The sequence below is a fragment of the Eptesicus fuscus genome, chromosome 9 (genome assembly GCF_027574615.1).
Source record: "Eptesicus fuscus isolate TK198812 chromosome 9, DD_ASM_mEF_20220401, whole genome shotgun sequence".
Taxonomy (NCBI): Eukaryota; Metazoa; Chordata; class Mammalia; order Chiroptera; family Vespertilionidae; genus Eptesicus; species Eptesicus fuscus.
Genome location: NC_072481.1, coordinates 88093104 through 88154051, shown reverse-complemented (window position 1 = coordinate 88154051; position 60948 = coordinate 88093104). Strand labels below are relative to the sequence as shown.

The 60948-nt window shown below is 42.5% G+C and overlaps 1 protein-coding gene and 1 long non-coding RNA gene across 4 annotated transcripts; both read left to right on the top strand.

Annotated features, from left to right (window-relative positions):
• Positions 1 to 1423: 1423 nt before the first annotated feature.
• SNRNP48 (small nuclear ribonucleoprotein U11/U12 subunit 48) lies at positions 1424 to 35036 on the top strand. Its single transcript, XM_008154847.3, has 9 exons — positions 1424 to 1618; positions 5420 to 5533; positions 5777 to 5837; positions 7186 to 7260; positions 13569 to 13757; positions 14590 to 14711; positions 29330 to 29418; positions 29745 to 29915; positions 32014 to 35036. The coding sequence occupies exons 1-9, from the start codon at positions 1463 to 1465 to the stop codon at positions 32060 to 32062; spliced, it is 1026 nt and encodes a 341-aa protein (XP_008153069.2). The 5' UTR covers positions 1424 to 1462; the 3' UTR covers positions 32063 to 35036.
• A 7562-nt stretch (positions 35037 to 42598) lies between these two features.
• LOC114227555 (uncharacterized) lies at positions 42599 to 53687 on the top strand. 3 transcript variants are annotated; one of them, XR_003613611.2, is made up of 4 exons: positions 42599 to 42746; positions 48349 to 48497; positions 52870 to 53036; positions 53419 to 53687. It is a non-coding gene; the product is annotated as an uncharacterized LOC114227555 (long non-coding RNA). The 3 variants fall into 3 exon arrangements; XR_008557112.1 differs by lacking the exon at positions 42599 to 42746 and adding an exon at positions 42779 to 42800; XR_008557113.1 differs by lacking the exon at positions 42599 to 42746 and adding an exon at positions 47820 to 47838.
• Positions 53688 to 60948: the final 7261 nt, after the last annotated feature.

Sequence of the window (60948 nt, the reverse complement as noted above, 5' to 3'; positions counted from 1 at the left end):
ACTCATAGGAACATGTCAAACAGACATGGGCTGGTTTAAAATAGCTCCCACAGGTCAAATTTGAGCATCAACAAGAATTATGATGGTAATGGAATAGTAATAACGACTTTAAAAATAATTTATCATTAATAACTCAATAATAAACACACACAACCTTGGTTCCACAGTGAAACAAAGTGAAGGTGTGGTAGGAATGCTAGCTAATGCGTGTAGAAGCCATAATAGCAGTAAAGACTCGTCATAAGCCCTGGCTGGTGTGGCTCAGCTTGTTGGGCATAATTCTGTGCACTACAGAAAGGTTGCCCATTGTTTCCAGGTGGGGCACATGCCCAGGCTTGATCCCAGGTGGCATGTGTGTGGTAGGCGGCCAATCGATGTCGCACATGCATGTTTCTCCTCCTCTCTTCCTCTCTAGAAATCAATAAAAAATCTTAAAAAAAATAACCATCATAATTCCTAACATAATGAGATTCAGTGAAGGATTGTGTGAGTTTGTTGGAGTACAGGACATTCATATGGCATAAGGTATCCCACTGATTACCAATTACCAAGAAGAAATGTACTATTAAAATGCAGAGATACAGCCATCATCTTTACTAAGTGATCAAATTTTGCATTGCTAACAGAGAATCTAAAATATGTGTCTTTTATGAGATGTAATAAAGAGGTACCCACATCTCCTTGCAACAATGCTTAAACTGAATCCACTCATAAAGGGAAAAAATCTGACAAATCCAGAAAGAGGGACATTCTACAAGACAAGTGGCTGAGGCTCCTGACAAAATTCACGGGCTCAATTTAAAAAAGAGAGTAGGGGAGTCAGACTTTTGTAAAGTAAAAGAGACAATAACCAATTGTAGGTCATGAGTTGGAAAAAAATAAAACGGCTATAAAAGGAATTTGGGGGACAACTGGGGAAATTTGAATATGAACTGTATATTAGATATTTTGGAATGATTCTTTTTCTTAGATTTGATCATTTATCGTGGTTATGGAAGCAAAATATCCTCATTCTTAAAAGATCCATACGGACATTTGGGGGTGAAGTATCTGCAACTTACTTTCAAATAATTCAGCAAAAATAGTGTGTGGGTCTGTGTAGATAGAGTGGGAGAAAGCAAACGTGGCCAAATGTTTACAGTTAAGGAGCGAGCGGGACGACAGCTGCGCAAATGCTCACGGTACTATTCTTTAAATTGTTCTTTAGATATAAACCCTTCTTTTAACAAAAGTATATGGGGGTGGTAATGCCGTTCAGGGAAGGCCAGGAGCAAATACATCCAGGAGAAGTTACTAAAGCAGCGACATTGGAAAGAGACAGGAAAGCACCTCTCAGAATGACAGCTCCGACCCTTGTAGGCGGTTCTAGTCACGTGGCGGGGTGACCCCGCCCACAGCTCCCAGAAGCCCGCGCGCGCCGCTGGCAGTTCGGCAGCTTCCCGTTGGCGGGCTGGGTGCGGCCATGGAGGGCGAGCCTCCCCCGGTGGAGGAACGGCGGCGGCTGCAGGAGGAGCTGACCGGGTTCGTGGAGAGCTGCTGTCGGACGCTGGAGGAGGTGACGTCGTCCCTGGGCTGGAGCCTGGATCGGCTGGACCCCGGGAAGGAGGCGGCGGCCGAGGTGAGGGGTGCGGGCCCTCGGGGCCCCGAGCCTGCGGTTCTCTCTGGCGGCCGCATCCCCGCGGGGCGGCGGGGGGAAGGGCGGGGGAGCCCCGCCCGGTGCAGAGCCGCGGAGGGCTCCGGGGACGGGCTCCGAGCGCCCCGGCGCCGCCCCGGCGCCGCCCCGGCGCCGCCTGTGCGGCGCACCTGCTGGAACTTGGGGTTTAAAGAAATGGTGAAAGTGCTCTGGGTGAGGAGGGAATGGCAGGTCTGCTGGTTATTTAGAAAACCGGTGAATGGGCCTCCAAGGGCTGCTGCAGGGGTGTTGGCCGTTTGCTTTGTCACCTGTCACACGGATGCCGCAGTGGCACCAGATTCCGTGCCGGGAGAGCTGGGGAGCTCAGTTCACCCTTCTCCGCCCCAAATTGTACACTTCCGACTGGGAGAGCACCGAGTCTAGAATTATTAAGGGTATCACTAAGAGAGGGTGACTAGCAGCCCTGCTGAACATTAGAATTGTTTTGAGAAAATGTAGGCAAGTGTATTAGTGACCAGTTGTGATTTTTTAAAGGCGTGGCAGGAAGGAGAGTGTTCTAAGGATGGTGGGTAGGGGCGATGTCTTATGGGTCCTGGGTCAGCCATTTCAAAGAACCTATACACATGAGGGCAGTGGGGAAGGCAGGGAAGCATTTTAAGTCTGGGCATATAATTAATACCTACCTTTTAATAACATATTAATTGCTTCCATTTATTGAACACTTGCTATGTACTAGGCCCTTTTTGAATTGCTGTATGTATATAAACTCATGTATAACTTAATCTTCACAGTAGCTTTGTGAGAGGTCCTGCTATTATACCCAATTTATAGATGAGGAAACTGAAGCAAAAAAAGGTATCTTAATCCAGTAACTTAATACAGTCATTAAATGGCAGACCCAGGATTCAAACTAGCTACAGTGTGAAGAATGGAATGGATAACAAGACTGGAAGCGGAGGGTGGTGTGGGGAGGCCGAAGAGGGCTTAGGAGGGATAAAGGGTGATGGAAGGAGACTTGACTTGTGGTGAACACATAATACAATATACAGGGATATATTATAGAATTGTACACCTGAACCTATGTAATTTTATTAACCAATGTCACCCCAATAAATTCAGTAAAAAAGTAAAAAAGAAAAAAAATGACTGCAAATCTTGTAATCCATGATATCCTGAGTTGGGGTAGTGGTAATATGGATGGATTATGTGGAGGGATTTCAGAGTTATTTAGGAGTAAAAAGGATAGATAGATGATTGATAAGATGTGGATGATGTGGGAGAAGAGCAAGTAGGACCTTTTTACTGAAATAGAAAAACACAAGATGAACAGATTTGGGATCAGGAAACCATGAATATAATGAATTTATTTTTGGTCATGTTGAAATTTTAGTGTCTTTAGTGTAAAGTGCTCAAGACAGAAACAAGGTTTAAATTAGCTATAGATTTTGGGAGTCATCCCTATATAGTGAAAGTTGAAGCCATGAGTTCTTCTAGTAACTGTATCAAATGGCAAAGGCCACTGGTTAGACCTGCATGAAACACCAACATAGAAAGGGGGACAGGTAGTGAGTGGTACATATGCACAATGGAATATTATCCTACCTAAGAAAAGAGTAATATGCAAATTAACCATCACTCCGCTACATCCACCAGCCATGCCCACCAGCCAATCAGAGCAAGTATGCAAATAAACCCAACCAAGATGGCTACAGCCACAGAGAGCAGGAGGGAGGCTTGGGTTTCCCCGGCAATGGAGGAAGCCAAGCTTTCCGCCTGCCCTTGCCTGCCTAAGCCTCCACTCAAGGCTACAAAGTTTCAATTATAGACGGTAAACAAATCCAAACAGAAATGGCGGCAGCCACAGAGCTGGAAAGAGCGGGAGGCTAGTGTTGCCCCCGGTGATGGAGGAAGCAAAGCTTTCCGCACACCCTGGCCGACCCAGGCCTCCACTCCAGGCTACAAAGTTTCAAATATAGAAGGTGAATTAACTCCAACAGAAATGGCTGCCGGCCACGGAGGAAGCAGGAGGCTTGGCTCCACTCCAGGCTACAAAGTTTCAATTGTAGAAGGTAAATATATCCCAGATACCAGGGCCTCCGCTTGGGTTGCCAGGGGGCGTGGCCGGCCTGCAAACCACCACAGGCCCCTCGCTCAGGCTGCCCCACGCCCCAAGGGAGCACCCACCCTGATCTGGCACACTCTTCAGGGCAAACCAGCTGGCCCTCACCCATGCACCAAGCCTCTATCCTATCTAATAAAAGAGTAATATGCAGATTGACCATCACTCCAACACACAAGATCAAGATTGCTGCCCCCATTTGGACACAAGATGGCCTGCAGGGGAGGGCAGTTGGGGGCGATCAACCCTGCAGGGGAGGGCAGTTAGGGATGACCAGGCCGGCAGAGGGGGGAAGTTGGGGGCAAACAAGCTGGCAGGGGAACAGTTAGACATCAATCAGGCTGGCATGGGAGTGGTTAGGGGGTGATCAGGCTGGCAGGCAGAAGTGGTTAGGGGCAGTCAGGAAGGCAGGAAGGTGAGCAGTTGGGAGCCAGCAGTCCTGGATTGTGAGAGGGATGTCCGACTGCACGTTTAGGCCCAATCCCACCGGGATCGGGTCTAAATGGGCAGTCGGACATTCCTCGAGGGATCCCAGGTTGGAGAGGGTGCAGGCTGGGCTGAGGGACACCCCCCGCCCCTGTGCATGAATTTCGTGCACTGGGCCTCTAGTTCAGCAATAAAAAAGGAGTAAATCCCGCCACTTGTGACAACATGGATGGACCTTGAAGAAATTGTGCTATGTGAAATAATTCACACAGAGAAAGATGAATACCCTCTGATTTCACTTATATGTGGAATCTAAAACAACCAAAACAAATGAATAAGCCAAACAGTACAGAAACAGACTCAGATGTAGAGAACTAGCTGATAGTTGCCAAGGAAGTGGAGGTTGGGAGTTGTTAATTAAGTAAAAGACAAATGTATGTGTAGCCCAGGTATATAAGTTCTCTCTGGGGGCGGGGGGGGGGGGGGAAGGAAGGGGGACAGGTAGAACAAGGAAGACATCTTTAGAGGAGACCAGGTAGAAGGAACCAGGGAAGCAGAAGGACCATGAAAAGTGTATGAGGATGACAGAAATAGACAATGGGATTGTGACCTAAGAAGCATTCAAACATTATTAAGGACTATGACATGTGCTTTGGCCATCGTAGCCAGAAAATTGTTAGTGACCTACTGACTGATGGGTGAGGTTGTTGAGGCAGTGAATGTGAACAAGTCTTTCCGAGTTGGGCTTTGATGAGGTGGAGAGGGGGCAAAGGCTATAGGGAAAGGTTTTTAATTTTTAAAATTTATTTTTTTATTCTCACCTGAGAATATGTTTACTGGTTTTAGAGAAAGAGGAGGAAGGAAAGAAGAAGAGAGGGGGCGGGGGTGGGGAAGGGTAAGAAGAGAGAGAGAGAGAGAGAGATAATGAATGAATGAATTGGCTGGGTTGGTTGCCTCCCATACACACCCCAACTTCCAACTGGGGATTAAACCTGCAACCTAGGTATGTGCCGTGACTGGGAATCAAACACCCAATCTTGGTGTATGGAATGACCTGGCTGGGGCTTTAAAAATTTTTTTTAATATGCACATACACTCAGACAGGGTGTTGGGAGAGGCCCGCAGAAGAGGACATAACTGGATAGTACCACTTAATAAAGTAGTAAACATTTAATGGTATTATTATTTAAATCTTTAAATATTATGTACCTTTTTCCCTTGATTCTGTTTGATTTTTATAGGATGAAGTTGTGATATGCCCTTATGATTTCAATCATCACATGCCTAAATCATCTTTAGCAAAGCACATGGTATCATGTAGATTGAGGAAACTCGGCTACACCAAAGAAGAAGAGGTATGCATGTGTCATATAATTGATGCATTAATAAATTCACAATATATGGAAGTATAGGGTGAGGTTTTCTGACATGAAATAATAGTCATTTGTGGGATAGAATGGTACTAGCCTAATTTCACAAATTATTGCAAGAGATATTTCAGTGATACTAATCTATTGTTGGTTTATGTCAAATCTTAAAATAGCTAATCATCTGATTCTCAAGAACACTGACTTTTTGTTTTTCTTTTTACTGTTTAGGATAAAATGTATAATTCTGAATTTTTCTATGAGAATATGAAGATACCTTCGATCACTTTGAGTAAGTATTAACTTAATAGATATTAATTTTAAAATATCTTACTATAGGTATATATTGATAATTCATTTTTTTAAAGATATATTTTATTGATTTTTTTACAGAGAGGAAGGGAGAGGGATAGAGAGTTAGAAACATCAATGATAGAGAAACATTGATCAGCTGCCTCCTGCACACCTCCTACTGGGGATGTGCCCGCAACCAAGGTACATGCCCTTGACTGAACTGGAACCTGGGACCCTTCAGTCCACAGGCCGACGCTCTATCCACTGAGCCAAACCGATTAGGGCTAATTCATTTTTTAATTATCAAAAAAATGGACTTTATAAGTATGCTTATGATTAAGGACATTTGTACTTTAAGAGAATGTAGGATTGATTAATGTATAGTGAAACTAGATTTTGTAATCTGAAAGTTAGAGACCAGGCCTGTTATATTAATAGTCAGTGAAAATCCTAGAAAGCTTTGTAGAGTAGGACAGACACCTTTCTTCTTAGTTATAACAAAAATCTGGCCACACAACACAGTTTGAAGACAGGACTGAAGATGGAAATGTGTTCTAAGACAGCGGTTGCCAACCTTTGGGACCTCACGGACCACCAGTGGTCTGTGGACCACCGGTTGGCAACTGCTGTTCTAAGAGGTTGAAATCTTGGGCTCTAAAATAGAAGGCCCTGATTCAGCTCCTGGTTTTGTCACTAACAGATGGGTAACTTTCAGCAAGGTAATTAACCTGTTTGTTGTCTAAATTTCTTTATAAAATGGGGATGACGGTATTTGCACTTTTTAAAAAAAAATATTTTTATTGATTTCAGAGAAGGGAGAGGGAGAGAGAGAAACATCAATGATGAGAGAGAATCATTGATTATCTGCTTCCTGCACGCCCCCTACTGGGGATCAAGCCCACAACCCAGGCATGTGCCCTTGACCAGAATCGAACCTGGGACCCTTCAGTCTGCAGGCCGACACTCTATTCACTGAGCCAAACCAGCTAGGGCAGGGTATTTGCACTTTTATGAAGATTAAATGATACATGTCATAGTCTTAGAATAGTGCCTGACACTTAGTAGGATTCAAGAAATGTTACATATTATTTGTTGCTAAAATTCGTAGCGGCTACTGTTTTGTGCCTAATTATGTTTTCTGAACCACCTGAACGCTGGTTACTTACTGGGATCTAGCTAGATCTGAAAGAATTTCTGCTTTCAGATTACCTAGGCAGCGATTGTGGGTGTTGCCTCTCTTAAGATTTTAAAGGTTTGTGTGTCTAAAGAACTTGAATTGGAACCCAGTTAATAATCTAATTGTGGACCCTGATGATTCATATTGTGTTTATGGATTTTTTTGACAGATAAGGACTCACAATTCCAGATAATTAAACAAGCTAGAACTGCGGTTGGAAAAGATGGTGACTATTATAATCAAAGTAAGTGGCATCATAGTTTGAGCTAAATAATGAGTAAAACTATTTTTCTCCCACAAGCACACGTTACTAATTTTTAAGAAAAATCTTGTGAAAACAATTACATAGAAAGGTTAAGTTTTACATATTAGACTACTGTGCTTGGTGTTAGCTTTATATGTTAGATATTTTCTGCTCAAATACACAAGTCTGACAAGGACACTGGTTTAGCTAGGACTTCATGCTTTGGAATTTCCTAATAGATTAGATTGCTTTATAGATCATTTTTTAAATTATGATTATTTAGTTAATAAATCCCATTTATTGAGACTGTGTTACCCTGAGATTTCCTCTCTTGCGGATTAGCCCATTGTTAAATATAATATTGAAATGAACATAAATGGAAAGGCTTTGGCTAAAAGAGATTAGTTCCCACAGCTGCCCCTCAGAATAAAATGCAAACACAAAGTGTTACATATAATTTCAGAGGGTTTGTGGATGCTTTTATGCCCAGTTTTGAAGCTGGGTTAAGAGTTTCTTTCTGGGGCTTATGTTAGCAGAGACTAGGTTAGAATTTTAAGTGTGAGCTTTTAGGAAATTGAAAGAAAACTTAATCCATCAAAAACATAGAAGGTAAAGGAGTAAATAGATTTAATAGATTTTGAACCTAGATAAAACATCTAAGCTAAACATGACTGGCTCCTTTTTATAAGGATTGGAGTTGTTTTTTGAACCTTCTGAAGGTAGCTTTCCCCAGACATCTTACCCTTTTTTCCTCACTCTTCTGAATTATATTCACCAGCCCATTATGGTTTGTTGTCTTTCTTGTTAAATTCAGGGTCTTAGCCCATTTTTCTAAGTCAATATCTGGGCTTGATACCTTCCTAAGTGCCCTGTGGTTTCAAAGGAGGAAGTCCCTAACCTTTAGTCTGCATTACATTGTTTCCTTGTAACAGCAGAAGCACATTGTATTTCCTGTTTTGAAGCTCCTGTTTTTATGTACTTTTGTGCTGAATTACAGGTTTTTCTCTGAGGGATACATTTGACTTTCTCTTATTGAAGAGATTACTGAACTCCTATTATTGGTTCTGCCCATTGCCCCTATTAATCAACCAATTAAAAAGTAGAAGTTTTTTTTTGAGGGGTTAATTGTTAAAAGACTTGATTTGACCTTACCTAGTTAGATAGATTTACTGAATTTATTAGAGTTTAAAGAGAACTTGGAGATCATCTAATCTAGTGTCTGCTTTTTACTGATAAGGAAACAAACCCTGACTGATAGAGATGATAAGGTTCTGGTGTCTGTTCTAAAGGTCCTTAATACTTTTTTAAGGATATTATTTTTCAAAGCCCTGTTATATATTTTATTACTCCTTCACAATAAACTTGTGATAGGTTGGATGAGTATTTCCCCTCCATAGTATGTGCAGAAGTAGAGGCACACGTAACTGAATTGACACTCCTTTGCTAGATAATAGCAAAGCTGGATCCAGAGCCAAGTTCTGAATTTTGGCACAAACACCACTGAATTATTCTGCATTCTGTTAGAAACTCTACTTTTAGTGATATTTGTAGATTTTACATAATTGCTCAAATATATTCATTATTTATTATGCCTATCATTATTAATTAAAAGAACATCACAAACTTCAAATCTGTACATAATATACTATTAATACTTTTCATTGTTTATTATATTTTGGGTAAGCTTATTTTAAAGAAATAAACTAGTTGCTTGGCCTTGTACAAATGACAGCTTTTCTGAGTTTTTACTTTCTTATCTGTAATATAAAACTATCTCCTGGTGTTTAGAGCAATAGAAAGCAATATTAAGATGAAATGGGTGTGTGTGTGTGTATATATATATGTACATATATATATAATTACTCATACATGTATATATGAGTAATTATCTAGCTCATTTTCTAATCAGGTTTTTATATAAGAGTAATAAGGCAGATTTGGACATGGAGTTTAGTTTTTTATAAAAGCAAATAATTACTTTGAATGAATACTTTTTTCCATACATTAAGAGAGGAAATGTTATTTGATTTTGAATTTTTGCACTAGCTTAAATTAAGATTTAACTGTTAAGGACTATTTTTATATGATCTGTAACTCTCTTTTTAAAACTATTTTTCATCTTGTGTAGAGTTCTGCATTTCCTCAACAGAGATTATTTTTATAGTTTACTTATACCTAAACATTTTACTCCAGGACAAAAATCTCTTTAATATCTTCTTTTTGATGTGTTTATTTTGAAGGAAGACAACCAATATGAACAATTTTACATTTTTTTATGTAATTAATATTTTTTTGTTCACTAAATTTTAAGTTCTTTGGTGAGGTTATATATTTATGTTTTCATTTTATCAGTCTTATTAGGTCTCAATTCATTAGTCTTTCTGAAAGCTTAAATAACCATTAGATCTACTTACTTATTTTTAGATATAGTTACTTTGGTTAATTTTATAACCAAGATATTAATTTTAATTATAAACAATCATTTTATACTTAGTGGTTTATCTTTTTCCTTCTGTATTAAAGGTTCAAGTTGTTATACTTGAATTTCATGACATACAATTGACCCTTGAATAACCTAGGTTTGAACTGCATAGGTCCACTTACACGTGGATTTCTTTCAATAAATACGATTGGCCCTCTGTATTTGTGGGTTTTACATCCACAGGTTTGGCATCTGAGGAGGATACCAAAATAGTGTTTTTGATCCACAGTTGGAATCCAGGCATGTGGAGGGCTGACTATATATTGTTTTACACCATTTTATATAAGGGACTTAAGCATCCACAGATTTTGGTATGAGTCATGGCTGTGATTTGAAGATCAGGGTACTATGGCTAACAAAGCCTAAAGAGATAGAAATAGAGTAGTTCTAAAGCTGATCTGTTCCTACCACTTGTGAAACTTGGGCAAGTCATTTTACTTCTGTGGGCTGTAATTTATCTCTAATGTTAAGAAATTGACTCTGAATTCTCTCTAAAATTCTAAATATGTATCTAACAAGAAACAGTACCTCTTGTTAATAAATAGTATAGTATCTCATGTTTAAGATGCCCTATGATGGCAAAAGTGACTAACAAGGAAGAATTGAGAATTAGAGTTATTAAAAAGTAGATTAGAGTGTCAGTTCAGGGTGATGAAAAGCTCTGGAGATGGATAGAAGTAATGGGTGCACAGCAGTGTGAATATACTAATGCCAGTGAACTGTACACTTAAAGATGGTTAAAATGCTAAATTTTATGTTATGTATCTTTTACCACAATTAAAAATTATTATACAAAAAAGTAGGAGTTCACAGAATTGGTATGATTACAGCACATTGAAATGCACTCTATCTAAAGCATAGAAACTTGTGTTAGAAAATTTACATTTTATGGAAATGTAAGCTTATGTAAGTATGTTTACCCTTTATTTTTTTGTCAGAAATATCTATGTTCTGAATGATTTGAATGCAGTTTGTTGTTTAACTTTTCCTGTACTTTTTCTTTTTCAGTAATTGGGGTGAGTATAAAGAGGAATTAGGAACCTGAATGTACTCCTTATTTAAAGATATGCAGTATCCTTTTTGCAAATGATATCCTTTTAAAAGTATCATTTAAATTTCTAAACTTTATCTTAGTCACTGTCACAGTATTACAGTCTTGATTTGGAATTTTAGTTGAATTTTCAAGGAATTTAAGTATCAGTCTTCATATAGAAATTTAAGATGAATAAAGAAAACCAATATATTTCAAAGAGGAAATTATATTTCTTTGTTTGAAAATAACAGGCAAAGATTTATATGGAGCTTGTTTATAACACAGTCATGCACTGCATAATGATGTTTTGGTATGCAGTGAACTGCATATACCATGGTGGTTCATAAGATTATAATGGTTTATAAGCAAAAGTTTGTTTGTGATGTTGAAAGAAAAGGCTGGACCCAACCAGGATGTTGAATTTACCGCTAATTCTGGGTGTTTTAAATATATATTTTATTGATTTTTTACAGAGAGGAAGGGAGAGGGACAGAGAGCTAGAAACATCAATGAGAGAGAAACATCGACCAGCTGCCTCCTGCACACCCCCCACCGGGGATGTGCCCGCAACTAATGTACATGCCCTTGACCGGAATCGAACCTGGGACCCTTCAGTCCGAAGACCGACGCTCTATCCACTGAGCCAAACCGGTTTCGGCTAATTCTGGGTGTTTTAAATAGACAAGGAGGCTCGGCATGTTGTCTCCTTGCCCTGCACCCTGCCCCTGGCTGGGGCCTAGAGTTGGTAAAGGAGGGGAACCCAGGAGCTCCTTGCCCCCACCCCGACACCCACCCCTGCACATGCATTAACACACACTACAGCACATAAACTCACTTCCCTTCCCTCTGTTTCTCTTTGTCTCTCTTTCCTCCCAGTCCCATTTCTACCCCCTGTCTCTGTCTCTCACTCTTTCTGTCAAGGGCCCTCTCTCTTTTTCCCTCTTCTGTCCTCCCTGCTTTATTCTCATCTTAAGTTTTATCTGTGTCTCTTTCAATCTCTGCTTCTGCTCTCTCCTTCTCTTCTATTTCTCCCTTCTTTCCTCCCTCCTCCTGATGTCTACTCTCTCTCCCTCCACAACCCTTCCCTACCCCCCCAAGCCACACGCCCACACATACTTGATCTTTTACACAGTATTTTAATCTACCTTTTTAAGGTTTAGCTATATTTAGATACACAAATACCATTGATTTACAGTTGCCTGCAGTATTTAGTACAATAGTAACATGCTGTGCAGGCCTAGGAGCAATAGGTTATACCACAAAGCCTAGGTGTGTACTAGGATATACCATCTAGGTTTGTATACTCTATGATAGTCCCACAATGATGGAATTGTTTAATGATACATTTCTCAGAATATATCCCCCTCATTAAGTGGAGCATGACTGAATATTAGAGTTTTCTAATCTTTTCTAATTTTTCTCCCAGACTTTGTAGCCTATATTCAAAGGAATTAGGTTTATCAAAGCAAACTCATTTTTTATATTACATAATTAAATATTTTAACATCTGGCTGCACATAAGGGCTTTTCCTAGAAGTGGAGTAAAATTGATTGATTTCAAAGGACACCTTTCTTCCCCACTAATTCAAAATCCTTTGACTTGCACATGTTTAGTTATCTATAGCTGTTAGACCACAAACTCAGATTCAGTGTAGCTATCCTCTTAATTTGTAGACAAATATAAAGTAATCTTTTGTGTGTATGTGTTGCAATGCTTAGTTTATAGTATGCTTTTATTTATTTATTTTTTGCATCTTTACTTAGGAAGTCAACAAAGCTAATATCAAATATAAGTATCTGGGAAGAGCTACTGATTTTATATTGTTCTATGAACCAGAGTTATTACTTTAGGGTAACCTAGCAAACATTAAAAGGGTTTATTTGATAGCTCATGTTCTTTGCATTAGTGAATAATGAGTCTGGGACTATCGTTTTAAATTGCTTTATTTACAGTTACAATAATTTTTTATTTCTTTGAGAAAATTTGATTCTCAAAACAAAATTTTTCTTCAAAGTTTAATACATCATATCAAGGTATTGTATTTACTTTTTTTCATTAATGAGCAGATTTTAGTAAGTTCTGTAACTGTTGTGGGGGCACTGCTGTTAACTTTTTTCAGTTAACTTGGTTAAGCCAATATGCTTCCTCTTCTGAAAATTAAAACAAGTTTAGTCTCAATGTAACCTGTCTTTCTCTGGTCTGAGGAAGTGTGGGATTTCGGCTACTTAATTGTTTTTGGTCCATAGCTCTGAGTCATTACACAAATGGGATATATTTTTAATTTGGAATGAGTAGCTTGATGTCTCATAAAAAAAGGACATTTTTAAACACACTTTTTCATATTTCTATGATTTATTTTCAATGTAACTATAATATGTATTACCTATTAAAAGTCTCCCCCCACCAGCTTTTATGGGAAAAAACATATACACAGAAAGGAAGTTAATATCTAGTTTTATAATATGGGTAGCCTTTTAAAAATTGTTTACCAAAAGGTTTTCTTATGAACAGTGTCTTACGATAATTACTGCCTGCCTTCATGGGATCTGTTTTAACATTGTTGAAGAGAAGAGCGTATATCCACAATATATCCAGTATGTGAATGTAGCATTCAGAATAAAGTAATTGTTTATCACTTGTCACATAGATTGATATTTTGTAATTTAGCCATTACTATGAAAAAATTTGATTTCATATTGCATTACTATAGCGCATGTTTATAGATAAGTAGTAGATCTTAAGTTCACAATGCTTCATGTATTTTTATTTTTGTGGTTTTATTTTTACTTTAGGGATTTATTCTTCCTTACCTGTTGAAGTTCCTCTGAATCACAAACGATTTGTTTGTGATCTGACCCAAGCTGATCGTCTTGCCCTCTATGATTTTGTAATTGAGGAGACAAAGAAAAAGCGCTCTGATTCTCAAATTATCGAAAATGACAGTGATCTCTTTGTAGACTTGGCTGCAAAAGTCAATCAAGGTTTGAGATGAATATCATAGTTTATTTCTTAATTGTTATTCCATTCTTTGCTGTAATTAAGATGATTTGTCAGGCCACTTTGAGTAGGAATAAGATGATTTTGTGTCATCTGATATCCTATATAATAAAGAGGTAATATGCAAATTGACCATCACACCCTCACACAGGATCGCCGCCCCCATGTGGTCACAAGATGGCCGGCAGGGGAGGGCAGTTGTGGGTGATCAGGCCATCAGGGGAGGGCAGTTAGGGGCAACCAGGCCAGCAGGGGAGGGAGGGCAGTTGGGGGGACCAGGCCTGCAGGGGAGGGCAGTTGGGGGCGATCGGGCCTGCAGGGGAGGGCAGTTGGGGGCGATCGGGACATCAGAGGAGCAGTTAGGCGTCAATCAGGCTGGCAGGCAGAAGCAGGGGCAATCAGGCAGGCAAGCAGGAGAGCAGTTGGGAGCCAGCAGTCCCAGATTGTGAGGGTGCAGGTTGGGCTGAGGGACACCCCCAAATTTCATGCACTGGGCCTCTAGTTCACATATAAAAGATGTTTATTCAGTAGTGAAAGTTTGCTCTCTGATTTTTACATTAAGCAAAGCATCCTTCTGTGAGAATGTTACTTACAGCTATGCTGTTGCTGTAATTTATGTGCCTAAACACTCTTACGTTCAACTGATGACTGGAGAAAAGGAATGGTATAAAACTTAGCCTATTTATATAATGTTGAATTTTTAGAATATTTTTAACATATTTTGAAACATGTTAAAATATGATTGTTGTGATCCTTCCTGTTAATTTTTAAGAATGTAAATTTTTCTAAGGATATAATAATTTTATTTTTTATTAGATAATAGTCGAAAAAGTCCAAAATCTTACCTTGAAATCTTGGCAGAAGTGAGGGATTATAAAAGAAGACGTCAGTCCTATAGAGCTAAGAATGTTCACATTACCAAGAAATCATACACTGAGGTAAGTTTTATATAATCTTGTAGAGCTTTGTTGAGAACAGACATTTCCTTTATGTAGATTTCTAAGTCTGTACTATGGATTTTCATAGTTCCTTGGAGGCTTTCTGAAAAAATAAGTATCTTCAAGCTAGACACACCTGATCTGTAGTTGCTTCATCACTTTCAGATCCACCCCTTGCCAGGCAAAGGCTTTTTAGGATACAGAAACCTTCTATAAAGAGGTTGTTCAATCTTTAAAAAATACCTACCTTTGAGAAAGTGATAAGAGGATTTTAGATTTTGGCTTTAAACACACCTGGGCTTAAGTTTTCATTCTGCTGCTTATCATTGCTGTTTGACTTGGGCAAGTTATTTGAGTTTTTTAAGAATCATTAAAAAAAAAAATTATCACAGTATAGACTTTGCAGGGTTGTTATAAGAATTGATTGAGATACTATGTGTGGATATAAATTGCTCAATAAATAGCTATGATTTTTTGGCAGAAATTTTAGTGTGTTTTATGTACTCTGCTAAATATTTAGAATTAAGAAATGTCTTGGTATAAATTATTTATAATTTATTTATTATATTTTTATTGATTTCAGAGAGAAGAAGAGAGAGAGAGAGAGAGAGAGAGAGAGAGAGAGAGAGAGAGAAAGAGAGAGAAAGAGATCAATGATGAGAGAGAATAATTAATCAGCTGCCTCCTGCATGCCCTACACTGGGGATTGGGTCCCAACCCGGGCATATGGCCTGGCCAGGAATTGAACCGTCTCCTCCTGGCTCCTAGGTTAACGCTTAACCCCTGAGCCATGCAAAATTATTTATAATTTATATAATTGTATAAATGTATATATAAAATTATGATTAATTTCATTAATCTCTTGATGTTTATCTAGTTTTATTTTCAGATGTCATTTAGTGGGTAGAGTTGATGAATTTTTTGATACATAAATTACCTTGCCCAGATTCTAAATAATTTCCCCATCAAAACCCTAATTGTTTCCACAATATTTCTTTCTTTTCTCTATGATTTCATAGACCTTCCACAATCTGGCCTCATTCTACCAAGCATTTTCTTTTGCATGTGTCTTAAACTATGTCTGGTTTTACATAGCTTTATTCTTATCTCCACATCCCAATACATGTTGTTTTCTCATCTGACATGCTCTTGTTTTGCTGTTTTAATTTTTTTTCCTGTTATATAAGTTGCGGGTGTGCAACATTATATTTTGATATCTATAGCTACTACAAAGTGATCACCTCTACTAGTAAAAGTCTAATTACTATCATCACTATACAATTGACCACTTTCCTCCTTTTGCTCACTGTGCAACCACCAATATGTTATGTGTATCTATGAGATTTTGTGTTGTTTTTTGTTGTTGTAGTTCAATTGTTTTTGGTTTCTAAGATTTCACATGAGTGAAGTCACTTGGTATTTGTCTTTCTCTTCCTGACTTATTTTGCTTACATCATACCCTCAGGGTCCATTCCTGACTTATTTTGCTTATATTATACCCTCAGGGTCCATTCATAGTGCCACAAATGGCAAGATCTCATTCCCTTTTATGGCTTAGTAGTACTCTATTATGTGTATGTGACATCTTTATTCATTCATCCATCAATGGACACTTTGGTTGTGTCCATATCTTGGCTATTGTAAATAATGCTGTGATAAGCATAGGGTGCATATATCTTTTTCAATTAATGTTTTCTGTTTTGTTTTGTTTTTAATCCTCACCTGAGGATATTTTTTCATTGATTTTTAGGGAGAGTGAAAGGGAGGGTAGAGACAGAGACATCAATGTGAGAGACACATTGATCAGTTGCCTCTTGCATACACTCCAACCAGGGCTGGGGATCAATCTTGCAACCCAGGTAGGTGGCCTTGGCTGGGAATCAAACCTGGGACCCTTCAGTGCACAGGCCAACACTCTAACCACTGAACCACTTAGGCAAGGGCAGTTTTTTCATATTCTTAGGATAAATATTCAGAAGTAGAATAGCTGGATAATATAATAGTTTTATTCTTAATTTTTTGAGGAATCTTCATACTGTTGTTTGTGTGTCCATAGTACCTGCACCAATTTACAGTCTTACCAACAGCATATGAGGGTTAACCTTTTCTCCACATCCTCTCCAATACTTGTTATTTTGTATTTTTTTTATAATATTCTAATAGGTGTGAGGTGATATCTCATTGTGGTTTTGACTGTATTTCCCTAATAATTAGTGATATTGAACATGTTTTCTGTGCCTGTTGGCTATCAGTATATCTTTAGAAAAATGTCTATTCAGATTTTCTGCCCATTTTTTAAGGGGGTGTTTTGTTTCTTTTGTTGTTGAGTTGTGTGAGTTTTTAAATACATTTTAGATATTAACATCTTTGCAGATACATGATTTGCAGATGTAATCCCATTTGTTTATTTTTGTTTTTGTTTAGCTTTTGTTTGGAGTGAGAGCCACAAAAACATTGCTAAGACCAATGTTAAGGTGCTTACTGCCTATATATTCTTCCAGGAATTTTATGGTTTTAGGTCTTCCATTCAAATCTTTAATCCATTTAGAGTGAGTTTTCATGTACAATGTAAAATAGTGGTCTAGTTTCATTTTTTTGCACGTGGCTGTCCAATTTTTCCAACACCATTTATTAAAGAGACTGTTCTTTCTTTATTATATGTTCTTGGCTCCTTTGCCATAAATTAGTTGCATATATATGGGTTTATTTCTGGGCCCTCAATTCTGTTCCATTGGTCTGTGTATCATATGTGTCAATATCATATACTGTTTTGCTTACTAGTTTTATAGTATAGTTTGAAATCAGGGAGTATGATACCTCCTGCTTTGTTTTTCTTTCTCATGACTGCTTTGACTATTCAGGGTCTTTTGTAGTTCCATAAAAATTTTAGAATTGTTTGTACTAGTTCTATGAAATATGCCATTGGAATTTTGATAGGGATTCCATTGAATTTGCTGATGGCTTTGGATAGTGTTGACATTTTAATGATATGAATTCTTCAAATCCATTTATTGTGCCTTCAGTTTCTTTCATCAGTGTCTTATTATTTTCAGTGTACAGGCCTTTCACTGCCTTGGTTAAATTTATCCCTAGGTATTTTTTTTATGCAGTTATAAATGGGATTGTTTTCTTAATTTACCTTTCTGATAATTATCAGTGTATAGAAATGTCACAAAATTCTGTATGTTGATTATGTATCCTGCAATTATACTGAGTTCATTTATTATAACAGTTTTTTGATGAAGTCTTTAGGGTTTTCTATATATAGTTGTTATATCATCTGCAAATACAATTTTACTTCTTCCTTTCTGATTTCTATGCCTTTAATTTCTTTTTCTTGTCTAATTGCTTTGACTAGGACTTCCAGTACTATTCTTACTAATAAAAGGCTAAGTAGTTGTCATGCCCTCATGTGTGATGCCCTCATGCCATCACAAGATGGCTGCACGCACAGTGGAGGCAGGACTCCTGGCTCCGACCTACCTCTTTGGGGCCATTCATCGAGGAGCCCCAGATGGGTGGGCAGTGCTTACCTCTTTGGGGCGATCAATTGCAGGGCTCCCGTACTGTGAGAGGGCACAGGCCAGGCTGGGGGACCACTCCCCCCCCCAAGTGCATGATTTTATGCACCGGGCCTCTAGTCCTATCTAATAAAAGAGTAATATGCAAATTGACCATACCTGCACTACACCCACAAGCCATGCCCACCAGCCAATCAGGAGTGAGTATGTAAATGAACCCAACCAAGATGGCTATGGCCGCGGAGAGAGCAGGAGGCTTGGGTTTCCCCAGCAATGGAGGAAGCCAAGCTTTCCGCCTGCCCTGGCCTGCCTTGGCCTCTGCTTAAGGCTACAAAGTTTCAATTATAGAAGATAAATAAATCCCAACAAAAATGGCGGTAGCCATGAAGCTGGAGAGAGCAGGAGGCTTGAGTTGCCCCCAGCAATGGAGGAAGCCAAGTTTCTGCAGCCCTGGCCTGCCTTGGCCTCCGCTTAAGGCTACAAAGTTTCAATTATAGAAGAAAAATAAATACCAACAAAAATGGCTGCGGCCATGGAGCGAGCAGGAGGCTTGGCTCTGCTCAAGGCTACAAAGTTTCAATTATAGAAGATATATAAATCCCAGATACCAGGGCCTCCGCTTGGGTCGCCAGGGGGTGTGGCCGGTCTGCAAACCACCACAGGCTGCCCCACGCCCCAAGGGAACCCCCACCCTGATCAGGGACACCCTTCAGGGCAAACCAGCTGGCCCCCACCCATGCACCAGGCCTCTATCCCATCTAATCCTATATAATAAATGAATAATATGCAAATTGACCAACACTCCAACACACAAGATGGCTGCCCCCATGTGGACACCAGATGGCCACCACAAGATGGCCAGCAGGGGAGGGCAGTTGGGAGGGACCAGGTCTTCAAGGGAGGGCAGTTGTGGGCGATCAGGCCAGCAGGGGAGGGCAGTTGGGAGGGACCAGGCCTGCAAGGGAGGGCAGTTGGGGGTGATCAAGCCTCCAGGGGAGGGCAGTTAATGGGTGACCAGGCTGGCAGAGGCAGGAAGTTGGGGGCGACCAGGCCTGCAGGGAAGGGCAGTTGTAGGGGACCCAGGCCTGCAGGAAAGAGCAGTTGGGGGGGACCAGGCCTGCAAGTGAGGGCAGTTAGGGGTGACCAGGCCTGCAGGGGAGGACAGTTAGGGGTGACCAGGCCTGCAGGGAGGGCAGTTAGGGGCAAACAGGCTGGCAGGGGAGCAGTTAGGCATCAATCAGGCTGGCAGGGGAGTGGTTAGGGGGTGATCACGCTGGCAGGCAGAAGTGCTTAGGGGCAATCAGGAAGGCAGGCAGGTGAGCAGTTGGGAGCCAGCAGTCCTGGATTGTGAGAGGGCAGTTGGACATCCCTCGAGGGGTCCCAGATTGGAGAGGGTGCAGGCTGGGTTGAGGGGGACACACCCCCATACACAAATTTCGTGCACCGGGCCTCTAGTGTTGAATAAAAGTGGTGAAAGTGTGCATCCTTGTCTTGTCCTGATCTTAGAGGAAAAGCTTTCAGCTTTTCACCATTGAGTACATTAGCTGTGGTTTGTTATATATGACCTTTATTGGATTGAGATAATTTTCCTGTGTGTATTCACTTTGTTGAGAGTTTTTAATAATAAATGGATGTTGAATTTTGTCCAATGCTTTTTCTGCATGGATTGAGATGATAACATGATTTTTATTCTTCGTTTTGTTAATGTCATGTATCCTATTGATGATTTATGGATGTTGAACCATCCTTGCATACCAGCAATTAGTCTCACTTGATTGTGTTTTAGGATCCTTTTAGTGTATTGTTGAATTTGGTTTGCTAATATTTTGTTGAGGATTTTGGATTTATGATCATCAAGGATGTTGGCCTGTACTTCTCTTTTTTTATGGTGTCCTTGTTTGATTTTGTTATAGGAAATGCTGGCCTTGTAAAATGTGTTTGGAAGAGTTCCTTTCTATTCAGTTTTTTAAGAGTTTGAGAGGGATAGGTATTAAATCTTTGACTATTTGAAAGAATTCATCAGTGAAACCATGTGGTCCTGGATTTTTATTTGTTATGAGGTTTTGGTTATTGATCCAGTCTTCTTACTAGTAATTGGTCTATTCAGGTTTTCTTTTTCTTCATGATTCAATCTGGAAAATTGTATGTTTCTAGGAATTTATCAGTTTCTTCTAGGTTGTCCAATTTGTTGGTATGTAATAGTTCATAGTAGTCCATTAAGATCTTTTGTATTTCTCTGATATCAGTTGTAACAACTCTTACATTTTAGGCTTGAGTCCTTTTTTTTTTCTTGGTTAGTCTAGCTAAGATTTTGTTGATTTTTGTTTATCTTTTTAGATAACCAGGTCTTCGTTTCATTGATCTTCTTTTTTTGTGCTTTTTTTTTTTTTTTAATCTCTTTCATTTATTTTTTCTTTGGTCTTTATTATTTCCTTATTTCTACTAACTTTGGGCTCCTTTAGGTGTAAACTTAGATAGTTTATTTGAGATTTTTCTTGTTTCTTGATTTAGGCCTGTATTATGAACTTCCCTCTTAGAACTGCTTTTGCTCCATCCCTTAGATTTTGATATGTCATATTTCTGTTTTCATTTGTCTCTACATAATTTTTATTTTTCCTTTTGATTTCTTTGATGATCCATTGGTTGACTATTAGTATGCTCTTTAATATCCAGGTTTTTGTGATTTTTTTCTGGTTATCATCTTATAATTGATTTTTTTTTTTTTACAAGGCAAATATACTCCTGAAGGAGGGTGCACATACACAGGGTTTGGCCGCACTGCACACTGAGTTGGTGGTTTGCTCAGTGTTTTATGTCTGAATCCCTATCTGTCCCTTACTCTTGATTGATAAGAGCTTAGGCTCACAGTTTTGTGCAATTGGCTAATTTAAAGGAATAAGGGAGAGGTTTACCTCTGCCATTTCAAAATGGTGGCCCCAGGGGAGCTGCAAGTCATGCAAGACAAAATGGTGGCTGCCTAATCTCCCTTCTTCAACAGAAAAGATTGCTTGTTTATTCTTACAATTCTCCCCTTTTCTTATTTAACTCTTTTCTTCAAACTTGGCTAACACTTGTTGATTATTTTGCTGTTTGGTCAGTGCAGTTTCAATTAACCTTTGGATAAGACCTCTCATACATGGGATGAGATAACATCCCATTACTGTAACTCCTAACCCAATTATCAAAGAGGTGAGCATGGGTACCATCATTCCCTTCCATTTTCTGAACCATTGCTCTAGTCAGTCGGAGAAAGGATCAGCAATTCCAGGATTCTCAGCTCACTCATTAGCTGGAGTTGATAATCCCTGTGGAGCCTTAGTGACGGTTCGTTATTGGGGATGAATGTACAACATTGGCCCCCCCATCATTACACAAACTCCTTCTTTTTCTCCCAGAATCGTATCCAAGGCCAACCTATTCTCTCACGTCATCCTGCTGGTGGAATCTAGCTGTTCAGCCATACCTTTAACTGCATCTCAAGTATAGTTAACAAGCCTTTGCTGGTTATAGTAAATATAATTAATCTAACCTATATTCTTATTTACAGTGGGCCACCAGAACAGGACAGATTCAGTTCCTGCAGCCATCTGATTTCTAGCCTTAAACTCCTTTGGCGCTCCTCCTGGAACCCCAGTGGGATCTGTGTAAATATGGGGAATCAAAGGAGCCCCCTGGACTCTCCTCTTCCTAGTCTGTCTGTCCCTTGGAAAAGGTTTATGATATGCCAACGTGCAAGGGATAGCCAATTGTATCAGAGTGCAGTTCCACTCCATTTGCTGGGCAAGGCCACAAGTCAGGTTCCCCCATAACACCACCAGACATCAGCACAGGGTATCGGCAGTGCAGCATGATGGGCTTCTGAGGATACTCAGCCATTTATGCATCTGTATAAATATGTCCTTGTATGGCTGTCCAAGTTGAGGTGTCTCCACAGAGAAGCTGGTGGTCCACCTGTAACCCGTGTGTAATGGGTCCAACCTCATTCTGTAGTCTGAACAGCATCCTATGCATTCAGTAGTCTTTTTTAAGTTGATAGCAACTTAATTTTGAACACATTCCAAAGGTTTACATTTTTACTCCCCTGCCCACGTTATAGTCTTGACAATATGTTTTCTATGTTTATGATTTCCTTAATTGTAATTTTATTTACTTTCACTTCTTTTATCTTTTTAACCTGGATATTTGCTTTATACATGATGGATCTGCTACATTTACTATATATTTACCTTTTCAAGTGATATTTTAATTTTTCAAGTGTGTATGTATTTTACCTTTTCAAGTGTGTATGTTTTTTTTATTAATTAGTGCCTTTTTTTTTTAACTTAGAAAAGTTCCTTTAACATTTCTTATAAGGCTGGTTTAGTGGTGATGAACTCTTTAAGCTTTTGCTTATCTAGAATACTCTTGATCTCTCTTTCAGATATTAATGTTAACCTTGCAGGTAGAGAATTCTTGGTTGGAAATTTTTTTCTTTCAGCACTTTGAATATGTTGTGGCACTCCCTTCTGGCCTATAAAGATTTGCTGAAAATAATCTGATAGCCTTATGGCAGTGATGGCGAACCTATGACACGCGTGTCAGCACTGACACGCGTAGCCATTTCTGATGACACGCGGCCGCATGCCGAGGATGAAACATTTGCTGCTCCTGAGGATGAAACATTTGCGACTAGAGTCTTGGAGTTAGTTTTTTTCTCAGTGACACACTACCCGAGTTATGTTCAGTTTTTTGGCTAAGTTTGACACACCAAGCTCAAAAGGTTGCCCATCACTGCCTTATGGGGTTTGCCTTATCCTATATAATCTTATATAATAAAACCCTAATATGCAAAGTGACCGAACGGTGGAAAGACTGGCAGAATGACCAGTTGCTATGATGCGCACTGACCACCAGGGGCAGATGCTCAATGCAGAAGCTGCCTTCTGGTGGTTAGTGCATTCCCACAGGGGGAGCACCGCTCAGCCAGAAGCGGGGCTCATGGCTGGTGAGCGCAGCAGCGGTGGTGGGAGCCTCTCCTGCTTTTGCTGCAGGCGGGCGGTAAGGAGTGAAGAGTCCCGGACTGCAAGAGGGTGCAGGCCAGGCTGAAGGACCCCCTCTCTCCCTCCCCCCTCCCCAGTGCACGAATTTCGTGCACCAGGCCTCTACTATGTAATGTTATTTATCTGTTGATGCTCTTAGGATTATCTCTTTATCCTTAACTTTAACATTTAAAAAAATATATACTTTTTATTGATTTCAGAGAGAAAGGGAGAGGGAGGGAGAGAGAGAGAGAGAGAGAGAAACATCAATGATAAGAGAGAATCATTGATCAGCTGCCTCTTGCATGCCCCCTACTGGGGATCGAGCCCACAACCCAGGTATGTGCCCTTGACTGGAATCGAACCTGGGATCCTTCAGTCCACAGGCCGATGCTCTTATCCACTGAGCCAAACCAGCTAGGGCAACTTTAACATTTTAATTATAATGTGTTTTGATGTGGTTCTTTTTGGTTTCATCTTGTTTGGAATTCTGGGCTTCCTTTATGTGGGTGTCTGTTTCCTTTCCAAGATTAGGGAAAGTTTTTTCCATTTTTTCTTTAAGTAACTTTTCTGGCCCTTTCTCTCTTCTCCTTTTGGGACCCTTATAATGTAAATGTTATTCCACTTGATTTTGTCACAGAGGTCTCTTGAGGTAGCTTGTCTTTTTAAAATTCTTTTTTTTTTATTTTGCTGCTTAGTCTGGGTGTTTCATTGCTTTCTCTTCTTACTCACTGATTTTTACTTCTACTTCATCCAGTTTGCTGTTGAACTCCTCTATTGTATTTTCCAGTTCAGTTATAATTTGTTTGGTCCTTTTTTATATTTTCCATCTCTTAAAGTTCTCATGTTCATCTGCAGTTCAGTGAGCAATTTTATGACTATTACTTTGAACTCTTTGTCAGGTAGGGTGTTTATCTCTTAAATTAAGGTATTTTTTCCAGGTTAGTTTTATTCTTTGGTTTGACCCATATTTGTTTCCTCATTTTGCCTGACTCCCAGTGTTTGTCTCTATGTATTAGGCAAAATAGTCCTGAAGGAGTGACCTTGTGTAGCAGATGATCTGTGGGATCCAGAGGCACAATCTTCTCTTGCTACTAGAGCCAGGTGCTCAAGGTGCATCCCTTATGTGGGCTGTGCTTACCTATGGCCTGTGGCAGGGCCAGCTGCAGTGTGAGATGGGCAGGTTGCAGGTGCTCATCTGGCCTGGCTGTGGTGCAACTGATGTATGGGGAGGGTGGGGTATGGTGTGGTTGCCTGGCTGTTTGTAATGTGGCTGCTGTTTGGGGTGCTTGACTGGCGTGGGGTAGGAAGATTGCTCTACCAGTGCTGGCAGGTAGAGGAAGGGTACCAAAAATGGCACATACCAGTTCTGTTACCAGCAAGTTAGAATGAGATTGCAAAAATGGTGCCAGCCAGAGCCTCTGTCTCCGGGGAAAGTCTTAGCAGGTTCTTGCCTCTCTGGCAGCCAGATTAAGTTGTAAGTGGGTCTCCCTCACTTACAGTCTAGGCTTTTTCAAACTGTTGCTTTTGTGTTGAATCTCAGGGTGAGTGGGTCTGCACATGAACCCTTTAAGAGCAGGTTCTCCATTCCTTTCAGCTCTGTTTCTTGTGGATTTAATCCCCATTGCTTTTCAAAACCAGACATTTTGGGGGCTCGTTTTTTGGTGCCAGATCCAAGAGTTGGGGGTGCTTAATGTGCGGCATAATCCCTTCACTCTTCAAGGGAGAATTCCATATTTTTCTGTATTCCTCTGGTTGTAGGTCTGTCACCACATCTGGAGTAGGGACTCAGGTGTGACCGTGTCTCTGCCTCTCCTACCCATCTCAATGCATCTCTTTTATCGTTTGCTGGGGAGGTGCTGTTCCTCTTGCTCTCGGGTCCTTTTCAGGAGAAAATTAAATTTGTTTTATCTGTGGGAGGAGGTGAGTTCAGGGTCTTCCTATTCCTGTCCTGAAATAAAATCTTCAGTTTTAAATCTTGATATCCACTGTTTCCATGAGGCACTAGTTGGCTCTGAGCCATCCCCTGGCTTATTGCACTTACTTGTGGCCCGATGCACGAATTCTTGCACATTGAAATTAATTAGAAGAAATATTTTAATATCACAGCAAGCTAACCCACGGCTGATTCTGTGAGGAATTGGGCTCCCTCCTCTCTGGGTCTAGGGTGCGGGTGAACCAGATTCAGGGCCAACGGTCCCAGGAGCAAGCTAACCCAGGGCCAGCAACCTAACCTACCAGTTGGAGTGTCTGCCCCCTGGTAGTCATTGCGCATTATAGCTACTGGTCGAACTGTCGCTTAGGTTTATATATATACTAGTGGCCCAGTGTACGAAATTTGTGCATGGGGCGGGTGTCCCTCAGCCCAGCCTGCACCCACTCCAATCTGGGACCCCTCGGGGGACATCCTTCTTGCAATCTGGGACCGCTGGCTCCTAACCAACCGCTCACCTGCCTGCCTGCCTGATTGCCCCTAGCCACTTTTCCTGCTGGCCTGCTCTCCCCCAACTGCCCACCCTGCTGGCCTTCTTGCCCCCAACTGCCCCCCCTGGCCGGCCTGATTGTCCCCAACTGCCCCCCCAGCAGCCTGCTCACCTCCGACTGCCCCCCGCTGCCAGCCTGCTTGCCCCCAACTGCCCCCCCTGCCAGCCTGCTCACCCCCAACTGACCCCCCCCATCCCGCCAGCCTGATCACCCACAACTGCCCTCCCCTTCTGGCCTGATCGCCCCTAACCGCCTCTGCCTTGGCCCTGCCACCATGGCTTTGTCTGGAAGATGTCCCGGTCTAATTAGCATATTACCCTTTTATTAGTATAGAGAATAGAGGCCGTTTGCAGGCTGGCCATGCCCCCATCAGGGTGAGGTTCACTGCTTGGAGTCGTGGCCAGCCTGGGCAAGGGGCTGATGGCCGTTTGCAGGCTGGCCACACCCCCATTGGGGTGAGGGTCCCCGCTGGGGCCTGGCTGGGCCTGGGCAAGGGGCTGATGGCCATTTGCAGGCTGGCCACGCCCTCATTGAGGTGAAGGTCCCCTCTGGGGGGCGTGGCCGGCCTGGGCAAGGGGCTGAGGGCTGTTTGGGGGTGGTTTGCATGCTGGCCAAGCCCCTGGCTTTGTCCAGAAGGACATCTAGAAGGTCTCCGGGAGGTCTCCTGGTCTAATTAGCATATTACTCTTTTATTAGTATAGACTGGAGGCCCAGTGCACAAAATTCGTGCACGGGTAGGGTCCCTAGCGGTTGCTGGCTGCCGGCTGGGGCCTCCCTTCCCCCGGCTGTCTGCTGCCACTGCCCCTTGATGGTCAGTGCACGTCTGACTTCCATTTGATTGAAATCCTGCCTGTGGGGACAATTTGCTTATTAGCCTTTTATTATATAGGATAGGTGTTCTGCACCACACAGCTTAGCACTTAATTTTATGCTGTTCTTTTTGCAGTTAAAGTATGTATGTATTGTAGACTTATCTCTCCCAGTAGAGGTCTGGGACCATGTTATACTACCTTAGTGATTCTTACAGCCCATTAAATACTTTGTTGTGTATCATTTGTTTCTTCTCTGCTCTCATAACTTTGTGATCAAGTTTGTGTTGCTGCTAGTGTTTTTTTACAATTTGATGGCTGACTTTTTATTACATAAGTATTCAAACATACCGTATTTTCCGGCGTATAAGATGACTTTTTAACCCAGGAAAATCTTCTCAAAAGTCGGGGGTCTTCTACGCCGGAAAATACGGTACCTGTATCCCCCGCAAGCAGCTGTCCCAGTGCTGGAGCTGAGAGTGAGTACTGTATTTTCCGGCGTATTAAGACCCCCGATATTTGAGAAGATTTTCCTGGGTTAAAAAGTCGTCTTATACGCCGGAAAATACGGTATTCTAAAGTGGATGGAATTGTCTAATGAACCCTTATGTACCATGACCCAGCCTCAACATATGATCTTATGTTATTTATTCCCCCATTTACCACCTGTCTTCTCCTCCCAGTTGCTTGGTAATTTTGGAAACATCCCAAATACCTTTCATCTGCAAATACTTCAGTGTGTACAGTTTTTCTTAGTAATTTATCTCTGGCCAGGGCTTTTTCAACATTTCATCTAATCCTAGTTTCATTGATATCTTATACTAGAGGCCTCTTGTAATCTGGGATCCCCCGAGGGATGTAGTAGTGTGCGAAGCAGCAGGCGGCTGGGGAGGAGCCCGAGCCTGGGCTGGGGCTGTGCTGTTCCTGCTCATCCTGGCCCCGCTGTGCCTGCTGCCACTGCCACTCAATAAAACTGTTGTGGTGGCAGGAGAGGCTCGTGCTGCTACAGCTGTGCTCGCCAGCGGTAAGCCTGGTGTCTGGTGCCCATCAGTCAGCTGAGCGGCACTCCCGCTGTGGGACTGCACTGGCTACCAGGGACAGCTCCTGCGTTGAGCATCTGCCCCCTGGTGGTCAGTGCACATCATAGTGACTGGTCATTTGGTCGAACAGTTGACCGGTCGAACCGTTGCTTAGGGTTTTATATATATATATAGATAGATAATTTTTGTTTGCTCTGACTTAGAATCTGAATTTTGGCTAATTTCAGTAAAAAATTTATCTTTAGTGTAGTTACTATGCATAACATACTGCTGTGGGGTATGTAAAGATTAATGCACACAGACCCCACCCTTAACGAGCTATTATAATTTAAGAGATAAAAAAGATTTTTCAAAACATAGATTGTGGTAAATGTTAAAATGAGGTGAGATCAAAGTGAGTGGGTGGAGGGATCAATTTTTAAAAGGGAAGATTGTTATAGGCTTCATAGAGAAGATAGTATTTGAGAGAAGGGAGAAGCAGAGAGGGGTAAGTGAATGTCTGTTTATAGGCTCTGTGTGGTGGCTCTGGGGATACCATGTCCAATAACATTTGGCTTCACAGAGCTCACATAGAGCTACTGGGCAGAGAGTCATACAGGGAAGTGCTAGAGCTGAATTGGAATTCGGGTATGTGTGACTTATGCCACTCCCTGAGGAAGGCCTTCACCTATCTTAGATTTTCACAAGAGAATATAGTGGAAGAGGGGAAATAGTGGGTAAGGATTTTCCAAGTGGAAGGATTAGTGTTCCTAAAAATAAATATAAGTATAGAAATTTTCCAGGGACCCAAGTGGAATCCAGGGTGGCTAGAATTTAGGGATTTTGAAAGAGCATCCAGTAGGAGATAAAGCTGACTTCTATGTGGTATGGTAAAATCATGGAAGGCTTCAAAGGCTGTATTAAGGAGTTTAGACATTGTTCCATTTTACTTCAGGAGCTTTTGAAAAGTTCTTTGAGGTGGGGAGAAAATCAGTCAGACCTGAACCATAGTGTGTGTCTCTGAGATTGCCCCTTGTTTCCCATACCTTTCTTAAAACTTTCCTAATTAGCCTCGCAGGAACCAACTGTAACCTTCTACTTCAATTTCACCTAAATAGTGACCAGCCCCTGTGCTTGACGATGCTATAGGATAAATAGGAAGGAAAAAAAACTTTTAAATGGTTCTTAGGTGAGTGGCCTATAGGCTCACTGGGAAAGTATCTGTGAAGTGACTCTGTGTTTTCATATTTTGTCTGTCATCTTGACTTAATTATAAGATTTTTTAGAAAGAGTTTTACTTGTAAAGCTCGAACATACAAATAAATTGCAAAACTGGAAATACTACAAAGAACTCCTGTGTGTCTTTTACACAGATCACCATTGTTAACATTTGCTCCATTTGCTTGTCGTTTGTACTCTTTATCGTTACATTTTTTTGCTCTGTCTCTATCTGTACATTAATTTTTTTCTGAACTGTTCATTATGATACTTTATCCCTAATACTATTTCCTAAGAATAGGGATATTTCTTGCATAATCATAGTATAGTTATTAACTTTAGCAAATTTAACATAGATATACTTTAATCTGCCATTCATATTCCAATTTGACTTTCCTTTTTAATGTTATCTAAACTGCATACATCCCACAGTCCACTGTATCATAGCTTTTAATAAATATTTGATTGTCAGCAGTGATTTATTTATAGCATTAAACTTAATTTTTCGAACAGCTTTCTTATCTGAAATTCTGTGCTTAACTTTCTAAGGTGATTCGGGATGTGATAAATGTGCATATGGAAGAACTCAGTAATAATTGGCAAGAAGAGCAGGAAAAAGCAGAGGATGATGCTGAAAAGTATGTCATTGTGTTTATTGGTGAAAATATTCTCTTTTTAAACTCTTATAATCATTTAAATTTTAGTATTTCCAAGGGCATTAGTAGCACACTAGTATTCATCAGAGCACTTATTGTTTCTCTTCATTGCTTAGGATTATTACACCAGAGTTATAAAACATGTTATAAAAACTGTGTCTCTCTGCCCTCTTATATGCCATGTAAGATTACACATACTTATTTAGATACTGTATCATTGGTCTGATGCAGAACATTAACCTTAGGCTGGTGTACACTGAAGACCAGTGAAGAAAGTGAACTGATGAATGGTCCTGTCTATGTTTCAGGAGAGAAGAAAGGCGATCAGCTTCAGTAGATTCACGGCAGTCTGGTGGAAGCTACTTGGATGCTGAGTGTTCACGGCATAGAAGGGATCGAAGTAGGAGCCCACATAAACGAAAAAGAAATAAAGATAAAGATAAAGATAAAAATTGGGACTCAAGAAGGAGGAAAGAGAGGTAAGTCTAACATTGTTTTGTCCAACAGTGAATTGTTTACCTTTAAAAGGTAGCGTTTCTTAAGTAATGTGTAGGTAGACAGTTAATTGTGTTAAAAAGGTGTTTGCTTTTTTTCCTGCTTCCTTCCTCCCTTCAACTGTCCCTCTCTCTTTTTTTGTTTTCTTCCTTTGCTAATTCCTAAGGTGTAGGGTGTATAGTGTCATTGAGAAGATCCAAACTTTAATAGCAGTCAATTTTGCCCTGTGAATATCCCTGATAAAATTTTGATAGCTGAGAGATATGAACTAAAGCAATTGAGGTCTATTCCTGTATTTCAGCTTCTTACTGGGCATCTGCCTAGATCCTATGTTCAGTGAGGCTATACCTGAAGTTATCTTTTTCTCCGTCTGTTCCTCTTTCCCAGCATTTCCTGTCCTGGTTAATGAATGACCATCATTTGTTCATCTGAGCCAGAAATCAAGGAGTCATGTTAGATACTCCTTTCTTATTCCTTACTATCTAGTCCTAATTGCTGTCAGTTCTACCTGAAGAGTCCTCATTTACTCTTCCTCTTCCTCTGTCATTATTGCTGTCCATCTGGAAAAGGATGGTTGTTTTCCTAATTGCTCTACCTGTCCAGAAGCTTGTCCCTTACGGATTCATCTCTACTCTGCTGCCAGAGTGAACTTTCCTTCACCTCTTACAACTCTTCAGTGGCAAAATTCATATTCCTTAGAATGGCTCTCAAGGATCAGGGCATCTGCCTACCTATCCTTGTATTTTGCCACTACCCATGAAATGGGTAGCTAGTGCTTTAGCCAGCCCGAATTACTACAGTTTCTCATCCACACTGTGCTACATTTCTACCTTGCCATGTCATGTTCTGCAGCCTATGGCCTGCTTGGTAAAGTCCTCATCTTTTAAGACCCAGCTTAGTCATTCCCATGAAGCCGTTTTTCACTCACTCAAATAAAGCTGATCTTTTCCATTTTGTTACCTGTCTACCTGGCACATGCGTAATTACTACTCTCCCTACTCGGCTGTGAGCTCTTTGAGGGCAGGTCCATGTCTTATGTAGGGTTTTTGTGCACAGTGCTTGTCTGATAAATGGGCTCGCAAATGATACCTTGTCTCTCCAGGGTCGCTGGTGATCAGGAAATTGTAAGGCTTCTGGTTTAATAATTTTACTTATCTTACTATCATTCAGTTCAAGGATTTAAAGCTAGCTATGATTTAGTCGTTCTCTTATAAAAATTAAATATTTACTTAGTAATCCCTTTTGATTAATATAATTAATGATATTTTATACAAATTAACCTTTTGCACTTAGATGTCAAGATTAAAATTACTCTTTGAATATATCAATAATTTGAAATATTAAAAAATCCAAATAAATAAGTTTGTATGAAAAGATTACTCCAGTTTTTTATTCTAACGCCATGCTTTGTAAAATCTGGGGTATTTAAAAAATTAAATCCCGAGTAGAATAAAGGAATCGAGAAAAAAGCAAGCGAGTGCAAAGGGTTAACTCTTGATTAGTTATCAGAAATCGTGCTGTTTAACTTCTTCCTGGTTTATTAGTGCTTTTTCCACTTAAGTAAATTTTGATATGTCTGATCAATCCCTATTGACTTAAATTCATTAGACAGCCTCAAAATCTAAACATGAATAATTTTCTTTTAAAGAAGATAAACTGAGTATTAGCAGAAATGTTTCTCAGTAGGCTAATCTTTGATATTCTCCCTGAGATAGAATGAGTTGAGACAGGAGCCAAGAAAAAGACATCAGACAGTTTCTAATTTCTCCTCTGACTTTAGTATTCTACTTGAAATGAATTCTCTGATCATCAGCCATGTACATATATTCAAAGTTAATTTTAAAGTGGAGCTCCCAAGTGGAGCTTTTAAAAAATTCATTTTGTTTATCCCCATCTCAGTTTTGTCCCTTAGTTTTAATGATGTGGTTTCCATATTTACTTTTTAAAAATCACTTTTCTGTTCTAAATGCATATTTTAATTTTTCCTGGTTTGTATCTGATATATGAATTATTATTTTAAAGCTCTTCTATTAAAGTGTCCATCATTTATGACGGTTTTTATTTTTACCCCTTTCATTTCAGGGATGGGGAAAGACATCATAGTCATAAAAGAAGAAAGCAAAAAGTATAAATTAAGTATTCATGCAGTGTTAATTATGCTAATGGCAAGATAACCAATATGCTGATATTTTCATTGTAATTGCTTTGAATAGGGAAAAATGTTTATATGACCTGTTTAGTGCTCAGATCACTATTTTTCAGTAAGTGCTTATGTCTTAAACCATGAGTACACTGTTATGCCCTATAACTTTGTTTTCCATATATTTTAATAGATGATGGCTTCCTGTTACTAATTTTGTTCTTTTTTTCTTTTTCGATAATTTATGTATCAAAAAATTCTTTAATTCAGTACTTAAATTATACAAATAATACACGAATGCATTCTCATTGTAAAAAATTAAACCTTACAGAATACCATCTCCCATTCCTGTGGCCACCCCAGTGGTAACTGCTATTTACCACTACACTGGTGAGTTGTAATAGAGAAAAGCAACCTAAATATCTGTCAGGAGGGGAAAGGTCTGGCTAAATAAAATGCACTATAGTCATATAACAGATTATTTATATCAGATTTTAAAAGTAAACTTTATGTGAATATGGATACATTTCAGAAACATAATGTTAAATGACAACAGCAAGTTGCAGAAAGATATATACAGTACTATACATTTTCAATGGCTATATATGTATGTAAATATATTTTTAAAGGTTCAGAAGAACCCATATCAAACTCACAGCAGTGATTATTCGGGGGAGACAGTATAAATGGGAGAGATAAGGAGTGGCAGTGAAGATTGGGAGGGTGGTCAAAGGAAACTTTAGCTTTACCCATAATACATTAGTTTCCTAAAAATAAGGTAGGTATTCAGCCCGGCCAGTGTGGCTCATGGTTGAACTTTATCCCATGGACCAGAAGGTCATGGTTTAATTGCTGGTCAGGGCACATGTGCCAATAGGGGGTGTGCAAGAGGCAGCCGATCGATGTTTTTCTCTCTCCTTCTCCCTTTCTCTCTCTGAAATCAATGAAAACATATTTTTTAAAAATGAAAAAAATAAGGTATTCATATTTTACTTTTTAATTAAAAATTGTCATTTTCTTTTTTCTAAATGAACTCTTAAAAATATACTGTTGTTTTGTTTGTAAATGAAATTTGTTGAGGTACTGTTTACATAAAATAAAATGCATCCATTTTAAGTGTAACTTTCATTGAGTTATTAAAAGGCATACTTGGGTTTTTAGTAGAAAAGTATAAGTGGAAAGGGAGTGGGATGGTGGGGTTGTGGAAAATCGGATAGATGATCTAAGATGTAACCAGAGTTCTTTTGAAGCATCCATCTTATATAAAAACTTCTCTTTGAAATTCTAACCCTGCTATTTTGGCTTCTGTAAATGCTTGCTTGCTTAAATAATAAGGAAAATAAAACTACTCCCATTCCAGAGAGGCCATAAACCTTCCCTGGATGAAGTTATCAGTGCTGGCGCCAGGCCAAGCCTTTGTTGAGGTCTCAAAGCCCCAGCACATAGGGCTCTTTAAGAACTTGCAAAGGGGACCGGAAACACCCCATATTTGGGAGACAAAGAAGGTAAAAACATATACTGAATAGGGGAAGTTCCTCCACATTGGGGCCGGAATTTGAAATACAGTTTCTCTCGGTCCGCGTGTAATAATAAAGTGTTGCTTGGTTCTTCTCCGATATTCTGTAACACTTTGAAGTCCAAAATTTTAAGTAACTACTGCAAACTATCCTATAAAATGTGGAATTAAGAGGTATTTGATCCTTGAACATATTAATTTTCCATGCTTACCTATTTGTGTTTCAGACTCCTTCATCAATATAACCCTCATGCCTTGCATGTAATAGTTGTTAATTAATTTTAAATTTTGATGAGCATTTGAAGACCCCTTTCACCTAACATCGGACTTTTTATTCATAAAGGGCTGATGTTAATAATTACTATAACTGCTATCCATCTTATTCATCCACTAAGTCCCAGCTCAGATGACATCTTTTCACCTACATTTCTGATCTACTGTGTAAATTTTCTCTCTTGAACACTTTCAAAAGCACTAAGGATAGTTAATGTTTATTGAGCACTTAACTATTGAGTAGATTCGAAACCCATGAGAATGTGGTAACCACGCGCTTTGCCTCGTGGAATCTGGCTATAAAATAAAGAGACAGCTTACAGGCTGTGATGCTGTCGCTAGCTCTCCATCAGAGAGGACAGCGTCCCACCGAGACCCAGCTTTTTTCTCTTGTCTGTCTTCTCAATCCTTCACTGCCCCCTCTCAGGCTCACTGAACCTGGCTGAGCTGGCTTGGCACAAAAAAATAAAATATACAGTAAAGTTACCATTTTTTAAGTGTATAGTTCATTGGCATTATACACCTTCTATTGTTGTACAACCATCACCACCATCCATCTCCAGAACGCTTTCATCTTCCCCAACTGAAACTCTGTGCCCATTAAACAACAACTCTCCATTCTCTGCCTCACAAGCCACTGGGAACCACCATTCTGCTTTCTGTCTATGCATTTGTGCCTGGCTTATTTCCCTTGGCATAGTGTGTTCAAGGTGCATCCATGTAGTGTGTGTCAAAACTTCTTTTTAAAATTAAATATTTCATTGTATGTATATGTCATATTTTGTGTATTCATCTGTGCACGAAAATGTGTTGCTTCCACTTTTTGTTCCTTCCACACTACTGTGAACATGGGTGTAAAATATTTGTTTGCATCTCTGTTTTCAATTCTTTTGAGTGCATACCTAGAACTATAACTGCTGGGACATAAGATAACTGTTTTAATTTTTTGAGAAACCACCTTAATGTTTTCCACAGTGTTTGTATATTTTCACATTCTCATCAGCAGTATACCAGGGATCCGGTTTCTCTACATCCTTTTCAACATTTGTTATTTCTGGTGTTATTTTGTTTTTTGATAATAGCCATCTTAATGGGTATAAAGTGGTACCTCATTGTGGTTTTGATGAGCTCTTTCTATTAAACTTACTTAATTTTCATAAAACACTTGGGTGTAAATATTATCAGTTTTAGAAATGAAGAACCTAAGGCTCATGAGTTAAGTAACTTGCTCTACTTCTCAGGGAAAGTGGTGGAGCTAGAATTTCAATCCAGGCAATCTTGCTCCAGGGTTCACACTTTCAATCCACGCCCCCTCCTCCCCACCTCATCTATATATATAAAAGGCTAATACACAAAGTGTCCCCTCGGGAGTTTGACCGGGAGACTGGGAGTTCGATCGCTCGCTATGATGTGCGCTGACCACCAGGGGGTGGCGCAGAATGAAGGAAGGCCCCGGCCAGTGGCTGGCAGCCAGAGAAGGCAGGACCCGGCCCACAGCCAGAAGGCCCCGATAGGCCCTGATCACCAGCCAGGCCTAAGGACGCTACCTGTGTACAAATTTTGTGCACTTGGCCTCTAGTGTATTGTAATTATGTACTGTTTCTTTTGTACTACTGTCTCTAACTAGGTTTTAAACTTTTTTGAAAGTAAAATATATGATGATCTTTGAATCCCAAAGGGATTAGTGTAATTCTTAAATGATAGGGATGATAAATGTTTATGGATGAGGAAATTTAGCCATAGAGATGCTTAGTTATTTCCCTAACATACAAGTAATACAACAAAGATTGGACCTAGAATCCCTGCTCTTGACCACTGTATAAACCACTTTATTAACTGTGAACCTTTTTAGTGGATTCTGACATCATGGTAGTAACTGTCATTTCATAGCAGTCTTCATATCCACCAGAGTTCTTTGAACTCCTTTAAAAAATTAAAAAAAAAAAAATTGAAACACTTTACCACCTGCCATTTTGTTAAACTCAAACTGATTCACAAATAAATTTGGATTATATCTTGAGGCCATTTGGTTATGCACCAAAATTCACTGCATTGATGAACTTTACAAAGCAGGATTTCACATGAAGTGAAAAGAGCTCACAGCGCCTCCTAGAATTAAGATTGCTGGACAATTAAATGCCTACTTCCTGGAGGAGTCTCAATTAACATAAGGAAGTTGGAATCAGCTGAGGAAAAATGGAAACCTTCTTTATCTTCCTGTCCACTGTACCCCATCTGCTCATCCCAAGGAGGAGAATATGCGTGTGTCTTCAATCTGCCATCAGAAAACATGGCTTATTGAAGTTCAAGAGAGGAGGCATTTGTGAGCAAAAGCATTGAAGGGAGCTTCTCAGGTATTTAGACTGATACGGTCACTGAAATGTACATACTGTTAAGGCAGCTGCTGCACAGAGCCCAGGGCACTGATAACATGAAGTAAGAAACTGAACTCCGTCAATGATCTCTGCCATTTTTGAGTAAGACTGATTGGGTAATCTCAAACTTTTTAGTGAAAATTAGTTATCAAATGGCAAATTGGAGGTAGAATATTTTAAATTGGTACTGAGAAAATATTTTCTTTTTTAAAGCTAAAAAATATAGTCACCTATGTACTCTATAGTACAGAAATACTAATTTAACACTATAAAACCATATGGTCTACTGAGAATGCTTTTTTTTTTTTAATGTTTAGTGAGTTTATAAAGGTCCAAGAGTTCTGGTGTACAGTCTTGTTAAATTCTGAGAGTAGAAAATAAAGTCCATTCATAGTTGAATATGTTTATGAGGCCAGTTTCTTTTTGTGTATTTTGCTTTTGAGTTTCTACACTAAGCCAACAGGTGTGTTTACTATTAAACAAAAGCTCTTTTAAACCACACTAGTTTTATTACATTAGTGATTGTACTTCCTACTATGGTCACAGATTTGGGAGTTTGGTGTTAGGAAAGTCCTCAAAGCTTTTGTATATTTTGACTGGGACCAGTAGTTTTCAGTGCTCCTTTCCAGAAAAGGAAAAAATATAATTTGTCACACTTAAAAAGCTGTAAATGGATTCATCTTCATTGAGCGAGCTGAGTCACTTTCCCATTCAAAAAACAAGTAAGGCCACCTAAGAGAAAGGATGCTGCCTAAATACAAAATGTAAACTCTTTTTATTTTTGATCCTTTGGTTTAGTAATACAAGGCAGGAGCCACTTCCAGTTTAAAGAGCTGCTACCCATACCACATGGACAATATTGAGTTAGGGAAGGCTGCAGGCTCTGGGAGTCCTGCCTTAGGGTCACTTCTTGTGGCACCAATTAAGGGATGTGGGTTGGGTTGCTTAGTGCTACGTATTTATGAGGTGGATTTCCCACAAGCATGGGGCTTTGGTAACCAATCTTGTTCCTCCAGCTTCAAGCCATGATTCCTCTTCCAGACTGAGAAAGGTAGTTAATGGAGGTGTCAGGAATAGAGATGAGGCATGAGACTGGGCTTTATTCAGTATTACTAACACTAGTACAAATTAAACCCTCTTAAGGGTCTAAATTCTTCACATATTGGAAGGAAAAAGACCTTGATGATAATAACGATGTGTATTTCATGTGAAAGACCCTCCCTGTGGCTTGCTCAGCTCCGCACGGTCACCAGCCTCCTAGGAAGAGGCAAAACCTGATGCACAAAGAGGAACAGCAGGGCCTCTGCTCTTGGGGGCTCACAGTCCAGAAGAAATTGTATGTGCGCATGTGTGTGCATGCATGTGTGTGTGCACGTGCATATGTGCACCTGTGTATGTGTGTGTGCGTGTGTACATGCGTGGGCATGTGTTAGAGTGCCTATGCCTGGGTGTGCATGTATGTATGTGTGCGTGTGTGTGCGTGCGCATGTGCATTCTGTGTCCCCCAGCACCACCCAGAGCTTCACAGCCCATCACTGGGAAGAAAGAACGATGACGGCTTTAGCAGGAACCTCCTTGAGCCTTTACATGTCACAATGTTGCTGCTCCTCACTGTTGGTTTCCGGTCACTCAAACGTCAGGCACTCACAGGTGCCCGGGCTGGGCCACTCCTCTCCAGGGTCCCTCCTCGCCCTGCACTGCGTCCTGGGCTCTCGCCAGCCATTGTCAGGGTGGGCAGCGCCTTGCTCCAGCTCCTGTAAAGTCTTTCGGACCAGATTTTCCAAGAAGGGCCCAGAGGGAGGAGGGTTGGGAGGTGCTGACTGGGCCCTTCCTCCACTTGGCTCTGGAAGGCCAATGTCAAGGTTTATAACCCAGCAGGAGGAGGGAGCCAACAACCTCAAGGAAAAGAGCTGCCAAGTCTGTGAGCGGGGTCCCCCCGCCCCCGCCCCCTGGAGCAAAGCACCCCTCACCAAGGCCGCCCACGCACACAGAGCTCGGCCAGGTGTCAGGGAGTCATGCACCAATGTCAGCGGAACAGCATGACAGCACCAGATGTTTGAGGGAAACGGCTAACGTGCTATCACACACACACACACACACACACACACACACACACAACCAGGTAAACCTAGAGCAAGCAGACACAAACACCAACTCAGAAAGAAAGAACAGGAGCCCAAAATAAATTTTGAAAGCTTTAATTTGCTCAGAAAGAAAAAAAACAAACCAGAAAATAAATCTGTGAAATGAGATCAGTATGCTATGAAAAAAGAACCAAACATTCAGGGTGGAGGTGGAAGAGGGCTTAAGGGGTATAAAGGGTGATAGAAAATATATATATTAAAAAATAAAAGAACATCCACAGCAAAAGAAAAGGCTCTTGGAAATTAAGAAGTAGAATAACAAAAATTGAAAATCAATAATAAGCTTGGATTATAAAGTAGAACAAATCAAAAAGGTGAAAAATGGGAATGAAACTTTAGGAAAATTAGGACATCAACCCAGGAGATCCAACATCACCAAAATAGGGCCACCAAAAAGAGAGAAAAGAACAGAGAGAAGAAATTACCTAAGAAACAATCCAGGAAATGTCTAGTACATCCGTGCAGTGAGCCATGCTGGCCCTGGAAGCGGGCACTGTCAGGGCTCCGAACGCCACGCCGAGGAGAAGGTGACGCCAGGCAAAGACGTGGCTCTGCAGTCCCAGAGCCAGCCCCTGCCATCCGTGTCCCAGTGGCACTTGTCACCGCCTGTGGCAATAACTTGTTCAATGGCCTGTTTCCTTATTTTCCATGAGCTCCGTGAGGGGGAGGACCATCTCATCTTGTCCAGCCATGGATCGTAGCCTCTGTGCAGGCTGGGCATAGAGCAGGTGCTCAGTAAACACCCATGAACGCGTGAATGATGGATGCCCTAGTGTGGCAGTGTGGGTAAGGCAATCGTGGACAGACTGAGAGCAAAAGAAGCCACCGGAAACCAACACCTGACCAGCTAAGGATCATGAACTGTGCTTTCACACATTCATTTGACGTTCCTTAAATACCTATTATGTGGCGGGCACTAGGGATCCAAATATAAATGAGAGGCAATCCCACACTTGAGGCTCTTGCTTGTAGGTCTGTTTACAATAATGAACACCAAATGCAACACCTACTCACACAGTGACACTCATTTCTCTGACGCCTACACCACCCAGGGTTGAGCATCTCAGGTGAAGGTGGGCAGGGCAGCTTGGCCGAGGCAGATGCCACACACACTTGAAAGGGACCTGAACCGCCCTGGGATCCTGAGACACAGTGTTCACTGAGAACAGTGCTGGGCGAGGGCCTGGCGGTGCCCACACCTCCGTGCACTCGAGGATTTCATAGAGTCGCTCAGAAGTGATGTCCTCCCAGCTGGAGAGTCAGCCTCCCCAGCCCCAGAGGATCCCTGCAGCGCCCACCTGTGTTCTGGCGCATTCCTGAGCGGTCCCACCACGGCTGAGCCATGGGCAATTGCCCTATCACTTAAATACCTCATTCTAGTTTCTTCTTCCTGAAGCAGTTACAGTGTAGTGGTGTCATGTATTTAAGCCTGATAAACATAATTACTATGAAAAATTGTTTCTTGATTACAATCTATTATATTTCTGAAACAATCAAGTATCCTACAATTAAAACTAAGTAATCCGTAATACCTCCCCTTATCTGACAATTACACAAATGTATTATTTATGTAATTACACACTTATAGTTCATTCTTTCGCATTTTATGCTATTGTTACAAAGCTATTAAAACTCTCCAGCTTACTTTTTAATCTTTCTTCCGCTAATACTGAGATAGAGTGCTAAGTGCATGCAGATGGGCCCAGGTAAAAATTGGAAGTTACCTGGGGCAGTACAGTTACCTTATAAATCAAAACCCTGAAAAGTAGACCAGTTCAAATGAATTATTAACTAATTTACCTCTGATCTTTTCAGGGGAAGATGCTAGGGCCCAGATTAATTGGGATCCAATAATGTATTTTACCAGTTAAACAGAATGATGACGTCATTGAGGCAAAAGCCTTCACACTGAGGAGTGGGTGAGCGAAGGTAAAGAAACAAGAAGCCAGGTGAACCTGCATGGCAGCCCGTGCCCTCACAGCTCTGGGATGGGAGTCCCTGGGCCCCACAGGAGGCAACACCGGGTGGGTGAACATGATGTGTCAGGAGCACCATGGTCAACAGGCCACCAGAGGCCAAAGGGCTGGTGTGTGGGGGACAAGGGACAGGAGGCCAATCCTAGTGTGAACCTGGTCTGCACTCAGGACCCTCTCCTTCCCTGAGGCAGCTCACAGAGCAGCTCCTGCATTTCTGAACCAAAAAACGAGACACAGGTTTTGACAAAAAAATAAAAAGATTTTTTTAATTTGTGAATTTATTTAGGATATTCTAAAGAGGTTTAAGAAATCATATGTATTTATATGTTAATTAATCAGGTTTATTACAAAACTAGAGGCTCGGTGCATGAAATTTGTGCATAGGGTTGGGGGGGGGGTGTTCCCTCAGCCCAGCCTGCCCCTCTCACAGTCTGGGAGCCCTCAGGGGATGTCCTATTGATGGCTTAGGCCCACTCCCCGGGTAAGTCACAGTCTGGCCTTCCTCTGAGGGAGGCAACAGGCTGATCAGGGGAAGGTACCACCACCATCACCCCACTGCTGCTGCCACTGCCAGCTGCCACAGCTGCCAAGGTGTTTTCATCAACATGGACTCCAGTCCCTTCACCATGAAAAAATGACAACTTTCTTTAGGCATTTTCAAGATGTGTCTTTCATAGGATATGACATTTCTTTCTTTCTTTATTTATTTTTTTTTTAAATCCTCACCTGAGGATATTTTTCCATTGATTTTTAGAGAGCATGGAAGAGAGAGGGAAAGACAGAGAGAAACATCAATGTGAGAGGGACACTTTGATTGGTTGCCTTCTGCATGGAAGGAGCCTGCAACCTAGGTACATGCCCTTGATCTGAATCAAACCCGGACCCTGCGGTTGGCAGGCCGAGGCTCTATCCACTGAGCCAAACTGGCTAAGGCAGGATATGACATTTCTCAGCCCCTCCAGCAGTGGACCTTTGTTTTTTCCTCCAGGAGTGTGGTGGAAAAACCCTAGATCGCCTTCTGGGTTTTTTATTACCCAAGTTACCGAGAACACTGCAAGGGGCATACCGGGAGCTTAGCCATGAGCTGTCAGAAAAGGTGTTTCCTCTGCAGCTCATGCGCAGAGGTGGGACTGCTGGTGCGCTGTGGCTGGAGCAGCCCCAGGCCCCCCGTCAGTGTCAGCTCCAGGGTGGCCCCCCTGTCAGTGTTGGCTCCGGGATGTCCTGAGCCGCTGCGGCACCTCGGGCAGGCCCCCTGTCTCTGTCTCTGTCTCTGCTCTGGGCCTCACCTGCGCACGCAGCCTCCGCCTGACTGGTCATGACTGTTACAGTGTTCTGGCCTAATTTGCATTATATATATATGTATGTATGTATGTGTGTGTGTGTGTGTGTGTGTGTGTGTGTGTATATATATATATATATATATATATATATATATATATATATATATAACATTCTATCAAATCAGAAAAGAGCCCTTTAGTCCCAAACCCATTGAACACATGTGCTCCTCCTGTGGCCCTCCCTGGACTTGGGTCTTGGGGGCGGGCCTTCACAGGTTACCTTTCAGGTGCTGAGAGGGGCTGGGAGACAGGTGAACAAGAACAACACTTTATTTCAGAAGATACTCAGAGCCATGAAGAAAGCACTTAGGTGCTGTGACTAGGAAGCAACAGGACTGTCTTGGTTTTCTATTGCTGCCCTAACAAATGACCTCAAATGGAAGAGTGATGGCAGGTGCTGTGGGTTAGAAACCTGAGGCAGGTGCATAGGGCTGTGCTCCTTCCCGCAGGCTCCGGGAGACCCAGCCCGTCCCCTGCTCATGGGTGCCGGCAGAATCTGCTCCTATGTGACCATTCTGTTCCATGTCTCTGCCTAAGCCACTGCCCGCTGCCAGGGGCCTCCAGAAAACCTTGGTCTGTGATCCCTTTCTCTAGCCTCAAAGCCAGCAATGAGGGTTGAGTCCCTCTCATGGCATCCCTGACCCACCCTCCTGCCCACGTCCCACATTCAAGAACACCTGGTTACTGAGGGCCAGGACCTCAGGGTCGGGCTACACCTTCTGCACGTTCAGTACAGGGTCTGGGGTTTGGTGCTCAATAAATGTCCAATCACTGATTTAAAAACCAAAAACACCTGGTTAACTTCACCACCTGCCTAACCCAGGACAGTTGCCAGGTTGCCTCTGTGACCTGTCTTACCATTGTTACCTGTCTTGGCTCTGTGACCTGTTGCCACATGATACCCCACAAGGCTGGGCTGGGGCCACTGCAGGGTGACTCCCCTGCAGGCTCAGGAAGAGCTCCCGAAGATCTTGTCATATTTAAACTCAGACTCGGCTGTTGAGACAGAGCTGGCCACATGGGGAAGGGGGAAGCCACCACCAAAGGCACAGTAAGTGCCCCCGGGGCAGGGAGAACCAGGCTGGCTGGGTGCAGGAGAGGACGGGTGAGTAAAGGGCCCTTGCATGGGGAATGACATGATCAGGTTTATATTTTTTAAAGTTAATTCTGTGATTTTGCATTTGAAATGATATTTGAGAGGGGAGGATTTAGACAGATGAAGAGGGTGAGATGTGCTTCCGGTACAGAGAATGGGAACATGGCCTGGATGCAGGAGAGATGAACACTGGAGACCTGAGCACACACCTCTCATTGGCCGGTGAGTGAGGGACAGGGCAGGGAAACAGAAGACCTTCCATTGAGGGGGCAGGGCAGGGGGGGTCAGGGGACCCTCCATAGAGGGTATAGGGCAGGGGGGACAGTATACCCTCAATGGAGGGTATAGGGCAAGGGGGACAGGGGACCCTCCATGGAGGGTATATGGCAGGGGGATAGGGGACCTTCCATGAGGGTATATGGCAGGGGGGTAGGGGACCCTCATTGGAGGGTATAGGGCAAGGGGGACAGGGGACCCTCCATGGAAGGTATAAGGCAGGGGGTAGGGGACCCTCAATGGAGGGTATAGAGCAGGGGGGTAGGGGACCCTCCATGGAGGGTATAGGGCAGGGGGATAGGGTCCTTCCATAGAGGTTATAAGGCAGGGGGACGGGCTACCCTCCATGGAGGGTATAGGGCAGGGGGGACAGTGGACCCTCCATGGAGGGTATAGGGCAGGGGGATATGGGACCTTCCATGAGGGTATAGGGTAGGGGGGTAGGGGACCCTCATTGGAGGGTATAGGGCAAGGGGGACAGGGGACCCTCCATGGAAGGTATAAGGCAGGGGTAGGGGACCCTCAATGGAGGGTATAGAGCAGGGGGGTAGGGGACCCTCCATGGAGGGTATAGGGCAGGGGGACAGAGGACCCTCCATGGAGGGTATAGGGCAGTGGGTAGGGGACTCTCCATGGAGGGTATAGGTCAGGGGGGTATGGTACCCTCCATGGAGGGTACAGGGCAAGAGGATTAGGGGACCCTCCATGGAGGGTACCGGCAGGGGGGATAGGAGACCCTCTGTGGAGGGTACAGGGTAGGGGGTGTAGGGGACTGTGGATCCCTCATGGATGTGGCAGGACAGAAAAACAAGGGACCCTCTACGGAGAAAGCAGAGCAGCGGGGTCAGGACCACCTCCATCGAAGAAACAGGGTATGACGTTGGGTGATGGAACCCTCCATGGATGGAGCAGGTGAATGGGGACATGGGAATCTCAGTGATGGGCAGGGCGGAGGAAATGGGGGTCTGCAGTGCCCCCTGTCCTGCCCCCTCCATGCAGTGGGGAAGGCAGGTGGAACAATGGACCCTTCACGGACGGGGTCTGGCAGAGCAGACAGGGGATCTTTCATGGAGGGGCCAGGGCAGGGAGGACAGGGGACCTTACATAAAGGGGGCAGGACAGGGGGTACTGGAGACCCTCCATGGAGAGGGAAGGACTGGGGTTAGCGGTCCCTCCATGAAGGGTATAGGGCAGGCGGGATAGGGACCTTCCATTGAGGTTATAGGGCAGGGGGGACAGGGGACCGTCCATGGAGGGTACAGGGCAGGAGGGTACAGGGCAGAGGAACAGGGGACCCTCCATGGAGGGAGCAGAGCAGGGAAGACAGGAGAGGAGGGAGGGATGACAGGGGTCACTGCCCCCTCCAAGGAGGGTCCCCTATCCCCCCAAGAAAGTTTCCCTGTTCCCCCAGCCCTGCCCCTTCCCATGGTCCCCTGTTCTTCCTGCCTTCCCATGGAGGGCCCACTATCTCTCTTGTTCTGACCACTCTGTGGTTGGTTCCTTTTCTCCTCAGCCTTTCCCCCTCCATTCTTGCCCCCATCTTCTGTTTCCCTCTCCTGTCCCCTCACTGACAGGCATCTGAGGGGCATGTGCTCTGGTCTTTCCGGTCTTCATCTCTCCTGCCTCCAGGCCACATGCCCACTCTCTGTACATGAAGCACATTCTCACCCTCTTCATCTGTCTAAATGCTACCTGTGTTCTCCAGGCACATCTCAAATGTCATTTCAAATGTCACATCACAAAGGGATGGGGGAAAGTAGGAGAGGGTAAAGGGGGGATAGATTGTGATGGAAGGAGACTTGCCTTGGGGTGGTGAACACACAATACAATCTAATCTAATAATAGACAAATATGCAAATTGACCGAACCTTCGCTACACCTAAGCCACGCCCACCAGCCAAGCCACGCCCACCAGCCAATCAGGATGAATATGCAAATTACCCAACAAAGATGGCGGCTAATTTGCATATCAAGACAGCGTCTAAAGAAGCCAAGAGCTGCAGAAGGGAGTAAAGCTTTGAAGAAGCAAGCAAGCGGGGGGGGGGGGGGGGCGGGGAGGAGAAGGGAGGAGCGAAGTCAGGGCCGGGGGCGAAGGGAAAAGCAGGCGGGCTGGAGGAGAAGGCGGGGCGGGCAACAAGGGAGGAACGGAGGTGGGGTAGAATGCAGCAGGAAATCCTATTGCAGGATTTTTCCTGCAACGGGAAAGCAAGTATCTAGATAATGCATTACAGAAGTGTATACCTGAAACCTATATAATTTTATTAACCAATGTCAGCCCAATCCAATTAAAAGTAAATAAAAGGTGGGGACCTTTGAGGGTGATTGGATCATGAGGGTGGAGCTCTCATGAATAGGATTAATACCCTTTTAAAAGAAACCCCATATTAGACTAGTCCAAGGAATCACTTTGTAAGTTCTATATATGCCTATGGTGTAAACTTGAAACTAATATTGAATGTCAACTCTAGGCCCAGTGCTGGGAAAAGCCAACCTTGGTTTGGACCTTCTTGTGCTCATTCAGGCCTAGCAGAGGTAGCCACAAACTGTGAATTGCTTTGTAGCTCCAAAGAGGTTGCCCAGGGCCAGTCATAGGAAGCAGCTGACATTGGCTGGGGCCAGAGTCCCTCCCAGGAGGCCCCAGGACCAATGCACCCAGTGGCCAGATTCAGATGACATCAGAGCAGGATCCAGTTATCTTTACAAGCAGCATATCCAAAGGGAGATCTCTGTAGGCACCAGAACCTGATGAGACAAATTCTGCTCAATATGGTCAGCACCTCCACAGCAACTAATTAACTGTGGTCATGGTTTATCCTCAGAGTCAGCCATGCTGTGGGTTGACCCCACATGTGAACAAGCCAAGAGCAATCAAGACTCAACTACAACAGGGTGGCCCACACAACACACACGAGGGACATTCCTGGAGCACTCAGTTCTGGTGATCAAGAAGACGGCACCCCTGGGTGCCACAGGATACCTACTACATAAGGTCACACTACCAAGGCTCAGTGAGGGTCTAATACATAGAAAGTAACACAGAGAGCCAGTCACATGGGACAACAAAGAAACATGCCCCAAATTTAAAAAGAGAATACACCTCCAGAAAAAAAAAATAGCTAAGTGGAGGCAAGCAATCTATCAGATATAGAGTTTAAAAATGGTTATAAGGATGCTAAAGGAACTTAGGGGAAGAATGGATGAAATCAGTGAGAACTTAGAGATAGTAATCATGAAAAAACAATAAGCCATAAGATGCAGTCAGAAATAAAGAATACAAAATCTGAAATAAAGAATACACTAGGAGAAATAAACAGTTGGTTGAATGAAGCAGAGGACTGAATCAATGATTTGGAACACAAGGTAGCAGAAGACAACTAATCAGAGCAGCATAAAGGAAAAATGTTTTTTAAAAATAAGGAGAGCCCAGCTGGTGTGGCTCAGTGACCCATGAACCAGGAGGTCACAGTTCGATTCCTGGTCAGGGCACATGCCTACGTTGCTGGTGCAATCCCCGTTTGAAGGCATATGGGAGGCAGCTAATTGATGATTGTCTCTCATCATTAATGTTTTTATCTCTCTCCCCCTCTCCCTTCCTCTCTGAATTCAAAAACATATTTTAAAAAAATGAGGACAGTTTAAGGTACCTTTGGACAATGTGAAGCATAAAAATAACTGCATCATAGGAGTGCAAGAAGGAGAAAATAAAGAGCAAGGGAACAAGAGTATATTAAAAGAAATAATGACGGAAAACATCCCTGGTAAGGGAAAAAGACACACAAGTCCAGGAAGTGCAGAGTCCCAAACAAGATGGACCCAATAGGGCCCACACTAGGACACTTCATAATTAAAATGACAAAGGTTAAAAAGACAAAGAGAATCTTAAAAGCAGTAAGAGAAAGGCAGTTAGTTACCTACAAGGAAGCTCCCATAAGACTATCATCTCATTTCTCAACATTTCAGGCCACAAGAGATTGGCATGAAATATTAAAAGTGATAAAAAGCAAGGACTTACAACCAAGACAACGCTACCCAATAAGGCTATCATTTAAAATTGATGGAGAAATAAAAGGCTTCCCAGATAATAAAAAGCTAAAGAAGTTTGTTACCACTAAACCAGTATTACCATAAATATAAAAGGGCCAAGAAGAGGGGGAAAAAAGAGGAAGATAGTTTCGGTTGGAGAAGATGGTCAATGTGATGGAGATGATGGTGGTATGGGCCACACAACAGTATGAATGTCCTTAATGCCACTGAACTGTGAATTGAAAAACAGTGAAAATGGTAAATTTCAATGGGATAAAACTATCCAAAAAAGAGAAAGGAAAAGAAGGCCAGGTCTTAAAACAGAACCTTAGTGGGACGTGCTCAGGCCACCTGAATCCCCGCTCCCAGCAGGCCTCTGGACACACAGTGATGAGAAGAGCCTGAGGTGTGAGGTCCATTGAGAAACCCTGGGGAAGCCTTGGTTCCCTCCTGTCTGCCCCACAGGCCTGTTAATAGAAGTAGGGAAGCTGCGTGGGGTTGCCATCGTGTGCAGGTGCAGAGAGGCGCACCTCTGTGGGGAATGCATTTTGTGCAGCCACTGTGGAAAGTAGTAAGGAGTTACCTCAAAAATTAAAAATGGAACTGCCTTATGCCATAGCAATTCAACATCTGGGAATGTATCTCAATAATTCAGACATTGATTAGAAAGTATATATGCACTGCTATGTTCATTGCAGTGTTATTTACAATACCAAGATCTGGAAGCAGCCCATGTGCCCATCAGTAGGTGAGTGGATAAAAATGCTTTGGTATATTGACACCATGGTTGTGAAAAGAAGGGAATGGTACTATTTGTGACAGTGGATGGACGTGGAGAGCCTTATGGTAAGTGAAATAAGCCAGTGAGAGAAAGACTAATGCCATATGATTTCACTTATATGTGAAATATAATGAGCAAAATAAATTAACAAAGAAAATAGAAACAGACTCATAGAAAGAGAACAGACAGTTGTCAGAGGGGAAGGGAGCTGTGGGGCTGGGTGAAAAAGGTGAAGTTATTAAGCAAAGAAAAACAACAACTCATACACACAGACATCACTATAGTGATCTTCAGAGGGAAAGGGGGTGGGAGACGAGGAAGAGGGTAAAGGGGGTCAAATGGTGATGGAAGGAGACTTGACTTGGGGTGGTGAGCACACAATACAATATGCAAATGATGTGTTATAGAATTGTACACCTTAAGCCCGCATGATTTTATTAACCAATGTCAACCCAATGGATTCAATTAAAAAAACAGGAAGAATATTGTGACACAAGATATAACGTGGATGGACCTTGACGACATGTTCAGTGCAAAAGCCAGTCAAAAGAAGACAACTACTGTGCGATTCCACTCACATGAGGTTCCTAGGACCATCGGAGCCAGAGATGGAAGGGAAGATGAAGGTACCAGCGGTGGTGGTGGGTGGTTGGGGGGTGGGATGCAGTGTTGTTGTTTATTTGGGACAGAGTTTTGGTTGGAGAAGATGGGAAAAGTGATGGAGAGGATAGTGGTGTGGGCCACACAACAGTATGAATGTCCTTAATGCCACTGCACAGTGCAATGAAAAACAGTGAAAATGGTAAATTACATTGTGATAAACCTATCCAACAAAGAGAAAGGAAAAGAAGGCCAGGTCTTAAAACAGAACCGTGGTGGGACATGCCCAGACCACCTGAATCCCCGCTCCCAGGAGGCCTCTGGACACACAGGGATGAGAAGAGCCTGAGGTTTGAGGTCCATTGAGAAACCCTGGGGAAGCCTTGGTTCCCTCCTGTCTGCCCCTCTGGCCTGTTAAGAGAAGCAGGGAAGCTGCATGGGGGCCGCCATTGTGTGCAGGTGCAGAGAGGCGCACCTCTGTGGGGAATGCATTTTGTGCAGCCACTGTGGAAAGTAGTAAGGAGTTGCCTCAAAAATTAAAATGGAACTGCCTTATGCCACAGCAATTCCACATCTGAGAATGTATCCCAAGAAATCAGAGACATTGATTGGAAAGAGTATATGCACTGCTATGTTCATTGCAGTGTTATTTACAATACCAAGATCTGGAAGCAGCCCATGTGCCCATCAGTAGGTGAGTGGATAAAAATGCTTTGGTACATTGACGCCATGGAATACTACTTGGCTGTGAAAAAGAAGGGAATCTTACTGTTTGAGACAGTGTGGGTGGACCTGGAGAGCCTTAATGGTAAGTGAAATAAGCCAGTCAGAGAAAGACTAATGCCATATGATTTCCTTTATATGTGGAATCTAATGAGCAAAATAAATTAACCAAGAAAATAGAAACAGACTCATAGAAAGAGAACAGACTGACAGTTGTCAGAGGGGCAGGGGGTGTGGGACTGGGTGAAAAAGGTGAAGGGGTGAGGAGTTTGTGGAATGCAGATTGTTTACTGGGGACAGAATTTCGGTTGGAGAAGATGGGAAAAGTGATGGAGATGATGGTGGTGTGGGCCACACAACAGTATGAATGTCCTTAATGCCACTGCACTGTGCATTGAAAAACAGTGAAAATGGTAAATTCCATTGTGATACAATGATCCAAAAAAGAGAAAGGAAAAGAAGGCCAGATCTTAAAACAGATCTAGGGTCAGACATGCTCAGACCACCTGAATCCCCGCTCCCAGGAGGCCTCTGGACACACAGTGATGAGAAGAGCCTGAGGTGTGAGGTCCTTTGAGAAACCCTGGGGAAGCCTTGGTCCCTCCTGTCTACCCCATTGGCCTGTTAAGAGAAGCAGAGAAGCTGTGTGGGGGCCGCCATCATGTGCAGGTGCAGAGAGGCGCACCTCTGTGGGGAATGCATTTTGTGCAGCCACTGTGGAAAGTAGTAAGGAGTTACCTCAAAAATTAAAATGGAACTGGCTTATGCCACAGCAATTCCACATCTGGGAATGTATCCCAAGAAATCATAGACATCGATTGGAAAGAGTATATGCACTGCCATGTTCGTTGCAGTGTTATTTACAATACCAAGATCTGGAAGCAGCCCATGTGCCCATCAGTAGGTGAGTGGATAAAAATGCTTTGGTACATTTATACAATGGAATACTACTTGGCTGTGAAAAAGAAGGGAATTGTACTATTTGTGACAGCGTGGATGGACATGGAGAGCGTTATGGTAAGTGAAATAAGCCAGTCAGAGAAAGACTAATGCCATATGATTTCAATTATATGTGAAATCTAATGAGCAAAATAAATTAACCAAGAAAATAGAAACAGACTCATAGAAAGAGAACAGACAGTTGTCAGAGGGAAAGGGGGCTGTGGGGCTGGGTGAAAAAGGTGAAGGTGTTAAGAAAAGAAAAACAACTCATAGACATAGACTACACTAGAGTGATCATCAGAGGGAAAGGGGGTGGGGGACGTTGAAGAGGGTAAAGGGGGTCAAATGGTGATGGAAGGAGACTTGACGTGGGGTGGTGAGCACACATACAATATGCAGGTGATGTGTTATAGAATTGTAAACCTAAAGCCCACATGATTTTATTAACCAATGTCAACCTAGTAGATTCAATTAAGAAAACAGGAAGAATATTGTGACACAAGTTTCAAGGTGGATGGACCTTGATGACATGTTAAGTGCAAAGGCCAGTCAAAAGAAGACAACTACTGTGTGATTCCACTCACATGAGGTCCCTAGGGCTTTCGGAGGCAGAGACGGAAGGGAAGATGAAGGTACCAGTGGTGGTGAGGGGGTGGGGGGGGGGTGGGATGCAGAGTTGTTGTTTATTTGGGACAGAGTTTTGGTTGGAGAAGATGAGAAAAGTGATGGAGATGATGGTGGTGTGGGCCACACAACAGTATGAATGTCCTTAACGCCACTGCACTGTGGATTGAAAAACAGTGAAAATGGTAAATTTCACTGTAATAAAATTGTCCAAAAAAGAGAAAGGAAAAGAAGGCCAGGTCTTAAAACAGAACCTTGGTGAGACATGCTCAGGGCACTTGAATCCCCGCTCCCAGGAGGCCTCTGGACACACAGTGATGAGAAGACCCTGAGGTGTGAGGTCCTTTGAGAAACCCTGGGGAAGCCTTGGTCCCTCCTGTCTGCCCCACTGGCCTGTTAAGAGAAGCAGGGAAGCTGCGTGGGGGCCGCCATCATGTGCAGGTGCAGAGAGGCGCACCTCTGTGGGGAATGCATTTTGTGCAGCCACTGTGGAAGGTAGTAAGGAGTTACCTCAAAAAAATAAAATGGAACTTCCATGTAACACAGGGATTCCACTTCTGGAAATATATCCCAAGAAATCATAGACATTGATTGGAAAGAATATATGCACTGCCATGTTCATTGCAGTGTTATTTACAATACCAAGATCTGGAAGCAGTCCATGTGCCCATCAGTCGGTGAGTGGATTAAAATGCTTTGGTACATTGACACCATGGAATACTACTTGGCTGTGAAAAAGAAGGGAATCTTACTGTTTGAGACAGTGTGGATGGACCTGGAGAGCCTTAATGGTAAGTAAAATAAGCCAGTGAGAGAAAGACTAATGCCATATGATCTCACTTTTATGTGGAATCTATTGAGCAAAATAAATTAACAAAGAAAATAGAAACAGACTCATAGAAAGAGAACAGACTGACAGTTGTCAGAGGGGAAGCGGGTAGAGGGACTGGGTGAATAAGGTGAAGGGGTCAGGAGGGGGTGAAATGCTGATTGTTTACTGGGGACAGAATTTCTGTTGGAGAAGATGTGAAAAGTGATGGAGATGATGGTGGTATGGGCCACACAACAGTATGAATGTCCTTAACGCCACTGCACTGTGCATTGAAAACTGAAAATGGTAAATTACATTGTGATAAAACTATCCAACAAAGAGAAAGGAAAAGGCCAGGTCTTAAAACAGAACCGTGGTGGGATGTGCTCAGGCCACCTGAATCCCCACTCCCAGGAGGCCTCTGGACACACAGTGGTGAGAAGAGCCTGAGGTGTGAGGTCCTTTGAGAAACCCTGGGGAAGCCTTGTTCCCTCCTGTCTGCCCCTCTGGCCTGTTAAGAGAAGCAGGGAAGCTGCGTGGGGGCCGCCATCGTGTGCAGGTGCAGAGAGGCGCACCTCTGTGGGGAATGCATTTTGTGCAGCCACTGTGGAAAGTAGTAAGGAGTTACCTCAAAAATTAAAATGGAACGGCCTTATGCCACTGCAATTCCACATCTGGGAATGTATCCCAAGAAATCAGAGACATTGATTGGAAGGAGTATATGTACTGCCATGTTCATTGCAGTGTTATTTACAATACCAAGATCTGGAAGCAGCCCATGTGCCCATCAGTAGGTGAGTGGATAAAAATGCTTTGGTACATTGACACCATGGAATACTACTTGGCTGTGAAAAAGAAGGGAATCGTACTATTTGTGACAGCAAGGATGGACCTGGAGTGCCTTATGGTAAGTGAAATAAGCCAGTCAGAGAAAGACTAATGCCAATATGATCTCACTTATATGTGGAATCTAATGAGCAAAATATATTAACAAAGAAAATAGAAACAGACTCATAGAAAGAGAACAGACTGACAGTTGTCAGAGGAGAAGGCGGCTTGGGCTGGGTAAAAGGTGAATGGATTAAGCAAAGAAAAACAACAACTCATAGACACAGACATTATTATGGTGATCACCAGAGGGAAAGGGGGTGGGAGAGGTGGAAGAGGGTAAAGGGGGTCAAATGGTGATAGGAGACTTGAAGTGGGGTGGTGAGCACACATACAATATGCTGATGATGTGTTATAGAATTGTACACCTGAAGCCGACTTGACTCTATTAACTAATGTCAACCCAATAGATTCAATTAAAAAAAACAGGAAGAATATTGTGACACAAGCTATAACGTGGATGGACCTTGACGACATGTTCAGTGCAAAAGGCCGTCAAAAGAGGACAACTACTGAGTGACCCACTCACATGAGGTTCCTAGGACCATCGGAGTCAGAGATGGAAGGGAAGATGAAGGTACCAGTGGTGGTGGTGGGTGGTTGTGGCGTGGGTTGCAGAGTTGTTTTTTAATGGGGACAGAGTTTTGGTTGGAGAAGATGGGAAAAGTGATGGAGAGGATGGTGGTGTGGGCCACACAATAGTATGAATGTCCTTAACGCCACCGCACTGTGCAATGAAAAATAGTGAAAATGGTAAAATTCACTGGGATAAAACTATCCACAAAAGAGAAAGGAAAAGAAGGCCAGGTCTTAAAACAGAACCGTGGGGGGACGTGCTCAGGCCACCTGAATCCCCGCTCCCAGGAGGCCTCTGGACACACAGTGGTGAGAAGAGCCTGAGGTGTGAGGTCCATTGAGAAACCCTGAGCAAGCCTTGTTCCCTCCTGTCTGCCCCACAGGCCTGTTAAGAGAAGCAGGGAAGCTGCGTGGGGGTCGCCATCGTGTGTAGGTGCAGAGAGGCGCACAGCAGACCAGCCCCTGGGACGCTCACCCTGAGGCCAGCCCAGCAGCCCGCCTGATGCACCGCCACCCGCCGCTGGTGGAGGAACCCCCTTGGCCACCCCACCAACCATCGCGCCACCGAGCTGCGCTTGGAGGAGAGAGCTGAGAAGTGCCAACAGGGTTTAAAACGGGGGCCTAGTTTAATGTTTACATTAATAAATATTTTAACCCCTAAGAATTGATTCCATATGATAATTGTGCCACCACAATTGTATTGTAGAATTTACTTTCTAAAGTACTGACTCAGAAGGCTTTGTTGGTGATGTCCACTATGGGACATGGGCTAGAAGTGCATGGTATCGTGGTTCAAGGCTGTCCATGTCTTGCTGTGACTTGAACTTCATCTGAAGAGGAGACCAAAGGTCTACATTGAGGCCTTGAGGTTATAATGAAAGAACTCCCTTCCCAGGGCACAGACACACACGCACATTCATATACACCCATTCACGATCATTCATACACTTTGACATTCACACAGCCACACATACATGCACACATCCCTTCATACATGCTTACATACACATTCACACATTCAGTCACACAATTCATACATTCACACACACATTCATACACACCTATAAACAACCATACAAGTTGACATTCACATGCCACCACACACTAACACACGCTTAAACACACAGTAACATTTAGTCACACACAGTAACATCCATATTTATACATACCTTCATACATGCTTACACACACAGTCACACACACACACACACACACACACACACACACACATACACGTGGGCAGGAATAAGAGAGGGAAGTGGGGGAAGTCTCTGCCTCCTCCAGGAGCTCAGAATAACAGAATTTCCGTGGGGAGAGCAGGACTTTCTGGCAGGTTCCACTGCATGTAGCACTTAGAGAGCATGGGACATTTAACCAGCTCAGGGAAGCCTTCCGCTCCTCTGAGGTTTGCCCGCCTCTGCTCCCCCTCTGCCAGATCCCTACTCTATGCATTAGGTCACTGTGAGTGAAACCGTGACTGGCTATGGGGATAGGACGAGCCAGACAAAGTGACCTCAAATTAAAAGAAAAATAATCTCCACCCTCACAGATGTGTCTTGGAAGTCAGCCCACCCCTGACTGCACACAGGTTTCACTCAGGAACAGTTTAGCCTTATTAAAAATGTCACTATTTACATACCTGAAATCTACAATTAATTTGCCAGTAATGTAATTTTTTAAAAATACAGAATTCTTAGAGTTGATTTTTAAATGAACCCTAAAGCATTGTAGACTTTCTAATTTTAAAAAGTAGTTTCTTTCAGGAAATAAATTAATAGAGTTATTCTAGTGTATAAAACTGGGTAAACTATGAAGTCAGATCCAAACACAAGATCTAATATCTAATTTAAGAAACAGTGTAAGAAACCTTTAAATAAAAGCACAATAGAATGTAAGAATTGTGGTTTTGACTTTGAAGAGAAAATGAACTCAAGTTGCTCCATTAGAGATTTCAATTTTGTTTGTCACATCTTAGATGGATGTTAGCTGAACCCAGTGTGGTAATCATTTCACAAAATATGCAAATCAAACCATCATGCTGTCTGCCTTAAACTTATACAGTGGTGTATGTCAATTATTCCTGAATAAAACTTGAAAAAAAGAAAGTGCCTTGAGAAATGGAAAAAGTGGTTTTATAGGTAGAAAAATGCATACACCATAACTAAAAGGAAACAAATCAGGATACACACATCATAAACAGTATCATCAAGACGACAGAAATAAAAATGTAAGTATGCAATTGTGCATGCATTTGTGTGTGTGTGTGTGTGTGTGTGTGTGTGTGTGTGTGTGTGTGTGTAACATTGCAGGTCTCACTAGCCTATGCATACAAAGAGGTCACATCACAGTCCAGATTACAGTGGCTTTACAACCTTACAACCCTCTCACAAAGCACATACCAGCCAGTGCTCAGCACCGAATCCAAGGAGGCCACTTCCCTTGTTCGTCGTCCTCATCAGGGCTCTTTCCTCTGACCCTGCTGTGAATGTATTTCATTAGGACTCCCTGGTAGCTGAATTACTTGGCCTCAGGAATACATTCTATTAAAAAGAGATGCTCTTCATTCTAAAAATTTGCTTGGCTTTTTAAGAATATGTTTTTATTGATTTTAGAGAGGAAAGGAGAGGGATATAGAGAGAAAAACATTGATGAGAGAAACATCATCAATCGGCTGCCTCCTTCATGCCTCCTACTGGGGATCTAGCGCACAACCCAGGCATGTGCTCTGACAAGGACTAGTGTAGTGACCTCTTGGTTCATGGGTTGACACTCAACCACTGAGCAACTTTTGCTTGGCTTTTAATCTTGCATGCTAACATTGAGCTAAGGAAGCCGACAAGAAAACAACAATGTAGCTTATGCCTACTTTGTACAGACCTTTTCTAGGCCCTCCACCCAAGTTATCAATTCTTAGTTATCCTCACCCTTTCTTTTTCATATGGAACTTCAATAGATCTAGATTGCATTCTGCTCAGTCATTTTAGGCCTGGGGTACAATTTTGCTTTCCTGGACTCTACAAAGATAAGGAGTTTTAATTCTGACCCAGACCCAGTACCTGAGGAAGCTACTGTTACCCACTGACAGATGCAGCTAACATGGCCTGCCTGCCTGCATCTCTGAATATTGCAGCTTGTAGCTGTGTTCCATCTGCCACCTAGTTGGACTTCTCTGAGGCCCCCTGCTTGCCTGGCCTCCCACCAGTTGCCTAATAGCACTCTACTTGCTGGAACCCATGTTCCACCTGCCTCCCATCAGCAGCAGCTGAGGTTGAACCTCCAACACCAATCCCACCACTGCAGACAAGTCTAGTTCCAAGTCCAAAGATCTCCCAGCCTGCTGGTAACCGGACTGTGAGCTGAGGGTTTTTCCTGGGGTTGTGTTGCGACGCCAAAGAATGAGCTCTATAGAACAGAAGATTTAAGAAGCAAAAGTGTGGAAAATTGATGACAAGCAGATTCAGACTCACCACATGGAAAGGGGGGCCCAACAATGGGCTGTCTGGTGAAGCCTTGTAGTCCAGGCTTATATATTTGCTCTAAGCCTGCTTTTATATCTATTCGTGTCGTCACCTGATTGATTCTCTCAATTGTTCTTGCCCAGCATCGGACCTGAACTCTCCCTGTTTCTATGTGTTCTTTCTCTGTTTCTATGCTGAACTTTCTTTGTTTCTGTGTGTCAGTACACCTTATTGTTGCAGGCCCTCTCTTGATTTTTCATGCCTCCTGCTTTGAGTCCAGAAATGTTTTATTATTTCTGCTTGGTTGGTTTCCGTGATTAGGCTGCTCACACTGCCATGTCTGTCCCTGCCTATGTCCACCTGCCTTTTACACTGGACCGCTGCCCTGTATGCTTACATCAAGCTAACTTTTCTCACTACGATGCCCACTACAGTAACCATACCATATCTGGGATGTAACACTTTAATGATTCTGTGGCATACATTTGGGATATTCCATTTTTTTTACTGTTTAGCTGTTCCAGTTTCTTCAAATTAAGTTATTTGGAAAAAGTATTTGGAAAAAGTAAGCAGCAGAAATTTGAGTGTATTTTTTGCAGATTAAGGACTGATAAGAGAAAAATATTGGACTGATTTAACATTGTCTTTTGATCTGCTTCACACTGGAGAATGGAGGTGATGCCAGATTGTGAAAAATAATAAAGCCAATTACTTGTCTGTTCCTCAGTGTGACCTAGTGCCCATGATGGTGCAATTGGCAAGTCTGAAATCTGTAGGGCAGGGCTTGATGCTGCAGTCTTAAGGAAAAACATTTTCTTCTATGGGAAACCTCAGTTTCCTTGGTTGCAAGAGAGTGCAGGCTGTGCTGAGGGACTCCCTATGCACGAATTTTGTGCACTGGGCCTCTAGTCCTATATAATAAAAACCCTAATATGCAAATCGACCAAATGGCTGAATGACTGGTGGAATGACCAGCTGCTATGATGTGCACTGACCACCAGGGGGCAGACGCTCAACACAGAAGCTGCGCCTGGTTGTCAGTGTGCTCCCACAGGGGGAGTGCTGCTCAGCCAGAAGTCTGGCTCATGGCTGGTGAGCACAATGGAGGTGGTGGGATCTTCTCCCACTTCTGTGGCAGCGCTAAGGAGCAGTGAGTGGAGTGGTAAGGAGCAGTGAGCGGAGTGGTAAGGAGCAGTGAGCGGAGTGGTAAGGAGCAGCGAGCAGGCGGGCAGTAAGGAGTGAGGGGTCCTGGACTGCGAGGGGGTGCCAGCCAGAATGAGGGACCCTCCCGCCCTCCAGTGCACAAATTTTGTGCACCAGGCCTCTAGTTTTCAATAAACCTTTATCGAGGTCTGCTCTCCTGCCAAGAGTCCAGTACATATTTGGCTGATGAAAGTCATCAAATCAATCAAGAATGGTAATGATCGGCTATTTTTGAAATACTGAGATCAGTTTGTGGGAAGAGTCAGCAATCTTTGTGTCCCGATTATTTGAGAGCCGACAAAAGACCAGCAGAGTCTCAGGAAGCTTGGCCCTCCTCTGCCTGCTGGCTTCTCACCTCTCTTATCCCAGCGCTTCCATGATCAATCCCTGCACCACAATGGCAGGTGAAAGGCAGCAGTTATACCTGGAGGGAGACAAACCTCTGAGCATTTTTCGTTTGAGAAAAGCTTTTTTGCCCCAAATACAAGGTGGTCTTGGAAACATAGCAAATGCCCAGGTTTTATCCTAAAGATATTAAAAACAAAGTAGGAAACAAATGAGACTTCCAGGTCATCAAAAATGATAACATTGATTTCACATCTAAAGAAATTGAATTGTTAGGTTGTAAGTCCATGTTTTCTTTTGTGCTTCTCAAAAAGACTGAGTGCCTTAGAAGGAAATTTTTATTGTATTTTATGAGCATCTACTATTCAAAGGAACAAAAATGGAACCCATTGTTGGAACACCACATAATCATACAGAACCAGTCTTCTAATGTTTGGTTTTGCTCTCTTGCTGTGAGAGCCACCCTGAGAGGCTGTGCGTGCTGGTGGTCCATATGGGGGAGGGGAGGAGCTCCTGTACTCAGGGCACTCCAACTCCCCAGGCTGTGTTGACTCACTTGCATCTTGGTGGGAATGACCAATTCTCAGGCCAGTGTGAAAGAGCGAAGGAGAAAGTGGAAGCCAAAAGAGGCAATGGGCCAGAGTGACATTTATCAGGCTCTGGTGACAGTGATCTCTGAGGCCTACCATGGCCTTCCCTTAAGCATCCCTTACTTGGTGTTTTCCATTTGCCTCCGAGGCATGTACACACGTGCAGTGTGAATGTTTTCCATCCTCTTTGAACATCTGGGATATCTGAGGTCATTCAGTGGTTAAGTGCTGATTGGAACTGGCAGTAATATGAAAGCTGCTTTTTTTAAAATGAGAAAAATGCATGATTTGGAAGCAGCAGATGTAATCGAGTAGCTCTTTTCTGCCTGGCCAATCGCCCTAGAAGTGAGCAGTCCTGAGGTCCATATTGAAATGGAAATGGTGGTCCTTACAGTCACAGTGACTCAAGATCAAGGTCCAAATTTGAGACTGCTGTTTAGAAATTGTGCCCCAACCCTGCTTAGGAGGAGCATTCAATCATCTTTGTGCATGAAAAACACTTTAAGAGCCTGGTCAGTGCTGCTCAATGGTGGAGCATTGACCTAGGAACCTGCTGGAAACAAATCAGTTTCACTAAAAGAGAGATGTTGACAGGAAGCCAAGAAGGCTGGTCAACAACCTTAATTGCTCTAACCACTCACCCTTTAGTTGAGACATGGTTAGCTGAAGCAGCCTCCACCTTTGTTTGTCCCATGTAAGTTTCTGTTATTTCCTGCCTAAGGGCTACATGTACATTTCTGTTTATCTTGCCTAAGATGTTTTCCCCAAAGCCTCAATAAAAGGGATGGCAGGGCCAGAGCAGGAGTAGTTCTCCCACTAGACTTGGACTACCGCCTGGCCCCCCATTTCGCCAAATTGCATTTCTTCAAGTCTCCTTTCATTTGTGTGCGGCCCTTCTCCAGAACTTGAACTCTGATCTGGAACCCTGAACCACGTGGGACATGAAAGGGATTCCTACAGGAACCAAGAGGTCACAGGTTTGATTCTTGGTCAGGACACATGTCTGGGTTTCAGCTTTGATCCCCAGTAGGGGGAATGCAGGAGGCAGCCAATCAATGATGTTTCTCTCACATCATTGATGTTTCTCTATATTCCTCTCTTTCTAAATATTGATGAAAACATTAAAAAATACTTTAAGAAATATGTTTTTCTTATCTCATTAGTTTTACCCAATCTTTCATTAAATTCACGAACACTGCCTCTCTTCCTCCCATACGCTCCTAATGCCATGAGCTTAGCAGCTGGCATCAGCATCCTCTTAGGAAAGGTACAGAGGAGCTTCCCCTGAGCTCACACAGCACTTGGCCTATACTTTTCAAGATTAAAAAAAATTGTGGTAAAATAAAACAGAATTTGTTATTTTAGTCATTTTTAGGTGTACAGTTCAGTGGCATTAAGTACATTAACACTGCTGTGCAAACATCCCCACCATCCATCCACAGAACTTCTTTCCAACTTACAAAACTGAAGCTCTATCCATTAAACATTAACCTCCCTTATCCCTTTTGCCCCCCAGCCTTTGGCAACCACCATTATAATTTCTGCCTTTATAAATTTGACTACTCTAGGGGTCTCATATAAGTGTCTGACTTAATTTAATTAGCTTAATGTCCTCAAGTTTCATCCATGTTGTAGCATGTGTCAGAATTTCCTTTTCTGAATAATATTCTATTGTATGTATATACCACATTTTGACTTATAACTTTTATTTATTTTAATCCTCATCCGAGGAATGAGGATATTTTTCTATTGATTTTTAGAGAGAGAGAGAGAGAGAGAGAGAGAGAGAGAGAGAGAGAAACATCAATGGGGGAGTTACACATCAAATGGTTGCCTCCAGCACAGGCCCCAACAGTAGGCAGTGATCGAACCTGCAACCCCAGGCATGTGCCCTTGACTGGGAATTGAACCTGAGACCCTCTGGTGCACAGGCCAACGTTCTAGCTACTGTGCCACACCGGCCAGGGCTTGGCATATACTTTTTTAAAAATGGGGTATGATTGACATATAATATTAGTTTCAGGTATATTACATAATGATTTGATATATGTATTATATTGCCAAATGTTCACCACAATAAGTCTAGTTAACATACATCACCACACAGTTACAAAATTTTTGTGTGTGATGAGAACTTTTAAGATCTACTCTTGTAGCAACTTTCAAATGTACAACACAGTATTATTAACTAGTGACCATGCTGCACATTACATGCCCAGGACTTATTGATTTTAAAACCGGAAGTTTGTGTCTTTTGGCCAGCTTTATCCATTTCACCCGTCCCTATTCCCCACCTCTGGCAACCACCAATCTGGGC

Coding starts and splice junctions, on each gene's coding strand:
- SNRNP48 (XM_008154847.3), top strand. CDS start 1,463: ATGGAGGGCGAGCCTCCCCCGGTGGAGGAACGGCGGCGGCTGCAGGAG. Junction 1,619..5,419: donor GGAAGGAGGCGGCGGCCGAG/GTGAGGGGTGCG, acceptor TGATTTTTATAG/GATGAAGTTGTGATATGCCC. Junction 13,758..14,589: donor GGCTGCAAAAGTCAATCAAG/GTTTGAGATGAA, acceptor ATTTTTTATTAG/ATAATAGTCGAAAAAGTCCA.